Here is a 67,500-nt window from a genome sequence, read left to right as displayed (position 1 = left end):
TGTGTAAAGAATACACAGTAAAAACCCTGAGTGTTCATTTAACTCTGAGAGCACATGTCGTGCCCTCTGAGTTACAAATGGGAGGAATTAACGGAGGATTTCACTGTGTAGCCAGGGAGTGTCTAGCAGTGGGGAGTGTATAGCAGTGGGGAGTGTATAGCAGTGGGGAGTGTATAGCAGTGGGGAGTGTATAGCAGTGGGGAGTGTCTAGCAGTGGGGAGTGTATAGCAGTGGGGAGTGTATAGCAGTGGGGAGTGTCTAGTGGGGAGTGTCTAGCAGTGGGGAGTGTCTAGCAGTGGGGAGTGTCTAGCAGTGGGGAGTGTCTAGCAGTGGGGAGTGTCTAGCAGTGGGGAGTGTATAGCAGTGGGGAGTGTCTAGCAGTGGGGAGTGTCTAGCAGTGGGGAGTGTCTAGCAGTGGGGAGTGTATAGCAGTGGGGAGTGTCTAGCAGTGGGGAGTGTATAGCAGTGGGGAGTGTCTAGCAGTGGGGAGTGTCTAGCAGTGGGGAGTGTATAGCAGTGGGGAGTGTCTAGCAGTGGGGAGTGTCTAGCAGTGGGGAGTGTCTAGCAGTGGGGAGTGTCTAGCAGTGGGGAGTGTCAGATATTTCACTCACTCGTCATGGTCCGGCATATTTTACCCGTGAAGGCGTTGGTGGAAAGTAACTAGGACATTAATACTGTACTTCATTATTTTGAGATATGTTATACTTTTTTATATACTTTATACTTGAACCACACTACTTCAAAGAGGAAAATATTGTACTTTTCACTCCACTACAATTATTTGGCAGCTTTAGTTACTAGCCGTTTTGAAGATTTAGATTGTTAATACAAAACTCGTATTAAAAAAGATGAAGATATACCCAGCAGCACATGCAGTACATCAGCCCCACGTTTACAGCTGCAACTAAACTGATGAACCCATTAATGCATTAATAATCCAATATGATGGTGAAATGGGCCATTCTGCATAATGAGTCAAATTACATTTGGTTCTGTATAAGTAGGCCTGCAGTATATTTCGGTGCCAGTACTTTTCTACCTTTACTCAAGTACTGTAACACTTTGAATGCAGGACATTTCAGGGTATTTATTTTCTACATTGCAGCGTAGCTACTTTTACTGAAATAAAAACATGGGAAACATGGGAGCGCTTCTTCTTCCACCACTGTGTGGAGGTGAAAAGCAGTAACCCGTTAATCCCACTGGAACATATATCCTGCCGGTGTAATCTGGACATCTTGCAACCAGTGGCTATAGTGGAGACAGAGAGACTGATGGATGAGTTGAGCAGAGATAAGATGCAGCCCACGGGGTGAGATGGACACAGAGATATGGAGGCTTTTCAGTCTCACATCCTCACACCAGCATTCTATTCATCACCCGTGGGCCGCCAGTTGTATTGAATTGAAATAACACTCAACCACTTGCAACTCCGGCATGCCTAAACGTTCGGCCATTTCCGGGTGAAGAGGTTGGGTGTATAAGAGTCGGGGAAAAAAGTGTTCAGAGTACTGTGGTAACTCAAGACCAGAGGGTTGAAGTGCATCAAATGTTTTAACTTAAATGTAAGCAATGGTTACAGTTTCACATTCTCAGAGTTGTTGGTAGTGTAAGTGATTTATTTTTGCGAAAATACGTGTTCAATAACTCTGGATATTCTGATTCATTGCTATTTAGTGAACAGAAAATATTCTTTCAGGTGGGGATACCAATTTTATTCAATCAGGAGAGATAACTCGTACAGTCAGGGGCCTACTGCAGAATCACTTTTATTTAGGGCCCCTGGCCCTGATTAACATTTACTATATTGAATGAATATCTTAATGTATACCTTACCATGGTGTATTAATTAATATCTTAATGTATACCTTACCATGGTGTATTGGTTTAATGTATACCTTACCATGGTGTATTAATGAATATCTTAATGTATACCTTACCATGGTGTATTAATATCTTAATGTATACCTTACCATGGTGTATTGGTGGCTTACACTTTCCAAGAAGCAATGACAGCGGAAAGGAAATGTATTGCCTGCATACTATATCATCACAAATATATCACAAACTCAGCCTATACTCAAAGTCCTTGAAGCTTCCTACACGCCCCATCAGTCATGGTGTGAATAGACACAGGCAGGGGCGTCTGGGAGAAATGCGAGGCCCTGTGCGAGATGTCGGGGGAAAGCACGCGCAAATGTTTTGAATTAATTAATTAATACTTACTTTTGCCTTCACTTTCCTACAGATATTATATGCCAGGTTCTCATCTCCAATGAGTAAGAAATTGACATGCACTGCCTAATTTAGCAGCTTAACAGTGTGAATGCAGAGATTGTGGTTCTCCACATTATGTTATTTTATTTGTTGTAAGGAAGCTATAGTTAACAATTAACATGACATGAGTCATGTCAAGCAAGCTGTCACAGGAGGGGTCTCTGGGGCTGACACTGTCTGATGATCTATATTAGCAATTTAACTTGTCTATGTATTACTCTACTCTACAACGAATACCAATGGAACACAAACCTGTTGCCCTGATCATAAACTGATATAAAACCACCACCCAACCAGTCTGCCCTGCAATGCAGCTCAACTTACTGGTTATACAAGTAAAATGAACAGCTGCTTGCTTGTGTTGCTGTTATTTGTTATAAATATTAAGTATCACATTTGCTTGATTGCCTGCAGACAGTTTGTGATCGATCAAAATTCAATTTGAAAATTGTGAAATCATGACACTGACTGACTGGACTGACAGAGAGAGACTGAAAGAGAGAGTGTGAGAGAGAGAGAGAGAGAGAGAGGTCGTCGGTCCATCCATGCGTGACAAATTATTTGAAATAAAACTTTTTTTGTCCACACACAGTCCTACATGACATGACAGCATACCTTTACACTTCACTCGAGTGACGAGTCGTTTTGATTGTGAGCGGAGCCGTTGTACACTCAATTAGCCTACATGTGTTCAGTTGTTTTTGTTTCGATTCCATTGTGTGTATAATTCGACTGCATGCGTTGCGCGGTGGTGCGGCCGATCTACAAGCTCACAACGCGTCGCGCTTCAACGCATTGTGAGCTTGTAGATCTGCTCTAATTCTGCAGCGCAAGCCGGCACAGCGCAGCGCAAAGGGGGACAACAGGGGGGCCCACGACCGGACAGCCGGGTGTCGCTTAACGGTAGGATGAAGAAGTGACGGCGGTTGAATGGAGGAGGCGACGCGCGGCCGTCGGAGGCCCCCCAACCGACCGCAGATTAAATAGGTGAAAAATAAACTGCGACGGAACGGGCTGCGAACTGCGATGCAGGGAGAACTCTCGGGGCCTCTAGCCGCCGTGCGTAGCTGCCTATATTTTAGCTCTGACTCTGAGATGGAAAGTGTTTCTAAAAAAAAAAAGGAAAAAACGCTGCCTAGCGCGAGGCCTCGCATGCGCGAGGCCTAGTGCCGCGGCACCGTTCGATCTACCCTAAAAGCGGCCCTGGACACAGGCGACCTAAAGGAATAAAACAACTTAATGATATATTACACATAAATCCCTATAACACACATAACACAACACTTACACTATACAATGACAATCAAACAACTAACTTAAACTGCATATTGGGAAACCTACTGTTATATGATCTATGATATGATCTGATTGCCCATGCTTTGTACGTGAATACAAATGTACTAGATATGTATTGTGTACTGCCTGAACTGTAACATACTTTATAGTTAGCTCCTGGAGTGGAGACATTTAGACAGCAAGGTCAGCGTGCTGCAGGCAGCTAGGTTGTTAAGTCTACTTAGTGACGTCATTAGGACATGAGGATCCAAAAGCTATATATGTAATAAACTTTGTGAACGTCTTAGAGATGCATCTCACTTTCGTCCGGGGCCCCACAGGTTGAGACCCACTGTGTTTGGGAGAACTGTAGTATTTCTATCCGTGTGTTTTTGATGTGTGATAGCATCTCGCTGCGTGCATGGCACCACCCAAGCGCCGTCTCCCACCTGATGAGTAGTGGTGCCTGAGGCCACAGGGCCTTGGCTGGCCTTTTGAAGTGCTGCGCTGATGAAGTCGGCCCGGCATCAGTCACAGCCGTATTTCTGCTCACCTTTTTTTAAAGGTTGGAGGGAACATTCTGGCAAACGCTTTGCGGTGCATCTTCATCTTCTGACGGCATTGAAATCTGAAGCCCCAAATAGCAATGTTTTTTTGTTTTTTTGCTCTCCTATTACAGCACAAAAACATTTAACCACGTGACGTCTGAGTAACCTGGACTTCAGTTTTCTCTGCACTTGACTGCCTTCTCCTTTTTTCCGTCTGCACCAAATCTAAAAAAGAAAAGCCGATCTATAAGCTCACAACACATCATTGTGACGTGTTGTGAGCTTGTAGATTGGCTATTTTTGAAAAAGATATACTCGACGATTGTCAGACGGTGCTCGTGATAGAGAAACGTATTCCAATTACACCGCATTATTTGTGTCAAGTCTCGTTATGAGCAAGGCCTCTGCCAATAATCCACTCCCACCATGACACATGTTCAGCACATACGCAGAGACTGATTGATCATTGATGAAGATATGCTTATTATCATCACATCACATCTGTCTATCATGCAACTTTCTGCCTGTCACCAGTTCAGGAACCTGCTTCCTTTGTTGAGCCGTTTACCTTTGTGCTCCAAGTTCTTTCCGGCAAGGTGACATTAACATCATTAGTGTTATCTGGTCAACCCCACCTCTCTCTGACCTCTCTCTTTCTCTCTCTCTCTCTCTCTCTCAGTCACAGAGCTGTTCCTCCCAGCCTATCATCAGCTGTCAGGAGTACTCTGCAAGGCCTCCTGCTCTCACTCTCCGACACACACACACACACACACACACACACACACACACACACACACACACACACACACACACACACACACACACACACACACACACACACAGGTGACACAGCACAGGCCACTGTTTCAGAGTTACATGCAAGTGGTTTCTCGGCTAAAATCGTAGATATGAAAAGTATAGATAGGTTATGCGTTTGATCACAGTCACCAACAGTATTTGTGTCTGATAAGTGTCACGAAGCTTAGAAGGATGACTTCCTCTTCTCTTAGGATAAGGAATGTTTCTCTATTTGCGACCGAAGGTCGCAGTTAACTATGGAATTGTGTGTTTTTTTGTCCGTCAGTCACTCAAAATCCCCATACATGGGGAAAGCCCCCATATATTGTGCCCAGGTCTCGTGACATCACTATGACATCATCATCCCCATACATGGGGAAAGCCCCCATATATTGTGCCCAGGTCTCGTGACATCACTATGACATCATCAGGGATGATAGTAAATGAGACCTGCTGTCGCAATTAAGCCCATATATGGAGATCGCTGATGTCATCAATATTAGTATATGGATATATACATATGTTGATCCTTCCCCATCCATCCTTCCTCTTTGATGTCTCCCTTTTGACTGACTGTCTATTTAAACTCTAGACGGGCCTGCCCTAAAGTTATTTGTGCAGCCGCAGGACATTTCTGAGAATGTACACAGTCAAATCCTCTTTGTTTAAATTGAACTCTGTAAAATATGGTTTTTTATTGACCATATGGAGCAATTATGGCTCCACTTATACACTCTCAGAGTTAAATGAATACAGAGGATTTCACCGTGACCATGCTGCTGTATACTGAGCCTTTGTCTCCTGGTCAAATAAAGACCCTTTACCCAGAACTGACACAATATAACACATCCATCACTATTTGTCATTGACCATGACCTGCTCTGCTGCAGTGATCTTATGCACAAACATGTGCACGCACGCACAGAGGGAGCCATTTTCCGATACAGTATCTTATCCAAAGGCACCGCGCTGACAGGTAACCATAAAGCCATCATTTCCTCAGTGAGAGAATAAATGGGTGAATTATTGTGTAGCCATCTCTCTCTCTCTCTCTCTCTCTCTCTCTCTCTCTCTCTCTCTCTCTCTCTTCTCTCTCTCTCTCTCTCTATTCATATCCCTGGCCTTGACAGAACCCACGGGGGCCTTCAGAGTTCAGACAGGACTTTATCGCCTGTGGTTATTTCATGACACATACAACACATATTCCTTTGCACCCAGTTAGCCAATATGGCACAACACCAAATGTTACATGTGGTTCCCCGTGACTAAACACATCAGACGTTTACAGACGTTGCTTCGTAGGAAAACAGAGTTGATGTGGCATCCCTCTGGAGTCTAGAGTAGACCATGCAGTGTTTCCCAACCCGCGGTCCTCTTGGGAGGGTGGGGGAGTGGGACAGGACAACATACTCTTATGTCGTCCAATGTAAAAAACATAAAAAACGATATGGCATGATATGTTATCTAATGAAAAGAAAACAGATCAACGACAATGACATGCTTCACACTGTCATCCAATTTAAAAGTTATACAAACAGTTATACAAAAAGCCTGCATACTGCATATCGAATCATATATTGGAAAGTTGGACAATAGCGGAAAATCGGACATCCCTAACAAAAACCCACAAAAGAAAGCAGAGAGGCAGAAGAAAAGAAAGATACAGATATGTATTGATGTTGTGTCTAATTTTTCATAAGTAAACTCAGCCTGTTCCTTATTGACCAGCGGTCACTTCTGGGGCACTGATCTCGCCGATGGCTCACTGGCCCCGCTGTTGTTGTTGTTGTTTTGAGAATGTGTTTGTGTTTATTTTGGCACGGGCCGGGCCCGTAAATGTCTATTCTCAGCGCTTGAGAAATTAAATCAGGCAGCGGCCGTGCGAGGCTGCGAGCTGGCTGTGAACTGATTGCCTGTGGTGCGCTGGCGTCGGAGACGCACAGAGATAAACATGCAAACCTCATCACTGACTAGGCTTAGTGTGCCAGATAAGTGGAGGTTTAACCATGTGCATGTATGTGTGTTATAGCACTGTACTGTCTGTCGGGTGGAATGTGGAGACCGTGTATGTCCACAATCGTTACTTTTTATTATTTAAAAATAATACATTTAAAAATATATTAAAATAAAATATATGTATTTAAACATAATGAAAATAGCTGATCTACAAGGTCACAGTGCATCACGATGTGACACATTGTGAGCATGCCTTGTACATCTGCCATTTTCACTATATTTTGTGCAACACTCATATTAAAAAAAGATGTGTGAGCAAATAAGTGTGTCTAAGCCCTCACGTGTCATATAGAGTCAGTCCAGTACAGTTTGAGCGTTATGTGATGAGTTTGTCATCGGAAGCAGACGATTTGTTGACTTGTCCCTCTCTACATCAACAGAGCGTTGAGCAGGGGGCCCGGGGCCTTCAGCAGGGAGAGGACCGTTTTCTAGTCCGTTATGGACCGGGACAACAAAACTCTACCCAAAAATTGCTTCGATAACGCATGCGAGGGATAATGTATGACGCGGCGGTAGTTGTTGAAGAATAATGACCGACAGGATGTTTAAACACTGAGACGAAGTTGTTCCATAAATAAAAATAATTAAGTAGTAGCCTTGTGAAAATAGCTGATCTACAAGCTTGCAACGCGCCACGTGCTTGTAGATCTGCTTTTTTCAAAATGTTCAGCTATAAAACAATGCCTGCAATACAGATGCCAGGGTGAAAGTTATTGAGATAATAATAATAATGTGTGGTTGTCACAAAACACCTGGACTTGTCTCACAGCATAATCCGGGGGTTTGGGAAGCACGGCTGTACATACAGTATACAGTACATATAGTGTACAGCCATGCATGCTGGTGGTCTGTTCACATCATACACAGGTACCTGACACACTGTCCATATACATTATGTACTGTATACGAACGCATGAGGAAAGACAGAGACACACTTATCATGTTAAAATAGACAATCCAAACACACGCAGCATGGTGCGCTTACACTCAGGGTTTCGCCAGTTTCATTCCAGTCTGCGACGTAAAAGGATGTTGAAACCGTATCTTGCCTTCAATCGACATACGGGACAAATTGATGAAAAACAGTCCGTAAATGGTATTTACAGACATGAAGCCCGAATCAATCTTTACCAATGCGTTTAGACGTTTTGTTTGAAGTGCGTCGTTGAGGTTACCGCTGATCGTCCCCCGAGCAGGGACTGGAAAAAGGCAATTTGGCACTAAGTGAGACAAATATTTCCCCCCTTTTTGTTTGAGAGATGTTCTGCTATGTCTATCGCCTTCTACTTAGCGGCGCTATTTATCGTTTGCCGGGAGGCTCTGTGAACATCACTTTGTCAGTGGAATTAGGCGGCTCCTATGTGCTTGTGCACGGAGACGCAGTAATGGCACGCTGTTGCATAGAACAGATAATATAGTGCACCGTCCTGTGTACAGTATGTCATTCCGTGCATTATAACATTATAAGCCTGGTTTACAAGATCCTCCTGTGTCGCATGCCGTATCTTGTTTCAGCGATGTTCCATAGCGCTTTCTGACCAAATAAGGAAGGACACAAAGTCGATAATAACGTCCAGACAGAGTCTGCATTACTCCTCTGATTATACTGTAGCTGATTTGAATGTGTAATTACAGAAATTGATATAGATTTTGCCATGGAAGAACACAGAGTAAAGTCCTGAGTGTGAATCTTATACCCTGAGTGCCCAAATGGAACCACCTTATACGGCTCCACTTGGTTCCATTTGTACAGTCTCAGTGCAGAAGGCTATACGGAGATGGTCATGTTGTCCACCACTCGTGTGAGACTGTGGCAAAATGCAAAAAGGGTGTCAGTTGGATGAAAATGGTTGGACAATGAGTCTTTTTATGGATCAAAGAGTGTGACGCCGTGCTCTTCCGGGCACCGGACAGGTCCCCTGGGCGGTCAGCGGTGACTCGTCCCGGGCTTGGAGGGGCTGAGTCAGCGTGGTTGGTGGTGGTCAGAGCGATGAACATACTGTGAATGAATCTGATGAGCACTGGTGGAACGAAACTAAGTATGTTTAGTCAAATATTGTATCCAAGTACAATTCATGTACTTTTACGAGTATTTCCAATTTTTCACATTTTCATTCTACTCCACTCATCTACTTCTACATTTATTTGACAGACTTAGTTACTAGTTAGTATTCATTCAAAACAGACATTAACTGATAAATGATGTAAAATGATTATAGGTGAATCTACCCAGGAGCATGTAAAGTAATTAAAATCAGCCCCTTTACCAGCTTTAACATTAAAGTGATGAACACATGAATGTATCACTAATTGCAATCCAATAATACGATTGAGGAATGGGCCTGCTGCATGGGTACTGTTCCATTTGGTACTGCCAAACGGCCTCGCTGATGCCACAACTTTAACTTTAACATTTTGGTATTGCTATACTTTCACGTATATGTAAAACAATCTCAGTACATAGTCCACCACTGCCGATGAGTATGTGTTATTATAGCAGGAGGCTTCCAGGAAAGTGCACTGAGGACTGTGCACGGATGGATGGATGGAGTGTGTGACTGGGTGGCTGGGTGGCTGGTTGGTGGTTGTGCATGGTGTGGTTCGGGTGAGGGGGAACAGACCCAGCACTGTCCTCGTTTCCTCCCGCCACACACACTCATACTCCAGGAATCTCCCCTTTGTCTCCGCCAGCCGCACGGGCGCTGTTTATTTAAGTGAGAATGCCCACCTGAGAAATGGCACGGCTCGAACCGTGCGCCTGCTAAATTCACTAACCACAGGGAACATGCACTCATTCCTGCCGCTACCACTGTCCGACACGCACGCAAGCACTGTTGTCCCCCACTAACTCTGTTCCTTTATTAACTGGTGTTGACAGATGTATACAGAGCTTGTGTGGGGTGTGATGAAGGAGCAAGGAGGATGTCTGTCTGTCTGTCTGTCTGTCTGTCTGTCTGTCTGTCTGTCTCTGTCCCTCCGATAACTGAAGGTCAGTACGGCCAAGGGTTGGATCGTCATCTCACTTCACATTGAGTGCGTCAGTCATCAGTGCCTCTGTCCTCCTGCATGGAAGATGTCACCATCTCACTCCAAAACAGTTCTGATATGATATGTTTGTCCAAACCATATTGACTTATTGATTATTACACATAGTGCAACCCCTGGCGTTAGTTGAACTCTGAGAGTGTACAAAAATGTAACCAAATGGGGTAACCAAATTGGGAGAGCTCTGAGTTACAAATAGATATTCCTGCACATGAGGTTTTTACAAATATTGCCCTATTCCATAGTGTTGTTACAAATGCTGCAATTCTGATTCCATTACGTGGGTGTACTAGATGTCAGTCAGTGCAAGCACGAGCTCTCAAAGTGCTCTTTTTGGAACCAAACTGATAGTGTATGTACATATACCGTAACATAAACATGAAACCTCTCTTATATTGCTTTTCAAGCCATAACCGAATTGATATTTTGGGTTCCGGTGCATTTATTTAATGCATTTAGCTGCAGCATACAGTGATTCATCACCATCAGCGTTCATCATCCCAGGGTTTGTTGTCCTGTGAGACATGCTGTTGGCCCTTCAGTCATATTCCGCTGCAGTTCCACTTAATGAATAACCGCTGCTCCAAGAATCATGGAGTCAAACCGCATGTAATGCAGGTAATGGGCCTGCGTGCGTCCAGTGCAGCACATACACCAGACTGCGGAATGTCCGCAGTGTGCTGCTATACAGTGCAATAATACCCGGTGTAATGTGCCACTCTGTGGTTTTGGATCACAGTGGCTGTTCCCTCTCTGCCTGTGACCGTGAGCTCACTCAGTCTGCCTAAACAAATACCTTGTTCCTCCTAAAGAGAGAGAGAGAGAGAGAGAGGAGAGAGACAGACTACTGTACTGCATAGAGCATAATGCAATATGTTTCGGAGGAGACCAAAAGGAGATTCGGTCATAAAGAGAAAGAGACAAAGCATTTACAGTGCAAAGCCTCCAGGACCATTATGGCGACCTCACAGTGTACAGTATGAGCTATGCGCCGCCACCCATCTAGCTGTATCCGTTCCCAGGACACGGAGGCCGCTACAGGGTCCTCGGCGGGGCGGGGTGGGGTTCAGGGAGTTGGATGGACGTGTGCCCGGTAGGCAGTGGTGGCGAAAGTATATACTCAAGTAAAAGTATCAATACTGCAATATAAAAATACTCTGTTACAAGTAAAAGTCCGAAATGCAAAATGTACTTGAGTAAAAGTGCAAAGGTATTCTCATGAAAATATACTTAAAGTACCAAAAGTGCATGTATTATGCAGAATGTCCCATTTCAAGTTTTCACTTTTTAATCATATAAAAATATTTTGAAAATAGCCGAAATGTATACAGTAGGGTGAGGTGGTTAGTGTATGTTTTGTAAAAAATATAACTATAACTATAAATAAGGGCCTTTCTCGGCACCACCCTTTGTATATTGTGTTTAGTGTCCAAGATGGCCGCAGCACCGGAAGGGGGTGAGGCGGAGGTGAGTGGGTGGGGTCGACATTATGCCCTTACTTAAGTACAGTACTTAAACTAAATTAAATGTACTTACTGCCGGTGCTGGAGGATGCGCAGCATACAGGCCATAACCCCGAACACAGGAACAATGTGAGCAGTTGGCGTGCCTCAGGGGCGATTTATGAAGGCCCGCGCATTGGTTTGTGGACGTGCGGCTGAGATGTGCTGCACAGATAACCAGGCTGAGTTAGCGGGCCGCGTTTTCATCTGAAAGGGGCGTCCAAACAAATGATGTCGCCAACATCCCAGGCCTTGGGTGTCACGTTGAGATAGTTTTCCGCGAGAGGCACCGGGGCGATGATCTCACCCCGTCATATGTTTGATATAAGTGCTTTCAGCTGCGCTGCGCCTTTATCTACAACTGGAAATGTGCGTGGACAAGCTGAAGGCACGGATAACGGAGTGCTTATTATTTTTCATCTGGCGGTGTTATTAATGGAATGGTCCCGTGCGAGTAAACATGGGTGGGGATCTTCTATTTATCTGAACGTGCCATCGCGTCATTTATTTACACGCAAACTACGACGGTGGTTGTCATATCATATCATATTGTATCATGTCCTTCCTCAAGGAATACCGCGGGAACAGATCAACACGGCGGAACAATGCGTCTCAGTGCAGGCGTATCGCCGGGCGGACAGATGGGGGCGGGACGAGACCACAGACCTGGAGCAGAGGATCCACACACTGCCAGCTCCCCGTATCGCGTGATGGGCTTTCATTCCTCGTTTTGATCGAGTAAAGAAGGGAGACTCGGCGACCTCTGGCATAGCGCAGCGCCATCAGTGCTGGGATTTCCATCACTGTTTATATTTGGAAAGGGAGCGTTTTCTGGTCCCTGGATAGGGATTGTGGGAATGAGAATGTGCTTTAAATTTACTACAGTACTTCAGCCAGCTGATGGTTGCTCAGCTGACTTTTAAGAGAGCACGGCGGAGCTGTTAGAGGTTAGGTTTCCTCTGTGGACACATCAACACACACACACACACACACACACACACACACACACACACTGGTCGAGCAGGTCAGACCAGTGACCTTATGATTCCCAGACACTCTTATCTATCCATTCAGCTACGGCTGCCACATTGATGGTGAAAGTGGTTTTCCAAGCCTCACTTTCTTGTATTACAGTCATGTAAAGCTGGCTCTTTCATTTTTCACACCTTGCTGTAGATCTGCCATTTTCAAAAGATTTGTAAACATTTGAAAACATGAAATGGGACATTATGCACACTGAGCACTTTTACTTGTGGTACTTTAAGTGCATTTTGAATTTGAAAAACATTTGAGTACTTTTTTCTAACACTGCCGTTAATGCCAAACATTGCCTCGGCTTTTGCAACCGTGCCGAGATGGCCCCGGCAGCATCGTCCGCGAGGACGCATCATCACCGGGGCCTGATGGGTGTTCGGAGCACGATGGAGCGTTGGCATACTTCCAGTTCCAGCGTGGCCTGGTGACATCTGAGTGATTTGTGGTGAACCCGGGGTTCCTCTCTCTCTCTCCGACGGCTCTGACCGCCTCACGCTCTCCGTCTGCGATCTCCGCAATCCTCTCCCCTGAAAGCAGAGATACGAGGTATATGCCGAGGAGCCACGGGCATACAGATGCACGGCGTGTATACGGAACGTAAGGGGATTAGATAGAGCACTGAAGAACCACTGTTTCCCAAAAGCGGACACATTTTGTTATGGGTCCCCCTTATTTTTTTGTTTCCTATATTTATATCTTTATTTCAAAACATTTTCAAAAAAGCAACATTTGTCATGAATTGAAAACAAATTAAATAATCTATTTCTAGTAATTTCATTTAGAATACAAAGTTGCGACGCGTTGTGTGCTTGTATGACCGGCTACAGTATATTCACTAGTTTGGGTTCCCGGCAAACGTCTAATTTCTTGTTTTGGGTCACAGGCTAAAATGTTTAGGAACCACAGCGATAGAGCACAGACGTCGTAGATGCAGGGAGAAGGAGAGAGAGAGAAAAATCAACATGGACGACTGACAGAGAATCCGAGCGAGTCCCTTGAAACCCACTGACCCCTCATGCTTGTCTTGGCCGGCGATAAGCGTGCAGAGATTCGGAGCATGTAAGAAACACTCTGTCCACACGCACAGATGAGTGCTTCATGTGCTGCGTTGGCGATAGGGAGCCGGGTTCATCCTCTGGTCTGCGCGAAAGGGAGCAGAAGTTTCCAAAATCATGTAAGCTGAGCAGAGAGACAAGACAGCGGCTTGAATCCTTTTCATCTGGAGCCATCCCGCTAGGCGGCCACAAGGCCTCTGTGGCTCCGATGCAGTGTTCCCCCCCGGCTTGTTTTCCTCTCCTCTCCACATTCTGTCCGTCGCTTGTCCTCTCGCCTGTTTGTTTGTTTTTCGCCTGCCTTGCTCCATCAGCCTCGTCTCTCCGCAGATTCTCATAATGCGGAGGCTTGGTTCCTCGGGGCGTTAACCTTGGGTTGGCCTGGCGTAACCTTGAGGTGTGGACCGACAGAAAAAAGAGATTCATTTGTGAGATGGTGCATTTTATAGAGGAACGTAGCGCCTCACTCCTTTGTGCTTTCGCGTTTTGCACGCACGTGTGTGTGTTAGCGCGCACGTGTGTGTGTGTGTGTGTGTGTGAGTGAGAGAGAGAGAAGCCCCCATACAATAGATTAAAAGTGTGAGCACAGAGACTGTAGCCATGTCGGTGACAAATTACCAGTAGAGATTGAATCGTGTGGTTCGTAGGTGCATGCCTTACTTGCATTCATGCATGCATGTATTGTACTACCGTGTGTCTGTGTTGCTTGCATACAGATGCAGAGATCGCTGACACACGCCTAGCAGATTTAGACAGGAGCGTGGGATGGTACCTGCACACGTGCACGCTCTCTCTCTCTCTCTCCCCGTGCTCTCTCCACTCACATTCACAGCGTCCGTTTTTCAGCCGCAGACCTCTTGAATGTCTCTGCGGTCGCACACTTGTTGTTTCGTCGCCCCCGGGGGTCTCGCCAGTCCCAGACCACACAGTCTCCACATCCCTCGCTGGGAACACACACACACACACACTCTCACACACACACACACACACACACACACACACGTGTGTGTGCATGCACCATGCGTGCGCGCTTCTATGAAGTGTTTTCCATTCAGGGCATACTTTCTGCGTTTTTGAACCCGAGTCCTCCGCTACGCCAAACATGTGTTGCTCTTTTGAAATGTTGGATCATTAATGTCTATAAACACTTCAGACACCGAAGAGGGATTGCACTCCGCCGGGTTCCGAAGCCTTGGCTGCGTCGCGGCTGCGTCTAGCACGGGGTTATTGTTTCAAGCAGTACGGGGGGAAAGTACCGATCCCTCCACCGGGACGAGGGAACCGTCTGGGGGAAGGAGCGGGGATGATTAAGCCATTTTGGGCGGGAACCCCTTTTGGTGTTAGCTATTGAAAAATAGCAGATCTACAAGCAAGTATAGCGCGCCATACGTGCTTGTAGGTCTGCTATTTTTGAAAAATCGAAGAACGACTGACATAGAAACATAGCTGGCGGTGGTGGCTCAGGGGTAGAGTGGCCGGATGGCAACCACAAGGTTGCCAGTTCGAACCCTGTGGGCTTCCCCAGAGTTGGTGTCGAAGTGTCCTTGAGCAAGACACTGAACCCCTAATTGCTCCTGATGTGCTGGTTGGTGCCTTGCATGGTTTCCGCCGCCATCGGAGTGGGTGAATGTAATGGGTGAATGTAATGCACAATCTCTGTAAAGCGCTATATAAATGCACCATTTACCATTTATAGCTTTTTCATAAAAGAAGATTTTTTTTAATCTGATCTCAGGTCAGAATGGGTTAAGGCTCCGTGGTCCTCCATTCACACACGGCGAGCACCAACTAGCAGCAGGGGGATTCAGCAGCTCTGCTGTTACAGCGGATTATTCAGATTATTTATTGCGGTGGACTTTATTGCGCAGCGCCTCCAGTAAAATGTTTCGCTTTTTTTACGATTATGGTACGACAATGAAATTCAATACATCACCGGCATATTCTTTTTTTTTCTCTCTTTCTTTCCAAATTGTTTTTTAGGTGAGACACACATCATCGCTTGCAGACGTGGCATTCAATTATGCAAACCATTAAGTCATTAAAATCTCATATCCCACGTTTCCTCGTTTGGAAAGACGGAGGAAATAGTGTCATTTGTCTTCCTCTGATCACACTGGAGAGCAGACCAAAAAAAACTGCTTTTCAACAGGGGACTGCGGCTGCAGAGCTGCTGCTAATTGTCGAGGACGTCTGCGACTGACGCGGGTCTGCAGTCGACCGTCGTTGACATTTCACAAAGTGACACGCAGACTTGCTTTCACTGTGTGTAATTAGTCATCTGGACGACTCTTGGAATGGGCTGTGTGAGTGAGAGGGCTGGCCAGGGGACAGGGGAGTTTGTAGAGAGAAATGGGAACCGTGAAAAGGAATGATAAAACTGCAGTGTTGATTTTGACAGAAATGTTTTGACTTAGTTTTAGTCGGAGCCATCTTATAGAAGAGTTGCGATATTGAGGGGGCAGAAAACAGCCCGGTCACGTGGTTCATGTACTCGTGTGAGCCCATAGACTGCAATGCATTCCGTAAACTTCCGGTTGTCCCCATTCAATACTTCCGGTTGTCCCCATTAGAAGTCTATGTAGAAGAACCGCCATTGGACTGGCCCCATGAAGTGAACGGAGTTTGCGTAACTCTGTCTTACACTATGGCTCTGGTTTTAGGCATAGTTTTTAGAATACATTTCTCAATACATTACTCACACCAGAGCATAGTCAGCATATGGCTGTACAGTTTATTTACTGTTTATTCTATTTATCCCAGTTGCCAAAATGATTACTCGCATAAAATTCTGTTCGTTGCCTAATATATGCTGTTTCATGTTCTTTATTCACCTTTATCTTACCTGTTACTGTGTGTGAGAGAGAGAGAGAGAGAGAGAGGTGGCTTAGAACAGAGGTTCTTTAAAGTGGGGTCCCTCATGGTTCCTTGAGGGGGTCCCAAATGACTACAACTATGGGGTCCTTGAAATCAAAATAGTTTGTGAACCACCGGCTAAGAAGCAGAGCCTTTTGGGTCCAGGAGTGTAAAGAGTGCTGAGCCAAACCCCTCAATCTGTGTGTCTTCTTGAAGGGCCATTGTGTTCGTGTCCACAGTGGGGCAGGGGGGGTGGGGGGCATTGCCACTTAACAAAAGGTATCCACATTGTCACACGCACGCACCCCCTGAGCCCCCTCTCATTGTCCCTGCAGCCTGAAAGAAGACAGACAAAATGGAGATGGAAGATTATGTCAATTAGTGGTCACAGACCCACCTGATCAGACCTCCCCGTCTCTCGGGGTCCGCAGGGGTCAGAGTTCACGACCCGGCTGCCAAAACATGGGGGCTTAACTGCTGGTGTCACACCACTAACCTTTAAGCACACACACACACACACACACACACACACACACACACACACACACACACACACGCATCCCCCCCACCCATCTGACCTTGACCCCTGCTGTTGTGTGTGTAAGAGTGACAGAGGGTGAGACTGTGATACAAAGAGAGGTCAATAGGTCGTCCTGGCAACAGATTTATTGATTGGTTAATGCGTGTCTTTCCAAATGCGTGTATAAATCTCGAAACCTGACGTGTGCATGTTTTTGTGTGTTTTTGTGTTTGTTTGTGTTTGCACGTCGGTTACCAAGCGAGAGTGTGAACTTCTGAACCTGCTACACGTCCGTCCGTGTGTCCGTGCGTGCATGTGTTTGTTTCTGTGTCGGTCTGTACAGTATCTCTCTGTGTGTGTGGGTGTGTGTGCGACCGTTTGCCTGGTTGTGTGTGCATTGCAAGCACGTGAAGGAGCCCATGTTTTTGAGTGTGTGTGTGTGTGTGTGTGTGTGTGTTTCCATGCAGCAGTAAATCCTTAGACTGACATGTTGCTTCAGTGGGGAAACAGCAGGTATGGGACTGTGGTGATGGTCTTCCCAGATGGCCCTGGTACCCTGCCCATGGGAGGCCCCTCTGCCTCACCTATTCATTTATTCATTTTCCACTGCAGATGAGACTCTCAGGCCACTGGGATTGTTTCCGAAAGCCGACGCCCCCCGAGAGCAGCCGGGGTGTTTTCTTATCCACCCTAGTCCACACCCCCCACCACACACACACACACACACACACACACACACACACACACACACACACACACACACACACACCCTTCCCTCTTCACTCATTATCCCATTCCCTCTTCACTCCCATAACTCCCACTCTTCTTTCTCTCTTCCTTTTCGTCCCCCGGTCTTCCTTTTCACCGACCTGTGTGTGTGTGTGTGTGTGTGTGTGTGTGTGTGTGTGTGTGTTTTGCTCAGGTCTAACCTTGTAACCTGCATGCAATAGGCTGACTGACAGGCTCTGACTAAATAGCATTTCATTGTCACAGTGTCATTGTGTGACACAGACGAGAGAGAGAGAGAGGGGGGGGGGGGGTCGGGGGAGATTAGGCTGTCACACACAAAAACAACATTTAGGCACATGCACACATGCTATATTGTAATCAGGTTTTTTTATGAACATGCACACACAAACACGCTCACACACACGTTTTATATATATTTCTATAAATAAAATAGATACGCCAGGTATGGTTATGGTGGGCCAGCGTTGTTTGAAGGTATTGTACCTCGTGGCACTATGTGAAGCCAATGTGAAGTAAAATGTCACGGCTATCAGACGCTGCATGACTTGATGCATAATTTGTTCCAAAATATTGTTCCAAAATCACACGACCATAGAGATGATGTTTTCTGATGAAAAATTAATATTTAAAAAAAGTGAGCTGATCTGGCCAGCGGTGCCGTACACAAACGGACATATGGACCTATGGATCGTGGCAAAAACATATTCTTGGCCTTATGCACGCCTTAGGCCTGGCGTATAGACAATTAATGAATTAAGGACGATGTATGTATGTACATACATACAGTACAGTTCAACTTTGGATTCAAATCATTATCTGGTTCCTCCAGTTTTGTCCAACAGCTTTAATTCATTTCATTGAGCTCTACACAGTCCAGGATTTAGTGCCAATACTGTCTGTCTATTGAACTCTAAATTAATTAACCCATGCTAATGGTTCAGTCGACAGTGTTGTTGGCTCAGCTCGTGCTTAACTCACAGTTGGCAGTGTGATGGTGTAAGTATAATTAATCTGATGTGTGTTTGCATGCATACAGTATCAGTATGTGTACATTGTGCCTAAAGCCCATAAGCCTAATAATATCTCCCGTGGCCAAGAAGGGATTCCCTCTTGGGTGGGCCGTGCCGTGCGTATATCTTTTCTACGTCCGAGCATAGACATGGTAACGCCCCGCCTGCCTCTGATTGGCCTATACTGACACTGCCGGCCTTACCAGAGTTTCCTTCGAGGTGGAAGATACATGCTGGATAGTCTGCCGCGAGGTTACTCCGTGGTGGGAAATACATAAATAATACAAGTACGAGAGTGACTTGGCATGCGCGACAGTAACTTTTATTTTTGTAGAAGAGGCAAACTAATATTGTTTATTCCGTTGGCCTGTAATTTCGTAAATTGCTTGTGGATCAGCTATTTCTGCTATTTTTAGAAAATGTATAAAAGAAAATGTCTACATGGAAACAATTATGACGATTATGTCAAATACTTGCGATAATGTAATAATTGTGAGGAGATGTCTGGTCTCCCATGCAGCAGGCCTGGGTTTGAATCCAAGCGGTTATGTTTAGAGATGTCTGGTCTCCCATGCAGCAGGCCTGGGTTTGAATCCAAGCGGTTATGTTTAGAGAGATGTCTGGTCTCCCATGCAGCAGGCCTGGGTTTGAATCCAAGCGGTTATGTTTAGAGATGTTTAGAGAGATGTCTGGTCTCCCATGCAGCAGGCCTGGGTTTGAATCCAAGCGGTTATGTTTAGAGATGTTTAGAGAGATGTCTGGTCTCCCATGCAGCAGGCCTGGGTTTGAATCCAAGCGGTTATGTTTAGAGATGTTTAGAGAGATGTCTGGTCTCCCATGCAGCAGGCCTGGGTTTGAATCCAAGCGGTTATGTTTAGAGATGTTTAGAGAGATGTCTGGTCTCCCATGCAGCAGGCCTGGGTTTGAATCCAAGCGGTTATGTTTAGAGATGTTTAGAGAGATGTCTGGTCTCCCATGCAGCAGGCCTGGGTTTGAATCCAAGCGGTTATGTTTAGAGAGATGTCTGGTCTCCCATGCAGCAGGCCTGGGTTTGAATCCAAGCGGTTATGTTTAGAGAGATGTCTGGTCTCCCATGCAGCAGGCCTGGGTTTGAATCCAAGCGGTTATGTTTAGAGAGATGTCTGGTCTCCCATGCAGCAGGCCTGGGTTTGAATCCAAGCGGTTATGTTTAGAGAGATGTCTGGTCTCCCATGCAGCAGGCCTGGGTTTGAATCCAAGCGGTTATGTTTAGAGATGTTTAGAGAGATGCACGATATCATCGTTAGCATATCGACATCGACCATAAAAATGCCATATCGGTATTAATACAGATTATTTTCACTGATATTGACAATCCAATTATAATGTCAATGGTTTTGTGCTCACAGAGCAGCCATGGTCTGCCTGTCTCTGTCTTATCATCTACTTTTACCAGAAAAACAAACATTACAACAACCAAAAATCAGCAATGAGTTCAATATAAATATAATCTAATAATTGAATATATTGTAATCGGCAGATACAGTATGACCCTGCATATAATCAGAGATGGGATATGGGTCATAATTTGATAATGGTGCATCCCTATTATGTTGGGTACTCGTCTGGGATGGATTCCTCAGTGTAACACTATAGACTATATACTGTAGGAATATGTCAACTCATTGAGTAGTCCGTTTAGTCAACACGTGTTCCAATTGTGTTGATTTACAGTGGTGGAAAAAGTACTCAAATGTTTTACTAAAGTACAAGTATCAATACTGCAATGTAGAACTACTACTCCGTTACAAGTAAAAGTTCGGAATTCATGTATGTACTTGTGCAAAAGTACAAAAGTATTGGCATCAACATGTACTTAAAGTAGCCTACTCATTATGCCGACTGTCTCATTTCAAGTTTTCAAATGTATAAAATGATGTAGTGGAGTACAAGTAAAAGTATTGGAAATTGGAAATACTCATGGAAAGTATAAATACCTCGAAATTATAGTAAACTACTTAAGTAAATATACTTAGTTACTTTCCACCACTGTGTAACGTATATGCACGCACGTGCATGCATGTGTGTGCAGAGGTGACAGGCAGAGAGGCAGCCACTATTCAGCTGTGAAAAAGGTAACACTTATCAGCACACGGCAATAAAAACACAATGAAGCCATTCTTCCTCATGGTGTGTGGATGGAGAGCGCCTGTGTGTGTGTGTGTGTGTGCGTGTGTGTGTGTGTGTGTGTGCGTGTGTGCGTGTAACCATAGCACTGTCCAGTAGTAAAGGAGAGGGGGGGTTCTGCCTGTGCGGTGGTGATGGCAGGTTGGTGGGATTGGATCAAGGCCTTTTCCTACATTGCTTACTTTGTAGTATTAATATTAACTTAGCTGCCCTGTGTGTGTGTGCGTGTGTGCGTGCGTGCGTGCACGCATGCTTAATAATTGATGTCACGGCTGATTGGAGGAGACCAGCAGACAATGCAGGTCTGTATTCCTACACTTGAATAGTGTGTGTGTGTGTGTGTGTGTGTACACGTGTGTGTGTGTGTGTGTGTGTGTGTGTGTGTGTGTGTGTGTGTGTGTGTGTGCACATGTCGGTGGTCCCTCGTCAGGCTCTTATTAGCCACACTAAGTGACCTTTGAGGAGGTGCTGATGGCTAGCCGTGGGACCCAGCCAAACTCTTTTGCTCCTCTCTCTCTCTCTCTCTCTCCCCCCCCCCCCCCATCTAACCACATCCCCCCTCTTGCTTTCACTGCACCTTTTAGTCCGATTAATCTTTTTGCTTTCTTTTTAGTTTTTGCGCTCAATATTGTTTCCCTTCTGGTTTTCTGCTGCCGGTTTACATCTTGCGGTCTCCACTACATTTTTCTACTAATTCAACTCCAGCGCAGGGAGAGAGAGAGAGAGAGGGGGGGAGGGGGGGGGTGGTGGGGACATTCTCCGCCTCGCTCCGTTCGTCCCCGAGGTTAACCACTCACATCTCGTTTAATCACTCCATGCACCGTGCGAGCACGGAGATAGGTTTTGATGTCTTCCAACAAAGGCGCCCCTTGTCCGGCAGGAATCTAAACCAATACTCACCCGTCCCCCCGTCCCATCCCATTTCTGTCACTCCACAGGGCCCAACACGGAGGAGAATGTTGCCCTATCTCAGCCCTATCAGCTGGACAGCTGCCCGCCGCTCCGCCGCCACTCTGCGCGTCTCAATCGCACCGTGACCGCCGGCCAACTTCTGGGATAGATGGTGAGGAGGAAGAGACGGAAGAATGGCTCGTCATAAACGGACTCGTCGACGTCACACATACACGCCAAGAGAGCTATAGTGCAGGTACCAGGTCTGTTCCCCGAGAGTGAGATGTGATGTTGGGAGTGTGTCTGCTCCTCTTGTCTGCGTGTTTTAACTTCTAGTGTAAATGTACGCCCCTACTTGATCATATTACTACAGCATCACCAGAAAGTATCAAAAGTAGCAGATCTGCCAGCTCGCCACGCCTTTCTAGCTTGTTGATCTGCTACTTTTGCTATTTTTGAATTCCAAACAGTTTTGGACATATGCTGTATCCAACCGACAGAGAGCATTTAAGCTGTGGTGAAAGTCCCATGTTGGCCTTCTGTCGTGACCCCTCTGTCTATGGCAGTGGTTCTCAAAGTGGGGTCCTTGAATTTAATGATTGAGTTTAATGATTGGTAACTCGTACGAATTGAACCAAATGGAGAACCACTGGTTTATGAGATTTCTGTGTATGGAGTGACCCTCCTGTCTATGGGATATATGCTGCTGAGTGACCCTCCTGTCTATGGGATATGTGCTGCTGAGTGACCCTCCTGTCTATAGGGATATGTGCGGCTGAGTGACCCTCCTGTCTATGGGATATGTGCGGCTGAGTGACCCTCCTGTCTATAGGGATATGTGCGGCTGAGTGACCCTCCTGTCTATGGGATATATGCGGCTGAGTGACCCTCCTGTCTATGGGATATGTGCGGCTGAGTGACCCTCCTGTCTATGGGATATGTGCGGCTGAGTGACCCTCCTGTCTATGGGATATGTGCGGCTGAGTGACCCTCCTGTCTATGGGATATATGCGGCTGAGTGACCCTCCTGTCTATGGGATATGTGCGGCTGAGTGACCCTCCTGTCTATGGGATATGTGCTGCTGAGTGACCCTCCTGTCTATAGGGATATGTGCGGCTGAGTGACCCTCCTGTCTATGGGATATGTGCGGCTGAGTGACCCTCCTGTCTATGGGATATGTGCTGCTGAGTGACCCTCCTGTCTATACTGTATACTACAACATGACGTCACGCCGCGGTGATAAGCGACTCACCGCTCGCCAACACATCTCTGTTTTTTTAACTAACCACCGTTTCAGTGGTCACCTTATCACCTAAAACTGGAGTATGAATAGGCCTTTACTATAGCCCCCTGGCCCACCAGCCATGTAGTAGAGTTAGCCAGCATAACTACGTGAACCCCAGCATCCTTATTCTGGGGGAACATCCACATAGGTTCCAGCACAGTTGTAACTCCAGTTCATTTCACTAAACCTAGAAGGTTTAAATGATTAAACATTTAATGTTTAATGTAACGTGTGTGTGTGTGTGTGTGTGTGTGTGTGTGTGTGTGTGTGTGTGTGTGTGTGTGTGTGTGTGTGTGTGTGTGTGTGTGTGTGTGTGTGTGTGTGTGTGTGTGTGTGTGTGTGTGTGTGTGTGTGTGTGTGTGTGTGTGTGTGTGTGTGTGTGTGTGTGTGTGTGTGTGTGTGTGTGTGTGTGTGACACGTGACTTGGCCTGTGTAGCGCCACCATGAAGCTGATTTGAAAACTGTCAAGTGGCATTTCTTCCTCGGCCTCGTGGGAATATGCATGCACAGTGTTACCGTAATCGGACGCTGCATTGAGGAGTTGTGGCGATTTGTACAAAATGGGTACAAAGCAGGCTACTCCTGAAAACTTTAGAAGCCAATCGTAGCCAATCAGGATGGATTATGAGAAATCAAACAAACCCATCTTGATCACATGACTATGGAGAGCATGTGTACCGATTTGCATGAAATTTTGATAAAATATAGTAATATTAGAAAATGTGTTGTGAAAAATTCCAGGCCAAGGTTTTTCCTTCGCCTCTATAGTGTGCATACAAAGTTTTACACAGATCTGTGCAAATATTCCAGTGGTATTTCTTCCTCTGCCTAGTGGGAATGTGCATGCACAATTTCATGGAAATCACACCATGTGTTGTGTTCATGATTTGCGGCATTTTGTTTGAAACTGAGCACTCTTGCAAACTTTGGAAGCCAATATTAGCTAATCAGGATGGAGTCTGAAAAATCTGAAAGACCTGTTTCGTTGAATGGCTCTAGAGAGACTGTGTACCAATTTACGTAATGTTTGGGAAAAATCTGTAGTTGTACTGTCCAAAAGATTGTTGGGGCAGAGGTTCAGCTGTGGCATTCAGGGAGTGTGTGTGCAGAGTATGGCTGCGATCAAGCCAACGGTGCCGGACGGACAGACGGAGTGCAAAACATACTCTCTCCCCATGCCTTCGGCCTGGTGGAGAAAATTAGTTCTGAAGTGAAGTGGTGCTGTACTTGTGCTGTAGTACTGTACTGTACTGTACAGGCATGATTTCACGGACATTCTGTGCTCAAACGGAAGACAGACAGACAGACACACGGACACACAAAGCTGTGTATTGGAGTGGCTGATCCGCTCAAAAATGAATGTTTAGTGTGTGTGTGTGTGTGTGTGTGTGTGTGTGTGTGTGTGTGTGCGTGCGTGCGTGCGTGTGTGCGTGCGTGCGCGCAACCGTGCGTGTGTCCACACTTCCGTGCATGCATACTGTATGCTTGCATATACTGTACATGTTTGGCCGTGCACATGTGTGTGTGTGTGTGTGTGTGTGCACAGTTTTTTACAAAAAAGGCACATTTCAAAAACGGATTCTTTATAAAAATTTCAAGTATATTTTATTCATTTACTTTTTTGTAAAACAATTCAGTAACAGAACTACTTACAGGTTAACTGATTAAAAAACACAAAAAACAATATTGTCAGTTAAATTTAATCATTTGTTGTTACAGCAACAGTGAATTCAGGTGCTATGTCTGTATGTACGATTTCTGTTGTCATAACATGGAAGTATAATTGAAGCAAATTATAACAATTTCAGCAAATAACGACAAAAAAAACAAGAAAATGTTTCAATAGTGATAGTGAAGAAATAATGAGTACCACACTGTAAAATCCTCAGCGTCAATTTAACTCTGAATGTACAAATGGAAACAAATGAACCCTTTTACGGGTTCATTTGTTTCCATTTGTACATTTCCAGAGTTAAATTCACACTGACGGTTTTTACTGTGCACATGCCTTCTCATCCAACATTGTTGCTTCTTTCTTATAGTTTCTCTGTCTTTCCCTTTCTATCCATTCTTCTCCCTCTCTCTCTCTCTCCATCTTTCTTTCGCTTCTTCTCTCACGGGAAGATGTCTTCTGGCTCTTATCCTCTCTCTCTCTCTGTCTGGGCACATATGAGCCGCGGCTGACTGCCACGGAGGAGAGCGTTTCCGGGAAACTGTCCGTCGCGTCAGTCAGCCGTGGGGGTGGAGCTTCTTCTCCATCCACCAGCTGTCTAAAAACTCGGAAATGACGTAAAACGCAGCTTCTTCTGTCCGCGGCGGTCTGCTCATATGTGCCCAGGTCCCCACTCTCTCTCTCTCTCTCTCTCTCTCTCTCCCTCCGTTGTAGAGAAGAACGCCATTGATTCCACTCCTTTATGCTGTACAACAGTCAGTGGAAGCGTCATCATCCGGTCTGTCCGTTCCGTCCGCGTCTCATTCCGTCGTCCTTCTCTTCTCCCCATATAAACCACAGGAGGAGTGGGACCAAAGGAAAGGCCTTGTTTTCTAACCATCTAGTGCTTATCTCCATTACTGTACCATACTTAATTATTTATTTATTTATTTTTTACATGATCAAACAAATACATACAGAATGTATGTCTCTGGTTTTAACATCTCGTGGGAGCATCCCCGACTCCACACTGCATACATGAATAGGTATAGTCGTATATTTTCACGGAACCCTTTTTTTTACACAGAGAAAATTCTCCTTTCACCCTCAACTCGTCTCCTATACTCTGTACGAAATGATTACATACAGTAGTCAAAGATTACGCCCGCCTTCCTGCGTCTGTCAACACACGTCCCATATCCCACTGCAGCTTCCAAAAGAATAAATGTGTTTGTAAATGTGTTTTGATTGTAAAATATGGTACATGTGCTTTTATTTATGATTAACGAAAGAGGAAAACAAAGAGTGGGCTAGGCAGTTTCTATGGATTCATATAGCGGCAATCTCACTTATTAGTTCCAAAAATGTCTGCTGTTTGTTGTTTCAAACTGGGACAATTAGACAGGCAGGAAAATAAGATTGCACTACTGTATGTAAGGATTTGGGGGATTTTATCTACTCTGATTTACTTACAAGAAGGGGGGCGATCGATGGCGTATAGTGCGCTAAATGGGTAAAGATGGCGGAGGACTATAGCTGGAGATTGGAGGGAGGGGGGAGGAGGGCGAGGGGGGGTAACGGTGGCCGCGGGCGGGAGGTAGGGAGGGACGGGGAGGGGGGGTGGGTCACTGGAAGACCGTGTGGTAGGTGGGGCACTGGTGGGACTTCATGTACTTGACGGCGAACTTGAGCTCCTTGCTCTTCTTGTCCCACTTGTGGATGGACATGAGCAGCAGCTGCTGGTCCACCTTGCGGCCCATGATGAGGAAGTTGGAGTTGAGGCTGTCGAGCTGCGCGCACGGGCAGTTGGCGCCGTTCTTGATGTAGAGCGTGAGCTTCTTCAGGTCCTTCTTGCGCAGCACGCCCTGCTTCAGCACCTTCTTCTTCTTCTGCGCCGCGATCAGCTTCCGGTCGCCCTTCTCCTTCTTCACCTCCTTGATCTTCATCTTGAGGGCTGGAGGGGGGGAGCGGGGGAGAGGGGAGCACATTAAAATTTTAGTATTTTTTTAGTCATATAAGCCTTTTGAATGGTTTTCGTTTAGTTTGAGTCACATTTTAGTCACCTGGAATGTTTTAGTGTCTAGTTTTAGTTGACTAAATGTCATTGGATTTAAGTTGACTAAATCTACACTAGTCGTCGTGAGCTTGTAGATCTGCCATTTTCAGCATGCAACCATGTGTAAAATGACTTTCGTATTTTGCTCATACTGGAGCTCTGGACCCACCCTTCCTAACATTTTTTAGTCTACTTTGTATTTAGTCTTAGTTTTAGTGATCGTAGCTTAGTTTCCATTTAGTTTTCGTCAGTGAAAAAAGGTAGTTTTTTCACTGGGGTGGGTAGACATCAGAGAGTTTGATGAGTGAACTACATGCTACATGCTCTGAGAGGCACACAGACATTGAACCCAGTGATTCCAGTCCAAAAAAGAACAACATGTTTCGCTCGTTTCAATGTGTCTGCTATGTAAACAACGTCGTACTAAATCCACGCTCGAAGCCATCAAATGATGTAATGGAAACACATGCCATCTCTTCTTTTGGCAAAGCTAATCGTCTCAACGTTCAATCTGTTCATACCAAACCCTAATTTACTGCCTGGCACTGTAGTCCAGCCAAGTTGGCATATTTCAAGAGCAGTCTTTTTCTTTCTTTTTTTTTTTTTTTTTACATATTGTTTTTGTTATTATTATTTATGAGGCCTAGACATACTGTACTGTACTGTACTGTACTGTACTGTACTGTACTGTACTGTACTGTACTGTACTGTACTGTACTGTACTGTACTGTACATACAGTACTGATGATGATATGCCCTCCCCTGTAGTACTATAGTCTCATGTAGCCAGACAACTATTCCACAACCTCACCTCCCATGCAAAATCCGAGTAAGGAAGCTTCCTTTCACATTTGTTTTTATTTTATCTTTTCCATTTAAGCAGCAATAGGCAATATTAGCTGATTCCTATTTATATTGGAATACATTTGCACGACTGTAAAGACCACATGGAAGTGAGGAGGAGGCTCCACTTTAGAGCCCTCTTTGTGGCTTACTCATGATCAGAGCTTCCATGCTCCAGAGGGCTGTGCTGTATGACTGTACTGTATGACTGTATGCTCCAGAGGACTGTACTGTATGACTGTACGACGGAAGCATTTGAACATTGCGAGAGGCAACAGTCTGGTCACGCGAGACTACCACTGTCCCTGCTGTTTCAGAGGGCTCTGCTCACAGGAAGAACACTGAGCTCTGAAATGAGCAGGCGGTTAGTTTACACCTCTCCTGAGAATCATCATTTAACCTCCGGCAACAACTCAACACTAATATCCTGGGGAGTATCCAAAGACTACATCCTGTGCGCGTGTGTGTGTGTGTGTGTGTGTGTGTGTGTGTGTGTGTGTGTGTGTGTGTGTGTGTGTGTGTGTGTGTGTGTGTGTGTGTGCGTGTGCGTGCGTGCGTGCGTGCGCCAAGAAAACATTTTAGAAAAATCAGATTCTGCATTTACATTCTCTGCGTTATCTTATTTAATATCCTGGACACTCTGTTTTTGCACTGGTGCATGGTAACACCATATCCCATTTGCAAAAAACCTGCAGATAAGCTCCCGGCTATAAGAGAAACTGGAATATTGTACCTGGAATGTTCCAATATCATCCAGGCTTCTGGATCATGCAGATTTGTTTGTGTATGCTTAGTTTGACCTGCGTCCTAGTGGTTAGTTTGACCAGTCTGACTGCGTCCTAGTGGTTAGTTTGACCAGTCTGACTGCGTCCTAGTGGTTAGTTTGACCAGTCTGACTGCGTCCTAGTGGTTAGTTTTTTGACCAGTCTGACTGCGTCCTAGTGGTTAGTTTGACCAGTCTGACTGCGTCCTAGTGGTTAGTTTGACCAGTCTGACTGCATCCTAGTGGTTAGTTTGACCAGTCTGACTGCGTCCTAGTGGTTAGTTTGACCAGTCTGACTGCCTCCTAGTGGTTAGTTTGACCAGTCTTACTGCGTCCTAGTGGTTAGTTTGACCAGTCTGACTGCGTCCTAGTGGTTAGTTTGACCAGTCTTACTGCGTCCTAGTGGTTAGTTTGACCAGTCTGACTGCCTCCTAGTGGTTTCCACTGGAGTTGCTCTTCATGGGAGCTTGTCGTTTGGTTCACTAAACATCCTGCGCATGCAAGGTTTTTCAACAAATGCAATTGTAGTATTATTTAGGAAAGTTTTTCAACAAACTTTTTAAGTCACTTGTGGTTGGGCGTGTGATCATGTGCCCGTGTGGAGGAGCCGATGGCCTCGACCTCAACGATACAGGGAATCTGGTATTCTTAATTTATTCCGGCGGTCCCTGTGGACCAAAGCGGTAGCATTTCCCCAGAATAAAGACACCATTACCCAAGAGCACCATTGCCTCTTGTCGCCAAGAGGTGGATTCACCATCTGGTGGCTTGTGCTTTTCTTTTGACAATGTGAGCGCGAGATGTATGGTGTTTCGGGAAAACAGCTGTTTGCAAGATGTATAGCGATGAGGCAATGTGTCTGTAATTGCAGCTATGCAAGATTAATAGATTTTGAGGAAGATCCAACCCGATGTCAAGCATTAGGAATTATAGAAATAGCCGATGTTCTCTCTAATGGTCTCATCTGCTTACATCGTTCATGTGCTTATATCGTTCAAGGCATCGACATTTAATTTAATGAGAAATAAACAGTAAAAGTGTCCTTGTAGTATGATGAACTTGTGAACTCAATACCGCCGCCATCTGGCAGAGTAAGGTTACCTCGTAGCTGGCTAGCTGATTTAAAGGTACTTCAGACAGCCACTAGATGGCACACTGCACTCCACACATCACGATCTGTGGTATAAAGTTAATTATTTAATAATATCTATAAGTGCAGTTCTGATAGGCTACAGTGTGTAATGCACCGTCTCCCACCAAGCGTCCTTAACTGAAAATGGAAGCAACTGGATGAGGCTGCTGTGAGCTGACAGATATAAGCTAACCAATACCTTTGGACCCAGCATACGTGTTACAATTGTTATTTCGCAATCATAATATTGTTTTGGGGGGAAATTGATACTTTCATTACACACCGTTTTAAACATTCTGTGGCTTTATTTAGTTTCTCTGTCTACCATGCATTTCTCGTTTGAATATCTGTTACTATACCACCAACATCTGCACCCAAAGTACACAACACAACATGTCATTAATGGCTTCAATGGCTATGCCCCTACTGTCTCCATCTCATTGTGTTGTTGCTGCATTACCTTCATACTACTTTTTCAATATTAAAGGTACTCGCCCTCACTTTGAATGGTCAAGAACTGTCCGTCCTGACTATAGCAGATAACTTTTCATTTAATTTTCCTACTCAGACATGCACAGTATACTTCTATGACGCAAGCTAGATAACACTATGTCTGACAAACACCAGAAAATGTAACTAATGGACTGTAAAGTCCTGCAGTGTTAATTTATCAATTTATAATACACAATTGTAGTACCCTCATACATGTGTACACTCAGAGTTAAATTCACACTGAGGATTTGGGCTGTCTGGACTGCTGACTTGCGTCTCCTGCACACTGGTGTATATGAGTGCGTATTTGTACACGGGAGAGATTAAAATTGAACTGCCAAGCATTTGAGAGAGGAATTCTCTGGGTGAGCGCTTTGACAGGCCAAATTAATCATGAGCAGGGCAAAGGCACACAGTTGGTATGAAGCTCGGCTATGTACCCAAGCCTTTTGGAAGATTGCCATCTCACTTCTTAACCTCCTTGTCTACTGTTTTATAAACATACGTCCGTACACTCTGATATGCACGCACACACGCGCGTACACACACACAAACACACACACACACACACACACACACACACACACACACACACAGGATTGTAGCAGGAAGGAATGTGTGTGCATTGAATCGCCTCAGAACCTGTTCCCCACTAAGACCTTTGGCGTGCGTGCCTGCGTGTGTGCGTGCGGCCGAGTGTTCCTACATGCACGTGTGTGTGTGTGTGTGTGTGTGTGTGTGTGTCTATATTCTTTATATTCTATTTCACTCTGAGGCAAATATTACTCCACTACGATTAATTGACCGTTTTAGTAACTAGTTACTATACAGATTTTGATTCACATACAGTCCAGTATTGTACATCAACTGATAAATAACAATATATAACCAGTAAGACGCCTGAGGGCGAGAAGCGGGCACTGGCCATACTGTATATGGAGCGTGTTTTTTCAGGCCTCTTGTGAACTCTAGTTTTCGCCAGGTGCTGCAATAATAACTTTGGGCCAGGCCAGTCTAGTTTAAATGGACAGATATCAGTCAAAAGGTAGACATTGAGAGGAAGGATGGATGGGGAAGGATCAACATATGGAATGTCAGAACAGGTTCTGACATATATCCATATACTATAATATTGATGACATCAGGGATCTATCTCTATATGGGCTTAATTGCGACAGCAGGTCACATTTACTATGATCCCTGATTTACTATCATCCCTGATGATGTCACGAGACCTGCAGAGGAACTATATATGGGGGCTTTCCCCATGTATGGGGATTTTGAGTGATACACTGACTGACCGCCTTCTACAGCGTCACCAGACCAATGCCAGGCTAGTGATCCTTCTACAGCGTCACCAGACCAATGCCAGGCTAGTGATCCTTCTACAGCGTCACCAGACCAATGCCAGGCTAGTGATCCTTCTACAGCGTCACCAGACCAATGCCAGGCTAGTGATCATTCTACAGCGTCACCAGACCAATGCCAGGCTAGTGATCCTTCTACAGCGTCACCAGACCAATGCCAGGCTAGTGATCCTTCTACAGCGTCACCAGACCAATGCCAGGCTAGTGATCCTTCTACAGCGTCACCAGACCAATGCCAGGCTAGTGATCCTTCTACAGCGTCACCAGACCAATGCCAGGCTAGTGATCCTTCTACAGCGTCACCAGACCAATGCCAGGCTAGTGATCCTTCTACAGCGTCACCAGACCAATGCCAGGCTAGTGATCTGCTAGCAATTCAGGGGCTGGAGCCTAGGCGACTACACATCAGCACACACTGAACATGAATTATACTTCTGCACAACGAGTACAGTTATAGTATAAGTATATAAGCGTCGCAGTCCAGCCCCCTACCAGGGCCCAGGAAATGATTCCCAATGCATTTTTCCCATAGACATTTCAAAAAGTATTTATTCAAAGCCAACTCGAGCTGTGAGAAATCATGACAACGGGCCGAACAAATAATTAGAAAGAAGAAGAAAACGGCAGGTTACAACACTGTTTTTCTTCTTTGTAATTATTTGTTTGGTCCAAAATATTGTGTTTATTGTCATGATTTGTCACCACTCGAGTTGGCTTTAAATAAATACTTTTTGAAACGTCTATGGGAAAAATGCATTGGGAATTATTTCCTGGGCCTGACATCGTCATGAAAGGGGGCGGGACTGCGACACTCTATAATGCCAACGCATTTGTACTTCTACTCAAGTAAAACATTTTAAATAAGGACTTTAAAAGCAGTATTTCTACAGGTGTTGTAGCTGTACTTCAACAAATCTGAATACTTCTTCCACCCTCTTTATGGTCTCAAAACCAGACCTCCATGCCACTGTAATGTACACTGGGCAGGTTCAAATGGTTTGCCCTACGCCCCACTGTACATGTCCACCCATATCCAGTCATGCTGTAAGTGGCGCACTGGGGCTCTCTCTCTCTCTTTGCAGTCGAGCCTGGCCAATATCCACCATGACAAGCTGTGCCCGCTTTTTTCATTACACAAACTCACTTTCTCTTGTGAGTGAGTAGAGGATACATGAAGGAAGAAAGAGAACAGACGGAGAAAGAGGGTTGGAGGGAGAGCGAGACGGAGGGCCAAAGTGGGAGAGTTGGAGGAAAAATAAAGTGACAGAAATGGAGAAAAGTGTTCTGTCATGTTGAGGAAAAGCAGCAGCGGCAGTGTGTGTGCAGCGACGTCACAGCCTTTCTGGACCCCAACTCCTCCCCTTTAGTGCAGAGGTTCTCAACCTGGGGGTCGAGACCCCTCGGGGTGTCCCGAAATTATATATAAAAAAAACCCTGAATGGCTGGAAAATGGAAATTTAGAGTTTACATACTGTAGTACACATAGTTAATGCATAAACTTCCCTTAATGATTTTTATCTGATTTCAGTATTTATTTATTATGAATTTCTCTATTATTGTAGGTTATTTTAGCGGTCAATTTGTATTGTTGGTGGGGATGGGGGCTGAGCATAGCCAAAGCATTTCCGGGGGTCCCCAGCCAAAAACCCCTTGAGAACATCACAGCCTTTCTGGACCCAAACTACTCCCCTTTACTTGCACCATCACAGTGCATCCAGATATATGTGACAAGGGTTTTTAGACAGCTGGTGGATGGAAATGAAGCTCCACCCATGCTGCAAACTTGCCGCGCGGAAAAAGCATTTCCGGTTCCGTGGCCGACGCAGTAAGTTGCAGCGTGGGTGGAGCTTAATTTCCATCCACCAGCTGGCTAAAAACCAGGAAGAGACTCCTGCTGCTCGCGGCATTTGCCCAAGCCCCCAGTAAGACTATCCAACGTTGAAGAGGCCACTACCTACTGGCGAAATGTGGAATTGCAGCACTTTAATGGAAGTGGACGGACGTACATGACGTCACGTGCGTAAGCCCGGACCTCAAATTTGAGGTCCAGGGCTAGGCTAGGCTAAACTTCCGCTCACTCGAGCCATTGAGTTATAATTATACTTCCGGAAGTCTTCCGGGTGCTTCAAAACGCCACTGAGCGTGGGCGGGGGGGGGGGGGGGGGGGGGGGGGCGGGCTAACGCTCCAGTTCGGTCTCTATCCTTCTTTATACTCCTTGTCGCGTATATCTGGATGCACTGTCACATTAATGAACCCTTTTGTTCACCATCACAGACTAAGTAAGTAGCCTCGTGAGCCAACACTTTCCGAGCCATGTCACCCATACTGTACGTCAGGAGCCTATCTGCTGTATAGCCTGAGACAACTGATTTAAATGTACAGTACGCCCCTGGACATGACACTCTTTCTGTAGCTCCTGTGCTTTTGACCCGTTGTCTGTCTAGCATCAAATGCTGGATGAGGATAAGACGGAAGTTCTCATCGGTTCTAGTGAGCAGACTTGGCAACCTGGCTGTAGAAAGTAACGGTACAGTAAAGAACTTGGGGGTCATTAGTGATTCTGAATTTAATTTTAATTCACACATTAATCATGTTACCAAGATTGCCTTTTTTCACCTTAGAAATATTGCACAAATCAGAGCCTATTTGTCATTGGACGAGGCAAAAACGCTGATCCACAGCATTGTTTTTTCTCAGCTTGATTACTGCAATGCACTTTTTTGCCAAAGAGAACAACTGACAGATTAAACTTGTCCAAAATGCAGCAGCCAGGGTTTTAACTAACACTAAGATGAGAGAACATATGTGACTAAATTTGACTGAAATTTGACTTTCCATGTCATATGAAAGCAGGGAATCATAGCTTCAAATAGAGATATTGGTTGTTCAGTTTGACTCACCGGTTTTGGAGATATGGCTTATCACTAGCACGTCTAAGCGGCCCATCTGACCGATTTTGAGATTTTGAAGTGGATTTTCTTTGCGCATGAAGTTCTGAGAAAGTTCCCCTTGCATGACTTTTTTTCTAAATATTCGATTCAAGTCATCTCTGTTTTTACAGTACACCCAATCCTCCCCTTGATGCTGAGTGCCAAGAAGGGAGACATTGGGTACCATTACTACAGTCATTGGTATGACTTGGCCGGTGATTAATCCCCCAACCTCACAGTCTCAAGGCGGACACTATAACCACAGGGACACTGAGCCAATGACATAAATCTTTATGAGCCTATCAAACTCCTCCCCCTTTCCACCTTTGTCATATGCGCCCGTGTGGCCAGATGATCCACCTCTGAGGAATGTGCGAGAAATCGGAGCTCGAAAGTACTCTTTCACAGGACACTCTCATCTTTCTCGTCTTTGTTCACGTTTCTTTTTTTCCTATCCTCTCCTTTTTGCTCTAATCAAAAGGCCAGTATTGAGTGGCATTTAGGGTGAGCAAAATGTCCACGGAGGAGCTGGTAATGACGTTCACAAAGCATGACACAGAGCTGGAATCAGACGTTACCATGTTGAACATCACAGCGTACGGTAGAGTCACTCTTGGCTCGGTCCGACAAGCTCTGAAACGTTGATTCATTTAGTCGTTTGAGAGACTCATCTCTCTGCTAATAAACTGTAATCTGTCCAGCCGCTCCAGCGCTAGTCTGCGGCTGGCTATCTGCCGTCCGATGTAATCATCAGTCTGAATGAAGCAAGAGAGAAAGGCCGTGTGTTTGCCTTCTGACCCCTCTGAAAAATCACCCCCTCCCCGGGGTTGGCAACGCAACATAACACCAGCTGATTTATTCTTGTTTTGACATTATGTTGCGTATACCACAAATAGCTGATCTACAAGCTCACAACACGTTGCAATGCGTCACGTTGTGAGCTTTAGATTATGCTATTTGTGGTGCGTGACGGCGCTGCGCAACCAAGTATAAAGCAGGCTTCTATAGAAGAACCAGACAAATGTCTTAAGTGTGATTTTTAACATTTGTGATAGATGATCAGGGACGAGCCAAGAACTTTGGCTGCTGTGAGCAACGCAGACAAAGGGGGTATTTTCTGTTGCTGTTGGACGGGAGCGCTAATGTTCGTTCACTTCATATTTCTACCGTGTCCTCTTCTGAAATGTTGACTATCACCACACCGTGTTCCAGCCAAAACAGGCTTAAGAGCACGGATTGTGAAACTCTTTGCCCAGCTGAATGTTTTATCTCCAGCATTCTGGATTCACGGCATGCTATAAAACATGCTGTCAATACAATGCTCTGTAGGAATATGATCTATTCCCAGCAATAGATCTGACCACATGCTGTGTACAGTACGTTATAACTGATGGGTTTTGGGAGGCTGAGCCGTGCTCTTGCTCTTAACGAGCCTCGCGAGGCCACAAGTGTCCTCTCGCCATCGCTGCGCTGCAATGTCTTGAACGCGGAGGAAAAGGCACGACAGTATTCCATTAGTTGTAAATTCAATACAATAATCTGCGGGCGGAATTTCACTCCTGTGAAGACATGTAGTCTGACGGGCCAAAAAGACTCCAAGGAGAACAGATGATTAGTGCAGTTATGTTCTGGCTTCATGTTTGAGGTCATAAACATAATGGTGAGGGAGCATATTAGATAATGTGTTGAGGAGATATTCCATGGCCAGCTAGAGGGGTGGTTTTAAGACTTTTTTTAGTTGACCGGAATCCCCTAGGGCTCTATACTAGGCCCCCTCCTGTTTTCACTCACAAACTAAATATGTTTGCCCGAACGTTTGCCCCCCAGAATAGGGACGCTATGGGTTCATGTGGTTAAAAACCGCTCGCTTTTTGTAGGAAAAGGGAAACCGATGTTTGCAGATAGAACAGTGTAAGGCGCCAAATGAAACCCATGTACACAGTCAAATCCTGAGTGGCAATTTAACTCGGAGCATGCACAAATATAGCATTTGTACACACTCTGAGTTCCAAATGGATAAATTGGCTGTGTGCATTTATGATCGATAGATAGGTAGATAGATGTAATAATGTACATCATTTAATGGCTGATCATATAAAATGTGATGAGACAGAGGTACTTGGGGGGACAAAACGCACCAAAGGATGAATAAGGCTCATATGACTCACTTTCTTTTTGTCCAATTACTTAAGGATATTACCGTTCTACTTAATTTCTAGCTGAATATGTCAGGGTTAGGGTGAGTTCAGGTCCTTCTGGCTCAACATTGGTCCATGGATCTGATTATGGATCACTTAATATCCTTCATATTTTCCATAATGCAATCCAGTGTTTTATGTCCAGATGGGCCCCAGTACTGGTGCTCACTGTGGGAGCAGTAAATCCCAAAGGTGTATGCGTGCGTGCCTGAGTGTGTGTGTGTGTGTGTGTGTGTGTGTGTGTGTGTGTGTTGTGTCAAACTTTGAGTATGCACTTTTTTCACACTTTCCCAATTAAACACTTTCAGTTTGGCATCTCTATTTCGGCCATTTAATATCGACAAAAAAATCTTTATTTGATCTGAAGATTTTTTTTAGGATTTCTCAAAGTATAAAATAGGGCTTAATGGTTAGCAACAGGTCTTTTACTGTGTGCATGTCTTCAGGTTTAATTCGATGTTCTGTTACTTACCAAAGTCACTGGCGCAGTAATGTTCCATGATGTTGTCTGCTTTCATCTCGTTATCACACGGGGGGCAGACCTTTGACACTGCATGGGGCACACAAAAGAAGAGACGGCATGATCAACACAGTAAAAAGGTACATTGTATGTACAGTGCAGTGCAGTGCAGTGCAGTGGGCTGATGTTGATGAGGTCAAGGGTTCCCAATAGGGATGTCCCGATCACGTTATTTAGCTCCCGGTCCGATTCCGTTCATTTGATTTTGAGTATCCGATATTTATTTGTATAGAACACTTGTGCCATATCACAATAGTACCATTATCCAAAATCACAGACAATATCCAGTCTAATATCATGATATGGATATAATATGGATACTACGGTTGTCCCGATCATGTTTTCTTTTCTTTTCTGCAGCCCGATCCGATTCCGATCATTTAAAAAGTACGTGATCGACAACCCTACTTCCCAACCTGTTCCACGCCAAAGAACACCCAAATGACCATATAGCCACTGGCTGTGGGCCGCCCCGGCTATGAAATAGCTTCAACGAAATAAAGCCTGTCTACGAGCTCATAACGCGTTACCATGTGACACGTTGTGAGATCCTATAGATCGGCTATTGGAAACGGCGACGTAGCCCACTTTGAAACCCATGCAGTGCGTTGGCTTTCCAGAGAACTCAGTGGGTGGCTGAGGCCACGTCTGTCCCGCGCAATTACAGTCAACGAGACCAAAGTCATGACGGCGAGCGTCCTTATGGGCCCCTGAGACCCCCCCCCCACCCCCCCCACTCCGAGCACACGTTTGAGACACACTTGTTTGGAGCCCGGCTTGTCAGTGGCTATTTGCTGCAGAGCAGGAATATATAGCCCAGGAGGGTCTGACTGATGTTTGCCCTGCAATTACGGCGGAGAAAATGTTTTAATTCCAGCCCGTTGTATATTTTTGGTGGTGCAGGCGTGGTCTTGGCGTGCCGGGGTAGGTAAACGGCGCAGCGGTCCAGCGAGTGGAGAGGGTGAAAAGTGATTCAGTACACAAGTCAGGGCTGGAGCCGCACCACTGACACAGCAGCCACACGTTGTGAAACAGCCACTGACACAGCAGCCACACGTTGTGAAACAGCCACTGACACAGCAGCCACACGTTGTGAAACAGCCACTGACACAGCAGCCACACGTTGTGAAACAGCCACTGACACAGCAGCCACACGTTGTGAAACAGCCACTGACACAGCAGCCACACGTTGTGAAACAACCACTGACACAGCAGCCACACGTTGTGAAACAGCCACTGACACAGCAGCCACACGTTGTGAAACAGCCGGGTATGGAAACAAGTCCAGTTTATTTTTAACTCAAGATGTAGACACCACCCCAAAAAAATAAATAAAATAAAAATAAGAATAAATACAAATAAAAAGTTTGCCCCGGAACCAAACTAGTGAGCTTGTAGATCAGCTATTTTCACTACTTCTTAAACATTTGTTTCCTAATTTATGGAATTTCTTAGATTTTTCTTTGATTTCTCAATGAAACACACACACACACACACACACACACACACACACACACACACACACACACACACACGTGTGTGTACTGTATATATTTATATATATATTTATATACACACAGCATATAATGTGAAATAATTTCAATGCATTGAACATTAGGGGAATGTTAAATGCATTGAAATAATAAAAATCTAAAACAAAATGTAGGAAACAATAAAATATGGGATCCATTAAAATGTGTCCACGACCCACAAGTCTAGTCTAGAGGGTTTAAGTATAGTTAACCTCTAACTCTACCCCTCCCCCCCCCCCATTAGAACCCCATCTGAGCATCCATCAGCCACTTTATGAAGCTGAATTTCCCCCGGTGGGATTTAACAAAGCCCCCCCCTCCCCCCCACGGGCCCACGCACAGAGATAGATAGATCTCCTCTAAACCTCCATGCCCGGAGGGCACAATGAGGGAATGTGATGATGTGATCAGATAAGCACCGTTATGTCCCCACAGGGCATATAGGGGGGGGGGGGGGGGGACACAAATACACCCATCGCACCTCTGATGACACATCTCATGCCTACACTTCCTGCACCTCGCTGCCTTGCAGGGGGGCACAGGTTCTTTCTGCCATGCACAATATTCAGCTTTTTTTGAGTGGTGCAACCACTCCAAGGAACAGCACATGTGTTCACCTATATGGCCATGAGCACCAGTATATGACTATGAGTACCAGTAGGGGCGCTGTTGTGCCAGAAACAGAGAGAGAGAGAGAGAGATAGTATTAGTGCTGCACTGTTGCCTGCTAATGAGAGAGAGAGAGGAGAGGAAAGGGGGGTGGTTGAGAGGGGAGTTGCACCACTCGGTTCACACGGTGTGATTTTTTTTTGCAGTCGCACCATCTCTGGCTCCCTCTCACCTTATGCTTTCTGTCTGTCTGTCTCAATGTTTCTTTCTCTGTCTGTCTGTCTGTCTGTCTTTATTTCACACACGTGCACGCACTCACGCACACTCACAGGCCCCTAGGTTAGAAGTCATAGTTCAGAGGTTATCACCCCAGCCTAAACCTCAGCGTCTGCGCAGATAATGAGAGGGGTCGAAGTTCAACATGCCTCGCTGCCTAGGTCGTGGGGAGGTGAACCTCCTATACCCGCCGCAGTGTGTCTTCAGGCATGTGTGTGTGTGGGCGCGCGTGCATGCGTGCGCGTGTGTGTGTTTGTCAGTGAGAGCTGAACCATGTTCTTGCAGAGTAACTGCCAAGTTTTTCTTTTTTTTTCTCCTCAGAAGGTTCCCATGCAGTCATGGGCAGGAGGGTCAACTCTCTTATTGTCTGGTGCTGACATGGAGGACTTGGACTGAGGCATAGAAACACATAGTGAAACACACATAACACATGCGCGCATTCACACACGCACGCACGCACACACACAGGCATGCACACGCACACACACACACACACACACACACACACACACACACACACACACACACACGCGCATACAGGTCCATTTTGACACTTTCAGGGTTAACTGCATGAACACTAGCGTCCCTTGTCTTTGAGCGAACATTCTGTGAAGATTGCGGATCATAACATTTGATGTAATAGGGGAAAAGGAGCAAATCATGGAGGGGGGGGAGAGAGAGAGAGAGAGAGAGAGAGCCAGTACTCCTCTGGGATTATCTGTTTTGAATGTTTCTCTAGTCTAGAAGCCGTTGTACATCTCATTCAGACTCCAGGGTAATTCATTCTGCTTTCACAGTGGTGGTGGTGGTGGTGGTGGTAGGGGAGGGGAGGGGTGGCTGTGTTGGCTGAGGGCCCGGTTGCGTTGCTGCCAAAGCGTGTGTCCCTCCGTGAAACCGACCCTCGGAGGGATCAGACCCTGAACCGCCATGCTACTGTCGGAGGAGGCCTCTGAGAAATCAATTAAAAGGGTACAACTCTAGCGCGTCATCATCTAGTCTCCGTGACGGGCAGCAGAACAACGCCTTATAGCGCTTCCATGGAAAAGGGTGAACCTAACACTAACAAGCATAATGCATTATGGTGCCTCTTAAGATCCTGAACTTATTATACATATACATTAATTGAAATCAATCAATTTAAATAGTACCTCTGTAGTGATTGGATGAGGAGTCATTGCTCTTTCATTGCTACATTTAGACTAGTATAGACCCTGGTGTCGCGTAGGACACCAATTGTTTGGCAGTGTCATTCGAAGCAGTCCGAGCGCACCAGCTAGGACACTAAATGTGCCGCCATCTTAATTGTAGCCCGGACATTTTTGCAATTAGCCCTTTCACTAAATCCCAGCCCAAAAAGCCATTGTCCAATGCCAATCCAAATAGTTTAGCAACGGTTGCTATGCAGGTCAAGCTTTCTTCGCTGCTAACGTGCCTATTGGACAAGGATGGTTTGGGGAGAGACTTAGTGAAGGGCTAATTGCCTCTCTCCCGGGAGAGGGAGACAATGGACATGATACTTATAGGGCATGCAGCTTTAAAGTGGCATCCTTTTGACAGAGATGGGGTGAAGGATGGCAGGATGGTGTACAACCATGAGGAGTACAGAGAGGGGGTCCTCCATGCCGTTATGGCGTCCGGCAGCAAGCCTGAGGGGAAATGGTGTGAGGCAGGAGTCCTGGAACTAACTCACGCATACTTAACATATCTGAGATGGTTGTCACCAGTGGTGGAAAAAGTTATGTAGAAATACATGCATTACAAGTAACAGTCCGGAATTAAAAATGTGCTTGAGTGAAAGTATTGGTATCAAAATATATTTAAAGTACAAAACTAAAAGTACTCATTATGCTGAATGTCCCATTTCATTTCACAAGTTTTCAAACGTATAAAAAATATAGCTCACAATGTGCCGCTTCGCCGTGCATTGTGAGCTTTCTTCTCTTTCTTAGATTTTTTCCGTCTTGCATTTTCATTCTGTTTCACCATCTCCCTCTCTCTCTCTCTCTCTCTCTCTCGCTCCCACCCACCCACCCACACACACAAGAAGCAGTCATAGAACATCTCACAGTGTCTTCATCTGATCCCTGGCTGCGAGTCTTGTTCCCTGCAGCCAGTGCATCACCGAGGCTTTTATGGGCAGAATGTTCCGTTTCAAGTATTGCGCCGGGTCACAATCTCACGCCTCATTTGGGCCCTTTAACTTACGAGCAGCAACACTTATGACATAAAACGGTACTGTTGCCGGGGATGAAATACAGTGTGTGATTTATGTCGTGAGGGGGCTAACATCTGTTTAACTGCAGCACGCGGACAGACAGAGGAGGAATTAAACAGGGCCCGCGGGCCGTGCACCCCCCCACCCCCGGGGCCCCCTAAAACACAGCACGCTCCTCGCATCTGCAGGAATCCTACGGAACAGAGAAACAGAGAAAATACATTCTCAAAAAGGCCTAGGCAGTCTTCCATGCACAGAGCATTGGATCACATTTTCCCTTTCATGCTCGCAGCCAGAGCCACATGAGTAGCGTCCATTGTGCTGCCGGGGAGGACCTGACGGTGCTGCGTGTCTGACTTTATACTGTGGCTGTAACTGATCACTGGCCACATCAATGCACCACCACGACAATGTAACTGATCACTGGCCACATCAATGCACCACCACGACAATGTAACTGATCACTGGCCACATCAATGCACCACCACGACAATGTAACTGATCACTGGCCACATCAATGCACCACCACAACAATGTAACTGATCACTGGCCACATCAATGCACCACCACGACAATGTAACTGATCACTGGCCACATCAATGCACCACCACGACAATGTAACTGATCACTGGCCACATCAATGCACCACCACGACAATGTAACTGATCACTGGCCACATCAATGCACCACCACGACAATGTAACTGATCACTGGCCACATCAATGCACCACCACGACAATGTAACTGATCACTGGCCACATCAATGCACCACCAGGTCAATGTAACTGATCACTGGCCACATCAATGCACCACCAGGTCAATGTAACTGATCACTGGCCACATCAATGCACCACCAGGACAGACAATATCTTTTACACCATGCAATTTGTCTCCCCGGACAAACATGCCGTTGGACAAAGTTTAGGCAAACGTGTATACGAACATTGGCCTCGTGTTGGGAGAAAAAAACATTGTTTTAATCAGGCCTGGGCTGACAGAAAACAACAATTGAGAGTGGTGGTATTAGGTCTTGCTGGTTTGTGTGTGCCTCGACAGAACGGGGCATTAGAGAGAGTATCTGCTATCTGCTTGCCGGTTAAGGCCGGTCTTAATACAGTCTGACTAGTACATCTTCGGTGGTTGGGGGTGGTCTACTCTTCCATTGGGACATTTAGACCCCTGTGTCGGGTAGGGCTATACTGGTTGACAACCAGTCCTGCCTGAGGCTCGTATGGCTGCAGCATCTCCCCTGGAGAAAGGGAGAACTACCTCTTGACTGAATGTTAGTGAGTGGGTCTGTCATGTTGTGGCAGAATCCAATTTGAATCCCAAGTTGCAGCTGCATTCACATCAGGCAAGCGGCAGACGGCAAACGGCAGAAGCTGCTGGACGGCACAGAACGGTAAAAAGATTAAATATTTTAACATGGATGCCGTCTGCCTCCTGCCGTTACCGTGGCTGGTTCTGGCTGCCATCCCGTCCTGTCCCGTTTACCGTCCTGACTTCTGGTTTACCGTCTATCGCTTGCCCGATTCCATGTGAATGCAGCATAAAGGATTGCAGTTTTTGGGTTGTTTCTTTTTTGTATTGTTTTTCCTTTTACTGTGTAAAGCTGTGTTATACAGTTAGAGCACGACTGACTGTAATTGTTACAATATGTTACTGTGGAAAAATGCAATAATGTTTCTGTAATGCATTGCAAAATACAGTTAACACTTTGTGCCCCACCACTTTAACCCACAACCAGTGCCAAAGAAATCTTACTTAAAGCTTACAAAACGCGCCACTTCCGCCTCCGCCGGATATGATAGCTGTCCATATTGGAGCCAAATTCTCACTGGGGATGTATCGCATTCGGCACGGATTGCTTAACTTTCTTAGCGTGATTAAAGTTTAGACTTTTATAAGGTGTTTGTCCTTTTGAAGAGAATAAGGACTAAGCGCACGCATGCCTGCGTGTGCGTCGGATCCGTTTGGAGGCTGTCTAACATGTGATTAAAAATAATTATAATTACAACGGGTTAAATTAGATTAAAGAAAGACGTAATATTATGTTCTGACACAGGGGGGGAAGGAAATTAACGTAATGCCACGTTTATTGGCCTTTCTTTGGTTAAACATTGTAAATAAAGTTACTGTACATTACAATTGTATTGTAGAAATTAAAGCAACCGGTTAGTGTGCCAGAGACACAGCATGTCTCTGTAAAATCTGACAAGATTTTAAGGAGCATGGCCAAATGTTCTGATTTACAAAGGACTAATGTTAATTGCTGAAGGTAGGCCAGATCAAATTGAAGGGTGGGACTCTCTGTGTTGACAGAATGAGTCTCGGCTGTGCTTACGGCTGCCTGGTTCCTTGGGCTCTCTCCAGAACCCGACTCCGCTGCGCCTCCTGCCAGCCAGCGCTCTGTTTGTGTTGCCTGCTACAGTATCTCCAGACTTGTGTTTCATGTAATCACACCCCACGGGCCCCAAAACACATGCACGCGCACGTGCACACAGTCACACAGGCACGTAAACCTGCCGTAGATGCATGTACAGTACATACGTATATACGTATATGCGTACGCACAAATGTGGACCGACGTGTTCACAAGCAAACACGCCCTCTTGCTTGCACATGCACACAACCCCATTCACACCCATGCACGGAAGTGTGGACACACGAGCGGTTGCGTGCGTTCACACACACACACACACACACACACACACACACACACACACACACACACACACACACACACACACACACACACACACACACATTCTTACAACTCACACATTTTTTGGGGGAGTGCTTCCCTCACTTTGTGCACTGACAGTGAGGTGGAAAGTGAATTTAACTCTGTACTGCTAGTTTCCACAGGAGCCCTCCAACCATGCTATATCATGTAATTGCAGAATAGCTCAGATAGCATCAGCGTCCCAGACGGGTGTGTGTGTGTGTGTGTGTTGGATGTGTGGGGGGGGGGGGGGGGGGACGACGACGACGAGAGCAGAAGCAGGCAGAAACGGCACTAGATGGCTGTGATTGATACGGGCCTGATCCCAGATCCATCTGGATTACCACAAGAACACACAGATGATCCCGTCCAAAGCGTCTCCCCCCCGGTGCACTCTGACACCGATGGATATTTAGGACGCAGAGTTATTCTAGGAGATAATTCTCACCTGCAGGAGCCTCTGTCTTATCTTATGCGTGCGTTTGTTGCCGTTACAAGTGTTTGTTTGTGTGTGTGTGTGTGTGTGTGTGTGTGTGTGTGTGTGTGTGTGTGTGTGTGTGTGTGTGTGTGTGTGTGTTTGTGCGTGTCCAAAAGCATATTTGATGAATAGAGACTTTGAAGCCAATTTCGGCTTACGATTAGGACAGGGTTATGATTAGGCATTTAGAGGTTAGGTTTAGAATTATGCTGGCTGATTTATGCTTGGTTTCACACCGGTGTTGTCACGCACCGGTGTTGTCACGCACCGGTGTTGTCACGCACCGGTGTTGTCACGCACCGGTGTTGTCACGCACCGGTGTTGTCACGCACCGGTGTTGTCACGCACCGGTGTTGTCACGCATCCCCGTCCGTCCGTCCTAAAATATTGTCCTCAGAAGTATAGTTCTGAAGTATAGGTGTGTGTGTGTGTGTGTGTGTGTGTGTGTGTGTGTGTGTGTGTGTGTGTGTGTGTGTGTGTGTGTGTGTGTGTGTGTGTGTGTGTGTGTGTGTGTGTGTGTGTGTGTGTGTGTGTGTGTGTGTGTGTGTGTGTGTGTGTGTGTGTGTGTGTGTGTGTGTGTGTGTGTGTGTGTGTGTGTCCTCAGTATGGCCTCATCGGCACATCAGAGAAGCTCCAGTTCTTCATAGAAGAACAGAATGTCAGTGGCTACGCCTCCAGGCTACAACTGATACCAGTTCACTCTCAATTTCACACACACACACACACACACACACACACACACACACACACACACACACACACACACACACACACACAGACATACTGTCTACACACACACATCATCTCAAGCCCAATCCTAAAAACTGTTTCTGTTTCTATCTCCTAAATTGTTATTTCAGGAGCCATGTTCAGTCATTTCTCTCTCTCTCTCTCTCTCTCTCTCTCTCTCTCTCTCTCTCTCTCAAAATGTATGTAATGACGATAACACACCATGCAGCTAATGCACAATATCAAACCACTCTCTGTAATCTGGGCTGTCTCCATGGAGTGTTTTATTAGATAAGATCAACAAACAGTTGTCTGTGTGCGGACATGACAGATAAAGTTCAAGCTGTCTCGCTTTCTCGAGGAACATGTACAAAAAAAGAAAAGAAAAAAAGAATGAGTTATTGGGGCTGCAAAGCCAATATGTCACATAGTTGATACTAGTCCTACAAAAACAGAACATCCATTTTCATAATGGAATAAGCTAGCGCCGCTTGAATTCACCAGAGCAGCTTCAAGCCATCCGTTTTCCCTTCATTTTTCCCCTTGTGCAGACCAGTGTTGCCATGTCTGCTTATTATAAGCGACTTTGGGCTTCTGAAAACTCTCTTGTAAATTGGTACTGATTTTGGGGTGGGCTTGTGTAGTTGTTGTTTTTCTTCCTTCATATTTTCATGTCAAGGACCACCAAATGAATAGCCTGCAGCAGGGGTGGGCAACTTTGACAATGGAGAGGGCCACTATATTTCCACACTCTCTCCAGAGGGCCAATCTACAAGCTCAAAACGTGTTGCAGTGCGACGCGCTTTGAACTTATATTTTTGCTATATTCGAATTGAAATCCTGAATAATGTTTTGCTATTTTTGAATAGGAATCCTAATTTTTTTTATTTGATTTCAAATGCATTTAGTTATCATTATGTTAACTTTATGAACTAAATACAAATACATTGGACATAAAAAAGACAAAAACATTTTAATACTAGTCATTAGCTGAAATCAAGAATATATCAATGGTCGGATATTAACCTGTAGGCCGCATTAAGTGATGGTAGCTCATGTATGGCCTACAGTATGTATTCTGTGACAGGGATCCCCCTACCGGATTTGTGTTGATTTGTGTGAAAATGTTTCAAAAGTATTTCACATTTTGCACTTTTTTAAATATTTGCGATGCAACATGAGCTCTAATGGTCTATTTTCAAATTGCTGATGGTTATAGGTTTAAAGTGCTCGTGTGGCCTACAGTATACTGTATAGTCATTTATTTTGGGCTTGTTTTCTGACCTGTTGGCTTATTTCTCTCAAATAAATCTGGCAACACTGGCGCCTTGAACGGGCTTCTCCGCAGCGTTTCTGATCCAAAAGGAAGATAGATCTTTATCATTTATCCAACGTCTTCTCATAAAAAAAAGAACTCTAGATGTTGCTTTGGATTAAAAAACGTTACATTTCATCTTCCAACTGTACTGATTCTTCAATATTTTTCAAACGTTTTCAAACATTTGCTGTTTTCCCCTCTATAGTTACTAAATGTTTCCCTTTACAACATTGCAGCACTGCTGTCGACATTGTTTCACATGAAAACGAAATAGAATCTGAACCTAAATTATATTGGACATTAAACAAATCTAAATGAAATAAATGGAGAAATCGTATTAAAGCATACACAGATAACAGATGGTAACAAATGGTTAAGGGCACAGAGTGGAATAATGAGATGGTAACGCGTTTTCTACAAGTCCCTCTTGAACGAGGAGAGAGCTACCCCTTTTATGCAACAGGAAAGGAGCTTTTCTCTTCTCTGTCCTCCCTCCCTCCTTTCCTTTCCTCCTTTCTCTCCTTTTGTTTATGCTCTATCAGGGACAATCACACTTTGGCCATTCCCACTCTCTTGTCCTGTCATGTCCACTAATTAGCAGGGCTCGGTAATTGGCCTGCTAGCTAATTGGCCTGCTGGCTGCCAGAGCGGGCTGAGACACAGTGGGGACTGTCCCCTTCACATCTTTTGTTAAGAATCTGTATTATGGGGAACGCACACACACACACACACACACACACACACACACACACACACACACACACACACACACACACACACACACACACACACACACACACACACACACACACACACACACACACACACACACACAGACACACTCTCTCTCTCTCTCTCTCTCTCTCTCTCTCTCTCTCTCTCTCTCTCTCTCTCTCTCTCTCTGTCTGTCTCTTAGTTTGTGCTACAATCATCTCTGCCAGAAATTCAACAAAGAAACGCTGTTGTCATGGTTTGTCATTCATTGCGTAGCCGTTTCCCTCGCCACCGTCCGTTGCATTGTCACACGTTTAATGACACAATGCATGCAAGGCTTCCTGCTGTGGGGACCATGACTCACAAGGAATTAGACATTATTTTTCCAGTATATACTGTAGGTCCCAGAAATATTCTGTAGATTGATGGATCGGTACCCATACGCTGTCTGCGTCACTGTGCAGGTGCCCTCGAACGCACGCGCTTAACTTTGCACGCATCCATGCGTCACCTTCCCAGGAAGCCTTAACATCACAATACATTAATTTATCTTAACTCTGCAAACGATCAGCAAGAGTGGAGTCTGTCTGTCTGTCTGTCTGTGTCTGTCTGTCTGTCGGCTTGTGACAGGGAGCCTTCCTGAGATGTCCCACCTGTCTGTCCCTCATGCTGGCCCGTCCTCTGCAGAGCCTTAGCTGTCGCTAAAACTTTGTGCGTAAAACTTCAGTATGAACTCCACAGCGATTCCCCTGGCTGTGCTATAGAGAGTATACAGACTAGAGGCTCTGGTTCGGCTGCCTGTCAGCTTCAGTTCTTCTTTAATGTTGTTCTTATCACAATCCTCCGTTTTCCCAGGCGTTATTCAATACAAATGTAAACGATAGGAATTGTATACAACATCTTTGGTGAATTGACGCCTTTTACATTAGTGCTCTCATTCCAGTTAATTGATATTATTTTGTTTGATAAAGCTATATGAATGTGATGGCTGTCATTGACTGTGGTACAGTATCGGTACATTATGACAATCATCATCCACCATCTAACAGGACTGTTCTATAATGAATAAATAAAACTACCGGTAGGATTAATCAGCACTCTCCAATATCATGAAAAAAGAAAATAGCTTTTTTGTTATCATATCAAAAACATTCTGATTCACATCACTTTAGTTATTATACCCTTGTGATGTCTAAACAATGTGCATGCATGCCATGTATACAGTCAAATTGGTATGATTCATCTCTGACCGTGAACATAGCGATAGTGTACATAGTGTAATTACATTTTAAGTTAAATCTGTGTATATGTGCAATTGTCATCTACTCTGTATGGATGTTGGTGAGGCCGCGCATGTGCGTGTGGTTCTGCCGTCCTACCTGGCGGAGGTGTGGCGTGGTTGGCGGCGAACTGCATGGGGATGCAGAGGTCGTTGTCGATGGGGAACTTGTCGCAGGTCAGCATCTCCGGCCAGGGGAAGCCGTAGGTCTCCATGACCGGCGCGCAGCTGTCCCGCACGGCCTCGCACAGCGAGCGGCACGGGTAGATGGGCCGGTCCAGGCAGACGGGCGCAAACAGCGAGCACAGGAACACCTGCGTGTCGGCGTGGCACCGCTTGGCCAGCAGGGGCACCCAGCTGCCCGCCTGCTGCTTGACCTCGGGCATGGTCTCGTGGTCGAGCAGGTTGGGCAGCCGCATCTTCTTGTAGCCCACGTTGTGGCAGAGGCGCAGGTCGGCGGGGATGTCGACGCACTGCGGCTGCTTGGTGTAGAAGCGCCCGTTGTGGAAGTTGTCCGACTGCCAGCTGTAGTAGTCGTACTCGTCGGCCGCCGACGAGGCGGTGGCGGTCAGGAGGAGGAGCAGGAGGAAGAGCGAGAGGCCTGGCAGGGCCTCTGCCGCGCAGAGGGAGCCCCGCCGCAACGCTCCCGCCGTCTGTCCTGAGCGTGCCATGTCTCTCCGAGCGTGCGGGCCGACGAAACAACTCGTCGCGCGCGTATCCAAAAAGTCTCCCAAGGTGAGACGTATACCCCCAAAAGCAGGGAGAGGGGACTGCCGGCAGTCCAACGTATAGGGCTAGACGCCTTGTGGTAATCCTTTTTTCTGTTTTGTTTTCCTGAGTGGTAAAGCCGGTGGTTAAAAAACAAAAGTAAGTGTTTAATTCCACTTCTTCCCTGGAGAGGCAGCCCCCCTATAAGCCGTGAAGTGAAATTCCTCCTCTGAGTTTGTGTGTGTGTGTCTGTGTGGGTAAGGTGTGCGTGCGTGCACACGCGCGCGGGTGCGGGCGTGTGTGTGTGTGTTATCTGTATGTGTGGTCAGGTAGCTGCTAGAGAGGAGGCAATCAGGGAAAGGGTGAGAACTGAGAACAGTAGCACAACAGCTCTGCTGAATTCTGTCTATAACTCAACCTGTACTCTTCTTACTTCTTACTCCCCCCCCTTTCTTTCTCTCTCTTTCTCAATCACTCTCTGTCTGTCTGTCTGTCAGCCTGTCTGTCTGCCTGTCTCTTTCTCTCTCTCTCTCTCTCTCTCTCTCTCTCTCTCTCTCTCTCTTGTCGGTCCCTTAGCTGTCTCCTGCTCTCTCTCTATCAGATTGGAGCCGTGGTGGAGAGTACCTAGGCTTTAAGAGAGGCAGAGGCAGTGGGTCCCGGCAGCTGCCTGCCCCCAAGCAGGCTCCGGGACCACTCTCCCTCCTACTGGCCTCCCCTGGACTCACTCACAGGGTGCTCAGCCAATCACAGCCCAGGGGGAGGTCCTACGGGAGCCTTGCGGACCCCCCCCCCCCCCCCCCCCCACCACCACTCCTGCCCCTTTTCTTCTTCAAAACCCCTCCTCTACTATAGATTGAGACTGTGTGTGTGTGTGTGTGTGTGTGTGTGTGTGTGTGTGTGTGTGTGTGTGTGTGTGTGTGTGTGTGTGTGTGTGCGTGTGCACGTGTGTGAGAGAATTATTTTGAGACACAAACATTCACATTCTCCATTTAACAGTGATCTCTTTAGCCTTTATTGAAAGGGGTGTACGTTCTGTTAAAATATGCGATACATATCTCCGTATTCATATAGTGATCATTGCTGTGATGTGATTACTGTTTGTTCAGTGAAACGGCGCTCACTGTCTTTCCAGCTCTTTAGTAAACAGAACATCAATTCAGGACAGTCAGGTCAGGACGGAGCATACCAATTGTAACCAATTAGGAACAAGGAAATGGGAAAACAAAGTAAATGGGAGCTGATCAATGCTCTTTACGGGGTCAATTCTCTCCACTGCATAACATCTGAACATGTATTTCCTGAGAGAGCTGGAGCTGCAGAGACAGGGTTGCTGAAACGACTAGCATTTTCTACCAGAATATCATCTCTCATACTGTATGTCCAAAACGGTTGCTTTTCAGGTTTCAAATTTAAAAGGATGGAAAGTTGCAGATCGACAAGTTCGAGTAGATCTGCTACTTTTGACGCTTCTGTGTGACGCTGTAGTATGATCAAATAGGCCGTAATTGACAAAAAAGAAGGGAATTAAATACATATGGAGATAGGTCTCTGTCTGACGGCAACGATATACAGTATACTGTAGCATTTACTTCTTAACAAAAATGTACTTACACTCACACTAACCCCCCCATCCCCCCACTCCAATAGTAAACATACATTGTTCTTGCATTACTACAGCGATATTAAACCTTGTCCTCATCTCTGTCAAGAGCTCCATGAGATCTCTGCACATTGCTTCACAGATGCGCATAATCTGTGCAGGAGAAATCACATGATCCTCCCTACCCCCCACCGAGCCCCACACACACACACACACACACACACACACATGCACACACACACACACATGCACGCACACACGCACACACATGCATGTGCGCTCACTTGCACACACACACACACACACACACACACACACAACACATGCACGTGCGTATGCACACACACATACATGCATGTGTGCGCACGCACACACACACACACACACACACACACACACACACACACACACACACACACACACACACACACACACAGGTACAAAAGTTCAGACACAAAGGAGAGAGAGAGAGAGAGAGAGATAGAGAGGTGTACTTGGCACATGAGAGACAGTACACTGTAAAAGCCACCTTCACGGGTCCATTTGGTTCCCTTTGCACACATCACAGAGTAAAATGAACACTGAGGTTGTTGTTTTTTTCACTGTGTTTCGCTGCTGCTTTGCGAGCCACCCTGAGAATGAATGGGGCTAGCAGGCAGCAGCAGCTACAGGTGGCTAGGTGGTTTCTCCACGCTATGGGAGATATGCTAATGTGTGTGCTGGCCGTGAATAGAGGCACGCTGCCTTTCTGTCTCTTTCTATCAGTGCCACTGACACACACAGCGAGGCCCTCAGTCCTCCTGGCAGCAACACCACCCCAAAAGATACATTCACTTTCAAATGGCAGCATAAAGGCGTGATTTATGCTTAGCTGCGCACCAAGAGCTTGTAGATCTGCTATTTTTTTGGTATACAAGTATACTGGCAGGCGGATCGCTGGCTCATTTGGGCGATATGCTGTTGCATTCTTGGGGAATTCTGAGAAATTCTGTAATATACTGGATCTCTTGATCTGGTGCACTGTGTACTTGCTTGAGTGGAACAATTTATTTGTTATTTACTTTTGGGTTTAATTACAGGCTGGGTGGCCTGATCCAATTGGCTGGACGAATAACGTTGTTTATGCAAGTTTACATGTGTAACGCAGAGCTGGATGCCATTTGCGACCATGATGAAATAAATAAAAGTGAAATAAAACAAAGTCACGGATTATAGCTCCTCGGAATGAGCCGAACAGAGCGACCGAAAACGGAGCAAAGCGTGTTTGTTTGTGTGTGTTCGCGCGCGCATTTGTGTGTATGCGTGCATGCGCTCATGCGTGTGTTCTTAAGTGTGTGTTTTTAGGATCATGGGGGTGGCATTCAGATTAGTATGACAGTATTGGCACAGTAGTTAGTTTGTACAAACACAGCTATTTGAAAATATATCGAAGAATTCCTGAGTTCACATCTCAGCAGCGTGACCATGTCACGTTTTATGATGACTGGCATGTCCTTTCTGACACCATAGGTTGGTGCCAAACATTCCAGCCTCCATCTGATCAAGTCCTTTACCACGGAGCGTTGACCACGTTCCATCCCCAAGCGAGATTTATTATTCACCGTATTGGCAGTGTCGCGCGGCGAGACCGGCTGATCTACAAGCTCACGGCACGTAGCATCGCCAACGCGCTGTGCGCTTGTAGATCGACAAATCAGTCGGCCTGAAGCCACGGCTCTAACTCCCTGCTGAATTGTTTGGTGTGCGGGGCGCAGGCACTGCAGAATGATATGCTGGGAAATGGGATTCAAACCGCTTGCCAATAACGCAAACAAACACAGTCCTCACTCGAGTGCAGCCCCGGGGCTCTGTTTCCATAACCTGCACTGTGGAAAGCCGAGATGTTGGCGGGCTGAAGTCATATCCCAACGATGTCATCGTCATCGTCAGGCTATCTTTGGTTTTGATAAAGTCCCATTTATCCATGCAGGGCTAAGTGAACACAGTACAACCACTCGTCTAGCCCCCCCCCCCCCCCATACACACACACACACACACACACACACACACACACATTCTTCAGAGGGGTATATTACAGTGTGTGTAGATAAAACAGTCTCTCCGTCCTAACCTTTGTGCCGCTAATCAATAATACGTCCGGCTAATAATCTGTGGACCTTATACTCTTTGTCAAGCTGGGTGGAGAGATTGTCTTGTTGTGGCAACACACACAGACATCGTTTTGGACTCAGACATTCCACATTCCCCTCAGACTTGTCTTGTACACATTATAATGTAATGATGAGATTGTACAAACGTAACCAACTCATTTTGTACCTTCGCAGAGTTACAAATGCATCGATGAACACTGGAGCAGGTTTACTGTGCGCTGTTCGCTCTCATGGTTGCAGTAGTACAGCCTCGCATACAAGACGGCAAATTCCATTTGAAGTCTTTCAGCATTTCCTGTAGATACAGCCACAGTGTGCTGCTCTCAAGCCCGCAACAAAAAGTATGTTTCATGGTAATCAATCGACAATGGTTGTCTCCCTCTTGTTCTGCTTCCCCCTAACTGGCCCCTCTGCGGCCATTGGCCAATCACTTCCTCTCACCAGCATTTCCGATCCTCTGATTGGGCGAGGGCTATAAGATTAAGGCTTGTATTGTGGGGCCTAAAGTTTCAGCAAGGTTTTTTGAAAGGAGTGTCTCAGCAGTTCTCTCTGTGTGTGTGTGTGTGTGTGTGTGTGTGTGTGTGTGTGTGTGTGTGTGTGTGTGTGTGTGTGTGTGTGTGTGTGGCGCGCGCGCACGCGCGCACACACAGGGGGGATTCTAAAGAGGAAAGCCGCCTTTAGGTGTCTGACAGCTCAGATGTGCCCACCGCGCCACACAAGAAGACAGAGAGGACGCTGGGAAATGCACACAGTGACAGTAACATCATGCCTCACACAGATCACACAAATTAGCCCGCGGACCCCCATTTGAAAAGATATTCCAGGGACCCCCATAAGAGAAGATTTTCATGGCTCTAGCAGTGATTCTCAACCCGTTTAATTTCAAGGACCCCCAGTTTGACATGCATATTAGTCTACAGATGATTTATTGGCATTTCTATCTCTGGGACCCCCAATTTATATTGTAAAATCTATGTTAATTTATCTCAGAGTGTATACAAATGGCACCAAATGGAGCTGTTAGGGTTCATTTGGTTCCATTTGTACACTCAGAGTTACAGACCCATAAGGGTTCATTTGCGGTTCCAAACTATCATTTAGCTGGGGACCCCCTGGAACTCCCTCTGGGGGTTCCCGTCCCTACTTTGGGACCCTCTGCCCTATAGACCTAGTGCTTCACAAACCGTGACCCAAAACAGAACTTAGACATTCTCCCTCCCGGGACCCAAACTAGTGAAAATAGCAGATGTACAAGCTCACAACGTGGCGTGGAGCCATGTTGTGAGCTTGTATGTAGATTGGAATTTCTTAGATTTTTTACTGAAAAAAAGAAAAAGCTTTGGATTTTGTTTTAATTTATGAAAAGTTTTGCTTTTTTGAGAATGTTTTTAAATTTTATCATGTTTTGAAATAATAATAGGCTATTTAAAATGTAGGAAACAAAAACCAAGGGCACCCATAATAATGTCTCCTCTTTCCCTCAACACCAAATGTCTTTGGCGAAAGTTTAGCCGATGTACAAGCTCACAACACGTCGCGCTGCAACTCTCTGTGAGCCTGTAGATCTGCTGTTTTTGGTGAATCTTTGCCTCAGAACAGGATCGCTGCATGGATATCATGTGGTCGCCAAGCAAACGGCAGGAACAACCCGGCGACTCAGAATGATTCCCTGCATTCCTTGCATAACAGAAGTAAACCTATTAAATCATGACAACAACAGCCACAGCCATGTGCCCGTGTGCAATAACATTTGAGACCAATATGAATTTGCATATAACTGAACGGAATGTCGCCGCTTTACCGCCCCGATCGCACATGTGTAGAAGCAGTGGTACTGGTTAAAGTACTCACAGTACACTACAAATACTGCAATATAGAAGTACTCTGTTACAACTAAAAGTCTGGAATAAAAAAATTACTTGAGTAAAATGAAGGCTACTTAAAGTATGAAAAGTACGAAAAGTTAAAGTACACATTATGCAGAATGTCCCGTTTCACGTTTTCAAATGTATAAAAATCTTTTGACAGTAGCAGATCTACAAGCTCACAATGCGTCGCTTCGCGACATGTTGTACATTACAGTACGACATGCAGTTCTGTGAGGCTAAAATTAGAGGGAGGGGCGGTCGCCGGGTCAAATGGATCTGGCCCTTACTGTAAAATGAGCCTATGGGTTGGCTATACGTTTGTCGCTCAGCACTTAACCTCGAAAACCATACGAAGCAAACGCCACTCAGAACCGACTCTGAATAACTGCTCAAGTACTTATAGCTTCTTATGAGCAAACACCCCCGTAGGACTTTGTGCAAAGCATTTTCTGGCATTGTCTTTGCAAATAAATCCACGGGTCATGAACACACAGCAGAGAGGAAACTGGAGAGTTTGAGAATGTGCTTCAGAGACATCACTCTCCCTCTGGGTTCACCAGAACAAACAGTGGTGCAAAGTAACAAAGTACATTTACTAAGAGTACTTGAGTGTTGTGAGCTTGTAGATCGGCTATTTTCAAACAGTCAAAGTATAGGGCTGAAGTGGTTAATAATTTTGTAATAATATGCAAATAGTTTTGTAATAAAAGTAACTAAAGTTTTCATATATATTTAGTGGAGTAAAAGTATAAAATAAAAGTATAATATTTGCTGCCACCCTTAGACACGCACACACGCATGCGTGCACACACACACACACACACACACACACACACACGCATGCACACACGCATGCACACACACATCGTCTCAGGGCAACAAAAGGGATTAGTGTGCAAAGCTATCAAAATAAGTATGACAGCAATGCATGTAACACATACTGTACCACTAGTGAACAACATACATGATTATTAGCTATTCACTATCAAGGACCACACCACCAATGAGAACATTTAACAGGTTTATTGATGACAGGACGAAGGACATGATTGTTACCAAGTGGGATTGTGGATCGGCTGTTTTGTCAGTAATAAAACCTTTAGAATGACACATTGGACATGAGGCAGACTTGCTGGTGAAGATAAGTTTTTAATTAAGTTCCAGGCCTGGACAACATAGTGAAATAATAAAGAAAATAACTCAAAACAACTCAAACAACTTAACTGAGAACTGAGAGGTACAGGTGTCAACCTCTCCCCATGGCAGCACACTCTCTACTGAGCCATTTCCCCTCTATATAGACTCCTGACTCCACCCCTGGCTAAGCAGTCAGCGAATCACAAGACATTTAACAACACAAGCAATCAGAGCTCTCTTCAGGCCATCAAGGCAGCTTCCCATGAACTACAGCATCTGCATAGATAAACACAAGTATATTAATTCACATGTCACAGCAGAATGTGCACCTTCTGTGGGACTGAGAATCAACCCGTTACACATACCATACAGAAACAATACAATGAACATGTATTGTAGAACAGCATATATTAGTCTGACAGAGGCTGCTCTGTCACAATGATCATGAACACAACCACGATGTGATGGCCCGCGACAGGGATTTGAGCCGAGGTGGAAAGGCTTCGGGGATCCGGCATGCTCCCGAGCACGTCGGACCCCCCATCAGGAACCTGTAGGGGGAGGGTGAGAGAGAGGGGGAGTAGGTTGAGAAATGGGGTGGGGGGAGGGGTGACGAGAAATGAGAACAGGGGAGAGCCAAGGTTAGATGGGCTATTAATATACTGTAGGGGCGGAGGTGTCCTGATAGGAGGTGGAGGTATAGCTGCCTTGGAGGTGTGGTCCTGCTCCTGAACTTCAGCTATGACCAAATGGACCCTTACAGATTCCTTACGGGTACTTTTGGGGGTGCGTAGCATGTTAACCGACTACGTACACTACAGTATGTCGGACTATTGATACGTCGGACTAACGTATGACCTCCCCTTTGGGTTACATTCGTACCCTCTCAGAGTTACAACCAGATAAATGAACACTGAGGATTTACCTTGATATTTACAAGGTAAATTGAATAGATTGATTGAATACTTTATTAGACAGTAATGTAAGCACGATGTCAGACACTGTCAGACATTTAGGCTAAAAGAAAAACACAAAAAAGTTCTTCATTGTCTTATGTAATTGCAATGTACACAATTGTACTGCAACCTAGTCATTTATAGTAGCAATAAATGCATAAAATGCTGGATCGCCCAATTTCTTTTGCCCTAACAGTGGGGCTCTACAGACGCCAATGCCTTTCATTCTGTGCATGTCCATTTAAACGCACCACCTTTGTCCCAAACAAAGCAACTCATCACATAATCCATATTGCAGGATGATCCCTGGCGATGTTTGGCCTTTCCTCTCTAAGCTCTCTAGATCGCGGGGCTCTAAGGACAGCATTGGCAACGTCAGCCGGTCCATGTAACACTTCTGTCTAGTAGGGCGTAAATGGCAACACGACCTCTAGGTGTCGCTAGTGAGGCTTTTGGTCTCGTATAGTCTCGTTCTGTGTTGTGTGTGACCGTGTCAGGTTTACCATTTGTTCCGGCCCTCAGACGGTAATCAATCTCATAAGTGCCCTTACTTTTCAGACGGAGCTGCGCAGTCTTAAGTGTGTGAGGTCAAGTCTAATCAGTCAGAATCTCTGAACTGCTGTTTGCGTTGGTTCGATGAGTGATTAAGTCTTGTTAGGAAATCGGACTCTTAATCCTGGTTGTTTGCAAACAACGTTGGTTTGGGTCACCCAGTCCACAGTAGACCGCGCTGGATTCCTGAATACACACACGCATATATACAGACGCACAGTTAACACTGTATACACACAGACGCACACACAAGCAAGCACGCATGCAGGCCTCGCCGACTCTCGTTTGCCAACAGTATCACAGGCTTGTACAAACACTTGGCAGCTACAGTGCCCGCTGAAAGTCTGTGGATTATGCAGTTCATTCTGGTGTTGGTCTGGTTTGTTTAGGGTGTCCCGGGCCGCGCCGCGCAGGAGGCTCTCTGTCAGGGCGACTATCGCACATAGTCGCTGAAATGTGATGAAATCATGTAGGAAGATTTTAACACCACACAGTCAGATAGTGCTAAACCCTCCAGATGCCTGTCACTGCAGAGAGAGAGAGGAGAGAGAGGGAGGAACTGCCAACTGTTTGCTCTCACTCTGCCTCTCTTCCACATAATCATCCCAGGGTTCCATTTGTACAAAACAAACCTGAGGGGTGGACAGTTTCTTAACCATTTAAGCCCTAATAATTCATACAGAGAATAGCCATATCTACAAGCTTAAAACGTGTCACACTGCGGCCATGCTGTGCCTGCAAAACAGGGACGCTATATGGTTAACCTGTTTACCGTACATTCTTAATGACATTGTAATGTTATCAACTGCCAAATATGATCTACATTTATTCAGTCTGACCAGAGGCAAGGATAAAACATCTGCAAATCTAAAACTGCCCCCCGCTCTCTCTCTCTCTCTCTCTCTCTCTCTCTCTCTCTCCCCGTTCTCTCTCTCTCTGTCAGTGTTGTTGTGGATGACTCTCATTCAGACGTCAGGGCTGACTTGGGGTCAGAAGGTGCACTCACTTTTACAGCAGTCACTCAGACTGCCTCCCGGCTCCCACCCTGACACCCCCCCCCCTCCCCCCTCCCATCGTGAAGCTGTCAACATGGGGGCTGCAGCGACTGTCTCGTTTGGCCTGCCCCCCCCCCCCCCCCCTCCTTTGTAAAGGCTGATTCTTTGAGCACGACGCCTGCATTTATACTTTGTCACACGCCGGTGTCTTGCACGGAGCACAGCCGATCTACAAGCTCACAAGGCGCTGCAGCCACGCCGCCATGTGAGCTTGTAGATTGGCTATTGCCGTGCAGGGCGCGACGCAGCCAAGTGTAAATCAGGATTAAATCGCCGTCATGGAACCAAAATGTAAAGAGACAAGAGTGGAGAAAGCAACCTCCGCAATGGGGGTGAGGCGGTGTGTGTGTGTGTGTGTGTGTGTGTGTGTGTGTGTGGCCAGCATGTGGTCAACTTCCAGTAAGAGGTTTTGAGTGTGACATTTCCTCAGCATCACCACTAAGCCTTGTGGGACACCAACACACGCACACACACAGACACATGACACGCACACGTGCATACGCAACAGTAGTAGTACGGTACCTCTAACAGACTGGTATTATAGAGATGATGGCTGTTCAGCATTTTGTATAAGATTGTTACCACAGTGCTAAAATTCACACAATCGCCGTGTGTGTGTGTGTGTGTGTGTGTGTGTGTGTGTGTGTGTGTGTGTGTGTGTGTGTGTGTGTGTGTGTGTGTGTGTGTGTGTGTGTGTGTGTGTGTGTGTGTGTGTGTGTCGAAGTGGAAGCAAACCTTCACCTGCAGGTATGCGAGTGTCAGCACTGTCCCTGCCAATCAACAGGCCGCACACATTTCACACCTCTGATATCCTGAGTGCTTAATAATAATGCCTCTCTGAGAATGTACCAAAACAAACCAAAAGGGACCCTTTAAAGGGCGAGTAACTGTATGGGAGTGTTCAAATTCAACCTTGAATGAATTCAATTCAATGTTGTTCTTCTAGTGACAAACTCACAACAGGTTGTCTCAAGACACCAGATGTTGTCCTCCCCCAGCACTAGAGTATTAGCATCTTTTTGCAACGGTTCCGTTGGCAGTTCAAGTCCCCAACTGGTATAGAAACCACAGGCAGAGCCAGGGTCATAATACAGTAATAATAATAATACACTTTAGTAATTGTATAGCACCTTGCATGACATCAAATGCAGGCCAAAGTGCTTTACATAAATAATAATAAATAATAATAAAAATGTGTAAAATGTAAAACAACATTAAAAAAGCCCACCCATGCTCAGACCGGTAGACAAGGGCATTTTGACATGTATGTTTATTTTAATGATCAATCAATCAAGCAACAATTGTGAATCAACTTTGGATCAATGAAACTATCTTATCGGTATCACAATTACAACATCAAGTTTTTTCTAATGTTGTATTATAGTCTAAAAGCCTTAGCCCAAGTTATCCTTAAACTTATTTGCCATATTTTACTATCTTGAAAAACATTCAGAACGTGTTGATGTAGATCGGCTAGTTGAACTATGTTTTTCAAGATAGTAAAATAAATAATATATATAAGTTTAGGGATAAGGGGTATGGCGTGCCCAAGATAGGCCATAAGGGCTCTATTTCCATCAGTGCTAAACCCTTTATCCCTAAACTTCTTTGCCATATTTTACTATCTTGAAAAACATTTTACTATTCAACTATTCAAATGTTTTTCAAAATAGTGGAAAAAAAAAGAAAAGGCAATGAAGTTTTGGGATAAGGGGTTTAGCAAAATATGTGTGAATGAAAATAGGGCCATTAGTGTTCAAACCGGAAAGCATCTGCATCTGTGTAATTTTTTGATTGTAAGCTTGTAATCTTTTTTTGTTGTACGTACAGTACGTATGTACTGTATGAAGTGATGTGGAATACTTTTGAATCGCAAAAAAAACATTTGAGAACTACTGATATAGAAAGCATTTGTAGAATTGGCCTCGGGTCTTAATGGGTTAACAAATATTTGGGGGTCCACTTGCAATATCCTCACCGCTCAACCAGTGAGCCACGGCCTGGGACTGGACGGTATAATCTAATAACAGTCTACAGTCGTGTTCCATGGAAAACCCTTGCTCTCCAAAACTGTCCTGATGCATTTGTTCACATCTACTGTACATGGACGTGGACAAGTACAGGCCAACGGACACTGCTTTTCTGACCGCGCGGGCAGGCCAGCACGTCTGCGTCACTCTGTTCCCTCCTGGGAAACCAGAAGAGAGCATACAGGACAATCCAAAGGGTTATTTGAATATGTTTTACCTTGGATTTTACAGCGTATATAAGGCAGAGGGGAAAATGATAGAACAATGACCGTAGGAGTCCGTCCTCTCCTCTGGGGAACATGTGCTTTTTCAGAGCTCTTTTCCAGGGTCTGTTGCCCATGTGTCTTGACAAAACACAGCCACGCCAAATTTAATCAACGTTACTCTGCAGGAAAAAAGGAAAAGGAAGAAAGAAAAAAACACACCATAAAAACAACCCAGAAACACTTATCGACTCATTTCATTCCGAGATCAAACTGGACATAGTTGCGCGTAAACTTTTGTACCTTTTGCATCCTGACATTTTTACTACTTAATCTGTAGATTTGGGAGAAAGCAGGCCTCATGGTCAGTTTGAAGTGGAGATTCGATTAGCTTTGGATATCTCCTTTCCAAACAGAGGCTCCGGGAGTGCTGGCCGGTCAAACCTCACTGTAATGGAGGATTGGACCGAGCTGACCATTAAAGTGATAGGCTCAAGGCATCCTACGGTCAAGTTCAGTCCTGTTCAAACGCTGAAAAACATTCCTATAATTGAATAATTCGAAGGATAAATAAATGGCAGGTCTTTAAAGAAAAGCAGGAAGTGTATTGAAGAAGTATAGCTGCACTGACCGGTGAACCTTTCTGTAACCCAATGTCCCCTCTTTCTTTCTGCCCTCATCCATTAACCATTAGTAGGCTACACGTACCATCATTATACCTTTAGAACACATTCAAAACAAATAAAAAATATATTTTAATCTCTATACAAATGGATAAAATACATACCGGTACATGTCACGTACATTCCATTTCTGTGAATGTGGCACGGTTTGCAAGATTTTCTGTCCACCCACTCGCACGCGCCATACATAATCTGTTCATCCCGAATACATCCCAGGGAGGATTTGCGTTCATCCCAAACATGTATTTTATCATCCGCATAAACCTAGTCTTGCGTGCTTCAGACGCCTCTCGTGTCTGTCTGTCTGTCTGTCTGTCTGTCTTATCTCTCTGTCCGTCTCTCTTGTCTTGATAAAGCCTAAACATGTCATAGACAGATAGTGTCATCTTTTTCTCATGACACTATCTCGTGTGTGTGCGTGTGTGTGTGTGTGTGTGTGTGTGTGTGTGTGTGTGTGTGTGTGTGTGTGTGTGTGCGTGTGCGTGCGTGTGTGCGCGCGTGCGTGCGAACATTTCTGCGACGGCAAGGGTCAACAGTTAACGATCAGACCTCACCTCTGTTGGGAAACGGTAAGATAGGACTTTTGGACAAATGGTGAGGGATTTCTCTGTATCTCAGGAAAAGATGGAATGATAACATGCAGGGGTGGTAGGTCACCATCTGTCAACCTTCAACCTGTTCAAAATGCATTCTTTTAAACCAGTGGTTCTCAATCTGTGAGCCGGGGGAAACTGGTATGCCGTATTACAAGTGGGCCCCCAAATAATTGGCAAAACCCTTTATTTTGTATTATTATTACTCCCCATTACTATGTGTGTTGACACTGTGTTGTATCCTACTGGCCAGTGAGGAGCCCCCGTCCTATACTCCTGCCCAACAGGTACCGCCCCAGCCCATAGGAGCATGTGGCGTGTGCCCAACAGGTACCGCCCCAGCCCATAGGAGCATGTGGCGTGTGCCGTGACAATTGCACATGCCCTGACCATGAGCCAATTGTGTTCTTATAGACAATGGATATACTGTAGCTGTATGCATCAGTGGATTCGAACCCCCTAGCCTCCGCATGCAGGGGTGGGCAGGTATTTTACCAGTGTGCCACCCGAGCACCCTATAATACACTGCGGTTTTCATGATACTACAACTTTTTTATAACTTTTTCATTATGAAATCATGTTTCTTTAAATCATAGAAAAGTGAGTATTATCACGCTAAATAGGAACTCCAAAGTATCCCATAGATCCAAGCAATCAAATGACTGATCATCATGATATTCTAACATGCAGCATCCCACCCATCTGACCACTTAACCACCACCCCTATCTGTTTTACTATCTGTTTTAAACTAATGCTATTTCACCATTTCACTGACTCCATGCTACTGCAACCATGAAACACACCTTTCATCTCCGTAAGCCACTACAGTGTGTGTGTTTCCAACTACACAGCCTTAAAAGAATTTGGCCTCATTTTCAAATGATAGGGATAAATGGACCGATCACAATCTAAACACAAGTGATTCGATATGGTTAGTGTGGTTGCAATGACTTCCATGTGGTTTGTGAAAGCTTGTGACTATGACATCAACATTACTTAAAATGCTTAAATTGTAAATGGATGCCTGTGAAATTAGTCATGTTTGATACGTTAACCAGACATAAATGTCTTTGGTGCTAGGTAATTGTCTCTCCAAGCTCTGTTTTGTGATTGGCTGAATAATATAGATTTTTGTATGGAAAATGCACTCTACCATAATGCAGAATTTCATTATGATCCAACAAATCTCTCTGCAGGAAACAGGAGACGTGTGATCTTTTGATGAAGAGCCTGCAAGAGACAAATTATAGATTTGTCTCTTGAAAGAACTGGAGGCCAGTTAGTGGACACTGATCCAGAGACATTTTTCTTTTGCTTTCCAGCTTTAGGAGACAGCTTATGTATGACTATATCAAATGAACTGCCCCTTAACATTAAAGAAATAGCGCACAATGTGAGCTCTTTGTTTGGACTGCCATTACAAGGTTATACAGTATACCTGCGCGGGAGAACTGTTGAAGGCTTGCGACTGGCAGGTAGCCGGTTCAAATCCCCCGGACTGGGTGGGGGGAATCCAGGCAGGAAAAGTGCCTCCGCCCTCGGCGAGCGCTGCCAATGTACCCTTTAGCAACACACTCAACCCCCAGCTGCTCCTGCTCCTCGTTGGCCAACAATAGAGGACTGTGGTTGTTCGGCTCTTAGGTTGCTCCAAGGTACAAACGTGCACGGCGGCGCGAGCAGCAGCGTGGCGGTATGGCGGGGCGTAGCTGAGCATGAGCATGCATGCTCAGCAAGCCTTTCCCCTGGATAAATAAAGGTTTAAACATATTGTTAATTGTCAAGCACAATGGGGGCCTTTTGCTAATTCAGCGCCGCAGGCAGACATGAGGGACTGTGTTGATGGAAGAACAGGCGTTCCACTCTGGCAAGGGCAGACGCTGTTCCAAAACTCTTCATCTGTCCTCATCCAGCAGGGCTACCATACACCTATATGCTGGTTTTGGACAGCACTATCTTTGGACCAAGATAGCCCCCTTCTCTCTCTCTCTACACCACCCACACACACACACACACACACACACACACACACACACACACACTCACAGACATTACCCCACACATACCAATGTGCACAGATGAAAAATGTCAAGGGTGGACCACCTGGCTGTTCCAGTCTGGCCAGGGGAAAATCTTTGCCTTCTCCATCAATGAGCTGCAGTGTGCTGAGTGTTCTCAGTTCCACTCACATATCATGGCCATTAGACAGGCATGTGTTGGGCGGGCTCCAGAGGACCGCCCGCCAGCTCCTCCTTCCCCGCCGCTCACTAAAGTCCCATTCAGGGTAATCGACACCCCGTCCGACCAATTTCACAGGTGCAAAACTGTGTATCGTGGAAGGCCTAGATGGAGACATCCTTGCACTGTTTAGACCGTCCCTGCGGTTTATACTCCCCAAGTCCCCGACCACGTGCGTGCATGGAAGTGTGTGTAAAGAGCATGACACAGCAATCGCACAGCACCGCATCGGCGCTTCTTAAACACTTTCAACCTGACGTCCCCATTTTGAACATGTCATCATAGGCCAAAATGTCCAAAACATGCTTTTAATTCTTATAAAAATAAATACGATAAAAAATAAAATAAACTTTGGTCCAATATGCTTTGCGGAAATTTCGACGGCAATTCTTGGAGGCACTCGACTATATGTCTCGTGCCTCACCACGCCTCTCAGCCATTATAAATTACAGGCAACCTCACACCTCTTCTGGCTTATTGCTTTATTATTCTACACCATCGTACGACAATGTATACAATAAAATAAGAGAGCGGTTCAACCGTTTCCAACACAAATTACCTGCCCAATTTTCGGGCCGTGCCCTTGGCCCCTGCACGCGGCTACATTGGGTGATTGGAGGACTCTGTATAGTCTGCTGCCTGCAAGGAGCCAACAGAAACAGCCTGCAGAGAAGTGTGGCTGGATAAACACAAACACCAACAGGCCAGACTCGGCACTATACTGCTGAGTGATACCTGGCCGCAGTGGTGGAGACTAGTACTTAAGTACAATTGTGCAGTATTTGTACTTTGTACCAATTTCCAAAACATTACTTTACTTCCAATACATGTCGGATCCAAATATTGTACTTTTACTCCACTACATTATTTTAAATGTATAAGTTATTGGTTACTTTGTAGATTTTGATTGTTATTACACAACATGCATTAACCACTTCAGCCCTATATACATTTCGGCCATTTGAAAATTGCCTTTAGTTTCTACAAGCTCACAAAGCATTGCGATGCGACACATTATGAGCCGATGTAGATCTGCTATTTTCAAGATTATAATACATTTGAAAACGTGAAATGGGACATATTCTGCACAATGAGTATACCGGTACTTTTGTACTTTTACTCAAGTATACATTTTGAATTCTGGACTTTGACTTAGTAACAGAGCACTTCTAGCTACAGTATTGATACCGTAGCTAAAGTAAAAACATGCGAGTACTTTTTCCCACCACTGTCCCTGGCTATGCCCTGCTGCCTCAGCGAGGCCGTGCCTGGCCCGGCCGCATGGATGGCCTCCGTGTGCAGCATCTAGCGGAGGTCTTGACCCCCCAGAGGAAACCTGTGGCGTGCATCAGGTTCTGTGAGGTCTCTGCATGTTGTACACTTATAAGTGGGGACTGTGAGCCTGCACTTATGTCAATGTTATTCCTGTAACGGCGATATTATGGTATTCTACAGAGTCCTGTGTCCTGATCCCGGGGTTCGCTGCGGGCAGCTGGCAACTCATGCAACCCGTCTGTCAGGACAGACATGACAGCATTGTGGACGCACGCACGCGCATACACACACATGCGGCGTCGTGGACACACACACACACACACACACACACGCACACACACGCACGCAGACATATTTCCAGATGCCTTTCCTCACTCTCTCCATTCGTTGGTTTGCGTCAGACGGAGTGAGATAAATAAGAAGTGAACTCAAAGAATAACCAGTGATTAGGGGTTTCGTGCTTGAGGAGAACGGGATGCATAGCGAGGTCTGCGGCGTGCAGCGGTGTGTGAGTGCGTGCAGCGGTGTGTGAGCGCGCGGCATGTCTGCACGGCACACATGTCTACACATGTGCACCCCGCTTATATGCACGGGGGGGGGCGCCTACACAGGCACATAATATGATTACAGGGGGGGCAGCATTATATCATATGATTCAAGCCGTTCGGCAGAGCGTGAGCAGACCCAGAGAGCACATGCAGGCACGTTCTGTCACATGGCGAGGAGGAGGGGTCGGCCAGCATGTACTGGACTCTCATGCCGAGAGTGTGAAGGTATAGACTGGAGGAAGACCTGTAGGCCTGTGGGCTCCATATGTTGGTTAGACATACTGACAGACCTGTAGGCCTGTGGGCTGCATACGTTGGTTAGACATACTGACAGACCTGTAGGCCTGTGGGCTCCATACGTTGGTTAGACATACTGACAGACCTGTAGGCCTGTGGGCTCCATACGTTGGTTAGACATACTGACAGACCTGTAGGCCTGTGGGCTGCATACGTTGGTTAGACATACTGACAGACCTGTAGGCCTGTGGGCTCCATACGTTGGTTAGACATACTGACAGACCTGTAGGCCTGTGGGCTCCATACGTTGGTTAGACATACTGACAGACCTGTAGGCCTGTGGGCTGCATACGTTGGTTAGACATACTGACAGACCTGTAGGCCTGTGGGCTCCATACGTTGGTTAGACATACTGACAGACCTGTAGGCCTGTGGGCTGCATACGTTGGTTAGACATACTGACAGACCTGTAGGCCTGTGGGCTCCATATGTTGGTTAGACATACTAACATTCCGACAGGCATTACTCCGACAACACCGTCACTCCCGACATGTGCGGCAGGTTAAAACTAACCTGTGGCTCCCGGCATGTGCGGCAGGTTAAAACTATTTGAATCCGTTCCACTGCTATCGCTATATACCTACTTTACATAGACGTAAAGGAATTCTGGGCCAAATGACAGACCTTATGGGAGCAAGTCATATTTGGCAATAAAGGTGTTCTCCAAAAATCCTGTCAATTTGGAGGCTCTGGCCAAGCTGACGCATATTCAATTGTGGTCCTTGGAATAAGAAAAGGTTGCCAGGTCGTACGTGGC

General features: G+C 45.7%; 1 protein-coding gene across 1 annotated transcript; it reads right to left on the bottom strand.

Moving 5' to 3' along the window:
- Positions 1 to 24,925: 24,925 nt before the first annotated feature.
- sfrp5 (secreted frizzled-related protein 5) lies at positions 24,926 to 50,199 on the bottom strand. The gene is made up of 3 exons (XM_080781818.1): positions 48,953 to 50,199; positions 36,930 to 37,007; positions 24,926 to 26,629 (listed from the first exon to the last, which is right to left on the bottom strand). Exons 1-3 carry the CDS (start codon positions 49,521 to 49,523, stop codon positions 26,301 to 26,303), a joined length of 978 nt encoding a protein of 325 aa, XP_080637944.1. The 5' UTR covers positions 49,524 to 50,199; the 3' UTR covers positions 24,926 to 26,300.
- Between the last annotated feature and the right edge of the window lie 17,301 nt (positions 50,200 to 67,500).

This window comes from Protomyctophum bolini (assembly GCF_963924005.1).
Source record: "Protomyctophum bolini genome assembly, chromosome: 14".
Taxonomy (NCBI): domain Eukaryota; kingdom Metazoa; phylum Chordata; class Actinopteri; order Myctophiformes; family Myctophidae; genus Protomyctophum; species Protomyctophum bolini.
This window is presented reverse-complemented; position numbering and strand designations above follow the sequence as displayed.

Bases quoted from the DNA above. Each gene is read 5' to 3' on its own strand.
- sfrp5 (XM_080781818.1), bottom strand. From the start codon at position 49,523: ATGGCACGCTCAGGACAGACGGCGGGAGCGTTGCGGCGGGGCTCCCTC. The intron at 37,008-48,952 runs GTAGGACGGCAG...TGCCCCATGCAG, and splicing joins CCACGCCACACCTCCGCCAG to TGTCAAAGGTCTGCCCCCCG. The intron at 26,630-36,929 runs GTAAGTAACAGA...CCCCCCCTCCAG, and splicing joins TTACTGCGCCAGTGACTTTG to CCCTCAAGATGAAGATCAAG.